This window comes from Camellia sinensis, chromosome 7 (genome assembly GCF_055761805.1).
Source record: "Camellia sinensis isolate YWXY chromosome 7, ASM5576180v1, whole genome shotgun sequence".
Lineage (NCBI taxonomy): Eukaryota > Viridiplantae > Streptophyta > Magnoliopsida > Ericales > Theaceae > Camellia > Camellia sinensis.
This window is the reverse complement of record NC_138967.1, coordinates 138,320,379-138,392,467: the sequence shown is the minus strand read 5'-3', so window position 1 is coordinate 138,392,467 and position 72,089 is coordinate 138,320,379. Positions and strand designations below refer to the sequence as shown.

The following is a 72,089-nucleotide window of genomic DNA, read 5'->3' as shown; positions in this document are numbered from 1 at the left end:
AAGCACCATGCATTGTAATGCATTGTACCTATCAAGTTTCTTTCTCAATCATGCACGATATTGTATGTACAGTTCATTCAAAGAAGTTCCGTTTTAAGATCATTCATCTAGTGTATCAATCACACTCTGTTCACATAGTGCATCTATCTCACTTTGTGTTCGCTTTTAGTGTATCAATCACACTTCATTCATCTAGTGTATCAATCACACTTTTCACATTTTGTGTATCAATCATACTCTGTTCACCCATCTATCTCACTTTGTGTTCGCTTTTAGTGTATCAATCACACTTCATTCATCTAGTGTATCAATCACACTTTTCACATTTTGTGTATCAATCATACTCTGTTCACATAGTGCATCTATCTCACTTTGTGTTCGCTTTTAGTGTATCAATCACACTTCATTCATCTAGTGTATCAATCACACTTTTCACATTTTGTGTATCAATCACACTCTGTTCACTAAGTGCATCTATCACACTTTGTGTTCGCTTTTAGTGTATCAATCACACTCTGTTCACATAGTGCATCTATCTCACTTTGTGTTCGCTTTTAGTGTATCAATCACACTTCATTCATCTAGTGTATCAATCACACTTTTCACATTTAGTGTATCAATCACACTTCATTCATCTAGTGTATCAATCACACTTTTCACATTTTGTGTATCAATCATACTAGGTTCACATAGTGCATCTATCTCACTTTGTGTTCGCTTTTAGTGTATCAATCACACTTCATTCATCTAGTGTATCAATCACATTTTTCACATTTTGTGTATCAATCACACTATGTTCACTAAGTGCATTTATCACACTTTGTGTTCGCTTTTAGTGTATCAATCACACTCTGTTCACATAGTGCATCTATCTCACTTTGTGTTCACTTTTAGTGTATCAATCACACTCTGTTCATATAGTGCATCTATCACACTTTGTGTTCGCTTTTAGTGTATCAATCACACTCTGTTCACATAGTGCATCTATCACACTTTGTATTCACTTTTAGTGTATCAATCACACTCTGTTCACATAGTGCATCTATCACACTTTGTGTTCACTTTTAGTGTATCAATCACACTCTGTTCACATAGTGCATCTATCACGCTTTGTGTTCGCTTTTAGTATGTCAATCATACTTTATTCACTAAGTGCATCTATCACACTTCGTGTTCACATTTAGTGTATCAATCACACTCTGTTCATATAGTGCATCTATCACACTTTGTGTTCGCTTTTAGTGTATCAATCACACTCTGTTCACATAGTGCATCTATCACACTTTGTGTTCGCTTTTAGTGTATCAATCACACTCTGTTCACATAGTGCATCTATCACACTTTGTGTTCACTTTTAGTGTATCAATCACACTCTGTTCACATAGTGCATCTATCACACTTTGTGTTCGCTTTTAGTGTATCAATCACACTCTGTTCACATAGTGCATCTATCACACTTTGCGTTCGCTTTTAGTATATCCATCATACTTGTTCACTAAGTGCATCTATCACACTTTGTGTTCCCTTTTGGTATATCAATCATACTTTGTTCACTAAGTGCATCTATCACACTTCGTGTTCACATTTAGTATATTAATCATACTTTGTTCACTAAGTGCATCTGTCACACTTTGTGTTCACCTTTAGTGTATCCATCACACCTTGCTCACTTCACCCTTTGTATATCAATTACACTTTGCTCAAATAGTGTATCTATCACACACGCTCACACTATGCCTACTTTGTGTATCAATCACACGCGTTCGCTCTGTGTATCAATCACACACTCCCGCTTTGTGTATCTATCATACATGTTCGCTTAGTGCATCTATCACACTTTGTGCTCACCTTTCTGTGTATCAATCACATGTTCGCTCTGTCTATCTATCACACATGCACACTGTTTTCGCAGTGAGAATTCCATAATTTTCTTACATCCTTTCTACACGAGGTGTAGTTTGGCTCGATTTTACTTGCTTGCCTAGCATTCGCTTAAAATGTTGCATTTATTTCGCATAATTGCTTCATTACAGCTCTCTTTGCATGATCACGAGTGATGTCCGGCTTCGCTTAGCGTATAAGTCCAATTTCCAAACTGGCTTCGCGTAGCGTATAAGTCCAACTTTCAAAACCGGCTTCGCGTAGCGTATAAGTCCAATTTTCAAACCGGCTTCGCGTAGCGTATAAGTCCAATCATCGAACTGGCTTCGCGTAGCGTATAAGTCCAACTTTCAAAACCGGCTTTGCATAGCGTATAAGTCCAATCTTCAAACCGGCTTCGCTTAGCGTATAAGTCCAATTTCTAAACCGGCTTCGCGTAGCGTATAAGTCCAACTTTCAAAACCGGCTTCGCGTAGCGTATAAGTCCAATCTTCAAACCGGCTTCGCTTAGCGTATAAGTCCAATTTCCAAACCGGCTTCGCGTAGCGTAAAAGTCCAATCTTCAAACCGGCTTCGCGTAGCGTATAAGTGCAACTTTCAAAACCGGCTTCGCGTAGCATATAAGTCCAATCTTCAAACCGGCTTCGCGTAGCGTAAAAGTCCAATCATCGAACCGGCTTCGCGTAGCGTATAAGTCCAACTTTCAAAACCGGCTTTGCGTAGCGTATAAGTCCAATCTTCAAACCTGCTTCGCTTAGCGTATAAGTCCAATTTCCAAACCGGCTTCGCGTAGCGTATAAGTCCAACTTTCAAAACCGGCTTCGCGTAGCGTATAAGTCCAACTTTCAAAACCGGCTTCGCGTAGCATATAAGTCCAATCTTCAAACCGGCTTTGCTTAGCGTATAAGTCCAATTTCCAAACCGGCTTCGCGTAGCGTATAAGTCCAATCTTCAAACTGGCTTCGCGTAGCGTATAAGTCCAATCTTCAAACTGGCTTCGCTTAGCGTATAAGTCCAATTATCAAAATATTTTTGCATATCATTTTGCATCTTGCCCCCTGCTTGCGGGCATGCCTGCGGGCACATCTTTGTTATCTTGCTTGTTTGTCTAAGTCTTCGGCCTTGTAAAAAATGGGTCATCTCTGTGCTTTGACATTCACTCCCGTCACTTATGACTTTCGAGTTCTGTCAAAGAGGGGAAACTGTAGACACCCCATTTTTGACCGACCTTGAGACTCAGACGTCACCAGTTGAGCGCTCGGTGATATTGCATATTGTGCTCATTTAGAAGTTTCAGAGTCTCGGCTGCGAGCCTTGCCTCCGGACTTCCGGACTCTTTTGTGTTTTGTCTCGGTTTGCAAACTAGGCTCCGCTTTCTCTGTTTTCTCTTCCCAAAGGGAGGGAGAGGTCTCGTAGATCATCTCTCAGTGGCCGTAGGCTACGTTTCGCGATCGTAGGCCGTTTTGCCCGTTTGGAGTCCGGTTTCCGATTTTTCGGAGCCGTTGGCCGTATGCCTCGGTTCGGGACCGCTTAACCACCTCTGTTTGCTCCAATTTTTGTCATGCATCTTATTTACTCCCTTTTAAGGGACACTGCTATCCGAGAGACCAACTTCGTGGTCGGACACCACTTCCGGTGCCTAACAGCCCACTTTCGGGGCCCCGAACTGCGTGTTTTGGCTCCCGAACCTTCATTCTGCATTTTTGGGCTCTGACCCAAACTTGAGATACTTATATTTTGAGGTCCTTTTCATGTTTGATTAAGGACCTTTTGTTGTTTGAGGTCTCCTCCTATCACTTGCTTCTTTAACTTAGGCCTATTTTTGCACGGTATTTTAGGCTTAATTGTGAGCTGTTTCGGACTTGGTCATAAACTACAAAGTGTCTTGTTTTGAGTCTCTCTTCAACTTTGTTGAAGGGCTCTTGGCTATTTGGGTGCAGCAGCTACCACTTGCCTTTATATCCCACTTTTTGGCCTTTTAGGAGGGAAACTTGGATTGTTTTCCCTCCATTTTTTACCTCCATTTCCCCCCCCCTTTCCCCCCATTTTTGCCTATATATCAGAAGCTCCAGCTGCTGGTTTAGGGTTAGAAAATTTCCCCTCAAGCCCTTTGCATTATATCTCTCTCCCTCTCCATCTCCAAAGCTTCCAACCTTCAAACCCTACACCATTTTACACTACACCACCAAGCCTCACCCTTCCATCTTCCATTCCAGCAGCTGAAGGATGTTCTTCAAGGCCTAGGAGTGCTGCAAACTCAAGTCAAGAGTTGCTAAAGACTTGTCTTCAAGGGTAAGTTCCATTTCTCCCTTTTTGGTCCATATCTTGTATCATTTCTTACCCATACATGCTTGCTGTTTTGAGCTCCGGCCTTAACTGGAACTAGACTGATTTTGAGCTCTTTTTCACTTTTGTTTAAGGGCCTCTCACTGTTTGAGGCCCTTTGATACACTTGCTTCATAATCTCCCTTGTATGCCATTATCTTGTGTAGTATTTTTGGCATATGTATAATCTGTTTTGAGGCATGTAATAAACTTAGAAGTGGCTTATTTTGAGCCCTTCTTAAACTTTGTTGAAGGGCTCATTGCTGTTTGGGGCTTTCATTTATCACTTGCCTTTATACCTCTCTTTTGGCCATATTTTTGCATGATTTGTTAGCCTATTGTGCTTCTGTTTTTGGGAGATTTTCAGAACTTAAAACAGTCTTATTTTGACTCCCTCTTCATGTTTCATTGAGGGTATTTCACTGTTTGAGGCATATTTTTTATACTTTGTGTTATATCTCTCTTTTTGGCCATATTTTGCATAGTATTTTTGGCTTGTATATATGCTGTTTTGGGTCTGGCCACCAACTGTAAAATGCCATATTTTGGGCCCCTCTTCAACATTGTTGAAGGGCCCCCTTGTTTTTGAGGCCAGAAACCTTCACTTGCTTCTTTGTCCATCTTTTGGCCCATTTCTTGCATGAGAGCTTAGCCATACCAGTGTTTGTTTTTGGGCTTTTTTCAGAACTGTAAAATATCATGTTTTGGGCCCCTCTTGAACTTTGTTGAAGGGCCCTCTTGTGTTTGAGGCCTGCAGCTGTGACTTGCTTCTTTATCTCACATTTAGGGCCATTTTTGCATGCTAGTTTAGCCTCATTTATGTTCATTGTTTGGCTTTGATATAAACTGGAAACATGCTTGTTTTTGGATTTCCTTGAACCTGTATTTACATTTTATATTCAAATAATGCATGCTTGATGTAGCTACAAGTCATTTCATGTGCTTAATCTTGCATTTCGGGACCATTTCATGCATCGGGTGCTATATTGTCATGATTCGGGGCTGTTTCGGGTCATGTTTAACTTCTGAAATTTGCATGCTAGCATATCATCTTGCCTTGTCTTGTTAGAGTGGCATTTGTGCCTTAGGTTCGGTCCTCGGTTTGCGTGCACGTGTGCACGCATCTCGAGTGTCTCATGTTCATCTAATGGCCTCTTATGTGAGTGTGACTGAGGTCCACTCATGTTGGTGTAAGTCCATTATGCATTGTGTATGCCATTTCATTTCATAGCATTGCGTATGTTAGTTTGTGTGTTAGCGCATTGTGTGTGCCATGTTATCTCGTGCATCATGTATGCCATTTCATAGCATTGTGTATGTTAGGTTGTATCTTAGTTGCATTTCATGCATATCATGCATATTGCATCGTGCTTGGGATAGGAGTTAGCCCGAGCACGGGAAACGAGGTACGTTTCGTACTCCGAGGTACGTTTCGTACTCCGAGTGACGGAACGTGTCTCAATTCCCAATCACCGACACTCCGGATTATCCTTGATGGAGTTAGGTCTTAGTTTTGTTTTCATGTGCATCCATTCTATATTGAGTTGCACAACTCGACTCCTCGGCCATCATGCATCGAGATGCGTGATTGGTGGCACGAGGATCGAGACATGCATACATCTGTGAAAATACATTGCTATGCCCCTCTCCTGCTCTCTGTTGCAGCAAATCAAGAATCAGCAATCTTCCGAAGCTTGGCGCGCTTTCCAAGAATAATTGCAAAACAAAGGCTAATTGGGGTATCCTAGTAGATTTCTGCGCAAGGCAGCCCAAACATACATCATTAATCAGAGTCGAGGCAGTCCCTGGCTTGCATGCCAGTTTATAGCTTTCCTAGATTAATTTGTAAATTAATTAGGATTTTTGTATTTATTCAGGACTGTAATTATTTATTTGGGACTGCATTATTCTTTCGGACCCTCTGTGCGAGGGCATAATTGTAATAAGTGTGCGTGCGTGTGATGTATGTCTTCCAACCCCACGTCTTTCTCCCTTTTATTTACCCGCTTATGATGGTTAGATTAGGGCATGTTTCAAATTAGCATACAGTATGATAGCATGTTTGCATTCATTCATCTGTCTTGCATGCACCGGGCTCGGCGCATCATACTAACTGCATTGTATTTTCAATTCCAAATTGAATACATGTTAGTTGTAGCATTTCATATGCCATGTTTAGAATAGCCGAGCCTGCTATAGTTGCACTTTTGCATGTGTTGCATTAGGCATTTCTGTATAGTTAGGATCATGCATGGATTTCTAACCTAGCTTCTGTTTTGGCTTGGAGTACTCGGTAAGTTTTATGCTTTAGCATCCTTGCATGCGTGTGAGTGATTGCCATGATAGCATGCTTGCCATGAGGCTATTTGCTTATGTGATATAACTGTCTGAATGCCTGTGGGTGAAGGTTGGGTTATTTGGATTGGAACAAATCATCAACTGTGAGTTTTAAGCCCACTAGATAGTGGCAAAACCATCTTTTCTAAGCCCACCCGTGGGTGGCAAAATCTGCATTTTAAGCCTACTTGCGAGTAGCAAACCACTTTTCAAAAAACAAAACATGAAATGTTCTGTTCCAATTCGGGCGACCCAATCTATACTTGTATACTGCGTGCATCACATAGTAACCTAGGCTAATAACCGGAATAAGAATACATAATGTTTTCAAAAATAGATATCATGGTTAGTAGAGGCCGGTCTCTGACCGGGCGAGCGGGGGTGCTCACGAAGTGACCTTCCCCAATCGTACCCAAGTTCCCGAGCCAAGGCAACTTTGGTGATGACGGACACGTGGCCTTTGGCACCGAGTCAGGGTTTCCTAAATTTCCCGAAATAAAATATTTAGGTGGCGACTCTGTATCTGGCAAAGCAGTCCATGTTTGGCACTTCTTTCAAAAATCTGTTTTCTCAAAATGATTTGCCGGATTTGGACTCTTTGGTTCAGACTTAGAACCGTGACAAATTTGAAGAGTCCTGAGCTGTGGTGACCCCAAATGAACGGAACGGGAGCTCACCCTCCCGGGGGCGTTCGGTGACGTCTACACGCGTCTTTCTTCCCTTTTATTTACTAGCTTTCGATGGTTAGTCTAGGGCATGCTTCAATTAGCATATAGTATGATAGCATGTTTGCATCCATCCATTCGTCTTACATGCACCGGGCTCGGTACATCATACTAACTGCACTTGTATTTCAATTCCAAGTTGAATACATGTTAGTTGTAGCATTATCACATGCCATCTTAGAATAGCCGAGCCTATTGTAGTTGCATCTTGTATGTGTTGCATTAGCCATCTTAACATGAGTTAGGATCATGCATTGATTACTAACTAGCTTTTGTTTTGGCTCGGAGTACTAGGTAAGCTTTCATGCTTTAGCATCCTTGCATGAGTGTGAGTGTTGCCATGACAGCATGCTTACCATGTGGCTAGATGCTTATGTGATATAAACTGCTTGAGTGCCTGTGGGTGGAGGTCGAATTACCTAAATTGGAATAATGCATTAAAACTGTGAGTTTTAAGCCCACCAGATAGTGGCAAAATCATCTTTTCTAAAGTCCACTCGAGGGTGGCGAAATCTACATTTTTAGCCTACTTGCGAGTAGCAACCCATTTTCAAAACAAGCGTGAAATGTTTTGTTCCAATTTAGGCGATTTGGTCTATACTTGTTTGATGTGCGCATAACGTAGTAATTCTAACCGGAATAAGAACACATAACGTTTTCAAAAATGAATATCACGGTTAGTAGAGGCCGATCTTCGGATTGGGCGAGAGGGGGTGCTCATAGCTGACCTTCCCTAATCGTACCCAAGCTCCCGAGCCGAGGCAACTTTGGTGATGACGGGCACGTGGCCTTTGGCACCAAGTCAGGGTTTCCTAAATTCCCCCATAAAAAATATTTAGGTGGCGACTCTGTATCTGGCAAAGCAATCCATGTTTGGCACTTCTTTCAAAAAAATCTACTTTCAAAAACGATTTGCCAGATCTGGACTCTTTGATGATTCATCGGTCTTGCATTGCACTCTGCGAGATTAGATACAGGACCGTGACACCAATTGAGTCCGAACTGTAGCATGAGGCCTGAGGGCGCGTCTACAGTCATCACCAAAGCTGTCTCGGCTCGGGAACTTGGGTACGAGGGGGGAAGGTCATGAATTGAGCACCCCCGCTTGCCCGATTAAAGATCAGCCTCTATTAATCATGATATAATATTTTATAAACATTATGTACTCTTGTTCCGGTTATTAAACTAGTTTTACTATGTGATGCGCACAAGCAAGTATAGGCTAGTTTGCTCAAATTAGAACAATTCAACTCATGTTTGTTTGCAAAAATGGTTTGAATTTGCCACTTCAAGTGGACTTAAAGATGCGAATTTTCCACCAAACATAGTGGGCTTAAAACATGATTTGCCACTCAACAAAGTGGGCTTAAAAAAATGCACATTCGTTGAATTGTTCCAATTCAAACAACAAGCCTTCATCCACAGGCATTTATACAGTTTAGCATTTAAGCACATAGCCTTATGGTAAGCATGCGAAACATGACAATATGGCAATCACACTCATGCAAGTATGCTAAAGCGTAAAACTCACCGAGTACTCCAAGCCAAAACATAAACTAGTTAGAAAGATGCATCATCCTAACTATACAAGATGCCTAATGCAAAACATGCAACATGCAATTAATAGGCTCGGCTACTGATATGGCATATGAATCGATTTGAACAACATGCAATTAAACACGTATTCAAATAAGATATTGAAATGGCAATGCAGGTTAAATGATGTGCTAAGCCTTGGTGCATGCAATACAAATGAATGGATGCAAGCATGCGATATGCTAATTGAAATATGATCCCTAATCTAACCATCAAAAGCAATTAAATAAAAGGGAGAAAGATGTGGGGTTTGAAGACATACACAAATGCACGCACGCACACTTATTACAACATTATGCCCTTGCCAAAGAGGGTCCAAACGAATAAGAGCTAAGCAACTAGCTATGCTAATTAAACCAGTTAGACTAAACTAATTAGACTAATTATTACAAACCAAATGAATAGCTAGCAAACTAATTACTAATTATTACAACACTTTAATTAACTAGCAAACTAATTAATTAAAACAAATGCACACTAACTAAGCATGCAAGGCATTAAACTATGCTACCACTGCTCCGCCTCGAGAAGTGGAAGATGCACGTGCTCGGTTTACGCTCAGGAAGACCACTGTCTTGCTCTCGAGATGCTCTGTTTGCAAGGTTGAGCATACTTTAGAACCTTTTTGCTCAAACTTACCAAATACTCCCTGAGGCTTACATCAGTGGCATGTCGGCCATAGATGGTTACTGCTGGCCATCTGTTGGCCAAAAATGTGTACTGCCGACCAAAAATGAGGCACTGCTGACCATTGATGCTTTAGATCAACATACTGCAACAGAGCATAAACAGAGCAAAAGGAAGGTTTTTCCAAGGGTTTGTTTATACTGTACCCCTCCTTATCATCTCAAAACCTCAAAGGAGTGACACACTTGGATTCAAAACCACTAATCAAGCAATTTCATTGCATGATGGCCAAAGATCCAAGTTGTACAATTTCAATAAATGCAGAAATATGACTCGAATGACCATCACCCTATCATGCATGATTAAGGGCAATGGAGACCAAGAAAAGTGGCACATTTCATCACTTTTGAGTATAAAATGTCCCATTTGCCTTGCGTTCAAATTAACTTCCGATTTGAACACATGCAATGCAACACAAAGAATGTTTATCTTGCACACTTTTACTTGCCAATTTTATTTAATCATTTTAATTACCAAACCATTCATTAATCAATTAGTCCATTGGTGAGTGTCCTCTAACGGAAAGAGGGCTCAAACCACAAGTTGCTTTGGACGTGAAATAGGTATTACACTGTTGGTAATGAACCCCCTAAGGGATTAAACCATTAGGTGTAACACCTCCATTTCACACTTAGGCAAACAACTGGCTTGAAACCACTTTCAAAGCAAATAAAAAGTGAAGAATTGAGGGAGGTTGCAGAGATGATTTAAAATGCTGGAAATGAATGATAAAAGCACTAAAACATGCAATCACCCTACACCAATGAGAGTTAAAGCCTTAAAACACTAAACTAGTGAAGGAATTAACACTATAACTATGCCATGCAAGCCTCAAATGAAACAAACAACCAAAAACAGAGGCAAAACAGTCCTAAATATGGTCTAAAACATGCTAGACTCAGACACAAAAAGCCATAACATTAAGCTAATGCATGGGGTTGCACTATAACTATGCAAAACAAGACTCAAACAAATTAACCAGCCCAAAACAGAGCTAAAACAGGTTATTTCAAAGGCTAATACATGCTGGACTTGAGCTAAGTTAGGCTAAAAAAAACATGCTAACATATGAAGCTAACTAGGCATGCAAGCAAGGCACAAGGAGTGGAGGCTAACCCCTCCAATTTTGGACTTCAAAATAATTTTTTTACCACTGAAAAACCTCTAAAATTCAGTGGTTAAAAGGCCCAAAAAAGTTGGTTTTAAAGTAATGGATAAAGGCACAAAAGCTTAGCAAACTAACAAGCAAGGAGGATGAACCACCCTTTAACAAAAAAAGGCTTCAAACCACCATTTTCAGATCATAAAAACATAGGTTTTTTAGTTCAAAACCAGCCTCAAAACAATTTAAAAAGATGAGAAAACAAGGATGCTAAACAAGTGAACAAAGCAAGTAAACTACCTCTTGAAGCAAAGAGCAATTTTAGGCTCAAATCTAAGTTAAAACCACTTGCTAGAGCTCAAATCAAGTTTCAAGGAACCTCAGCTCAAAGAGAAGTAACTTTGATCGAGGTAGTGTATGTAAAAGTGTAGAAAAAACAAGCTTCAAGGCACAAAATTGTAAGAGAGAGAGAAATCTAGAGAGAGAGAGAATTTTTTGTCTTCAAATTTTCTAACCTTTATACATGCAAGAAAGGGGTCATATATATAGAAAAACACAAAATCCCTTCACAAACATCCATCCACACATGTGTAGGAAGATGCATGAATCTGTGCAAATAGCTAGCACAAAATATCACAAAATATCTGCAGGAAACACTGATAGCCGGCAAGGCTTCATTGATGGCCGACAGGCCAAAATCCATGGCCGACAGCCTTCAAGGATGGCCGGCAGGCCATCAACAACTTCATTCTGAAAAGACCTAAGCATGGTCCAAATATGAGACAAAATGGATGTAGGGTTTGGAAAACTCAAACCTGTGGCGTTCTGCCATGATCTTCGAGTGTTCGGTGAGCAATCAGACTCGCTATCGGATGTACCTACAAGAACACTCAAGTCTTAAAAGGCCGTAAAAAATGAGGTGTCTACAGTTCCCTCAATCTCTCTCTGACAGTAGCAGGCAGATACTTCTCCTAAAAGGCGTTAACAAAGGCCTCCCAGGTCACCCCAATACGTCCTCACGCGTATTTCCACCACTGACCCGCTTCTCCCTTCAGCTAAAAGGATGCCAAGGTCACTCTCAGAGCATCGTCCTCAATGTCTAGCATCTCGAATGTCTTAACCGTTCTGCTCTAGTCACTCATCAGCCTTCAGTGGCTCCTTAGGATCTCCCACAAAAATATCCGGATTGGTTTGGAAGAACTCCTTTTTTAGCAAGAGTGGTCCTGTCTCTACAACTGGGGCAGTTGGGGTCTGTGCTAGGTTCTTAGCCCTTAGTATGTTCAGTGCCCTCGCTATCTCTCGTGCCAAAGCACCCATGGCCTGTTACCTAGCTGGCTTAGCCACATTTTCCTGCCCTGTCCCCTCCTCCTATGCTGAAATCTCATCCAGTATTGGCATCTTGTGCCTCTTAGGCCTACCACGCCTACCACTACCCTTTCCGCGTCCTGACATCCTAATAAAGGTAACACTTGAGATTAGCACAAATCACAATTGTGCCGAAGCTAACTCGCTCACGTCCTAAGGCAATGGATAACAGTTAATTCATTCCACATAAGTACATACAGATTTTCTTTCTAGATAATGATTGTCCCATGACGTTGCTAGAGTTCCATTCAAAAATAGCAGTGATCAAGTGCTCTTCTTACTGAACTTTTAGGAACTCATAGACCAAATCAACATCTCAGAAATCAAACCCCATACCCATATAATCACATAAGCATGTTATCACATAGCACCTCATCATACAAATATCTCTATCAAGCGAGATAAACCCACTGTGGTACTAACCATTTCCCACATACCCAAAGTTTTCAAACCCGGTATGCTCTGATACCAAGTTGTAACGCCCTAAAAATTTGGGCAGAGTATATCTATTTATACAACAAACCCACCTGATAGACAAACACATATTTATAGCTAACTATTTCATACGTCCATTTCCATTTAATCCCAAATGCCAAATGCATGCTGTTCACATCTCAATGACCTAGTTCCAATCACAAGCCTGCATTTTACAACAAGTATGAAATGGAAGCCAACAGATAATAAGTGCCCTACATGCTTACAAATTTATCCAAGAACATTATTGGTTATACAAAATGGAGTTTCAACTCAACACAAATATAACCCTAGGCTTACATTTAATAAATAACCATAAAACAAAAATGGAGCCTCAGCTCTGAGCCCTCCCAGGTCAGTGCCTTGGCGGAGGCATATCACCTGTACTTGAAAATGGTTTCCCTTATAGGGTGAGCCCCAGCCTAGTAGAGATATACTACACAACATATGGATCATGACAAGACTAAAGAGAAGCATGCTCATGCCATGCTCATGATAAAACAGTTTATCTCTCTTTTTACAAAGCATGCAATGTTGAGATGCAACAACAGATATAAAACCATTTCCATTTTAAACCATATATGTTACATGAATACAGGCTCTGTGAATCTTTAGGTGAGCATCTGCAAATAGGCCCAAATGCACTACCACTGTCATTTTTACTAGTAAACTGAAAGGCTAGACACCTAACCACGCGGTTCTACACCCCCTATCCAGATTCACCAAGTATTCATCTTTTCGCAAACAGATGCATTTCCAATGAAATGAATGAAATGCAATGTCCGATGCAACAAATGAGGAATATGGTTCAATTTACCTAAGTCTCATGCATTTCTACAACAATCATGGTTTTCCTCCACTGATAGCCTAAAATAGATATTTCTAAATAGATATTTAAACAATTAGATTCCAAAAATTTCGATAAATACAATCTATTCCACATCTCATAAAATATGAACAACTACACTAGTTTTCATATCACACACGTCTGGTAACCTCTCAAGGTCCATTTCTAATCGTGTCGGTTTTATTCCAACAGATACATTAAGCAAAATAATACCGTTAATACCCAAGAAAACATCATTTTCTTTCCAAATTCATTCTCCAAGCATTATTCAACTATGACATCATATTTTGATCAAAAACCCCAAAAGTTAAACATAATTCCCTTGTTTTCTTTAAAAATGCTCTTTTGGTTGCAAATCGGTAAAAATTTCAAAACCGATCAAATCGAAATCCATTTTTGTTCAAATTTAAAATATAGCTCTTTCATAATCTTACAAACATATTCCAAGTTTACACTTTCGCAATTTAGGCATCAACTCTTTATTTTTCTCAAAATTTCTCTTTTAAGCAAATAAATCACAAATTTTTTCAAAAATTCTAATTAAATTATATACAACTCTAAGCTCCATATAATCAAATAAAAGTGTATAAAGAAGTGTAGGAAAAATCCATACCTCAAGCCAAGAAGCTTTCAAATTTTTCGGCAACTGAAATTAAATATGTTTGGAGCCAAACGACGCCTTTTCCGCCCTTTACGTTTTGATCCAAAGCACTAGGGGTCAAAAATGACTTACACTAGATCAAATCCATGAAAAACCAACATTGGAACCCTTTTTCTTTTCTTTCTCACGACAAGAACCCAAAGGTTGAAAGAAAAATCCTATTTGGTCACTTATATATATATATAGTATAAACAAATATCCAACCAAATATCTAACCATATATATATACACCGATATATATATATATATATATATCAATTTAAAAATAAATTTCAACATCTTTAATGACAAAAGTAAATATAATATTTTCTCACCACAAAATATATTTCGTTTAATGGTACACACCATAAATATTCACAACTCTTTTATGGTAATCAAATAATAATAAAACCACAACAATATTTCGTAGTTTCTAACGGGTCACGATTTATTCAATTGGGTCCAAAGTGAATGGAGTTTAATAATTTAATATAAATCCCTAACTAAGATTAAAGTATAAATTCAATTTGATTCAACTCGTTATAGACCTTCGCAGTCAATCTCGAAAATGGGTGGTTCGCGGCGGGAGCTTGTGGGGGTGTGTGGTTTATGGTAGAAGGTGATCACATGTGGGAGGGGAAAGAAGGTATGGCAGAAAAGAGTGCTGGCGCTGGCGCTGGCGTTGGCGTTGGCGTTGGCGATCGAGAATGGCTATGGTGTTTTAAAATTAAGATTTGAGTAGAAGATAAGGGTATTATGATATTTTTATTCTAGGATAAAATTGTGTTAATTTTTTTATTATTATTAAGTGTATAAACTAAAGGGAATTGGTGTGCGAAAATAGAATTATCTATCATATTTAGGTATGAGACTTGAGTAGTTTTGGACAAGGATAAATCTACAAGGGGGTAAGAGGGGGCGGCCCCATATGATTTCAAAAACCTCCTTTATTATAGTAGTATTAATTATAATTATCTCAAAATTATAGAGGTTCACCCCCACTTAGTATTTTTTTTTAAAAAAAATTTAAGTAGTCCTCCTCTCTTGTTTTTTTTTTTTTTTTAATTTTAAATTTAAGTAGCTGCTTGTCTATGTCTATAAAACATTGGATCAAAGTATAAAAGTAAAAATTAGACAAAATATAATAAAATTAATAATTTTTTATAACAACCATTGATAACAAGTCCTATTTTCAGATAATAAAACAAGGTATTAGCTAATTATTTAATCATGTTCATTGAGGACAACATTTTGGAAGATTTTAAAGTTGATTGATGCTTTTAATGACATGAAAGAGCGTCAAGTACAACTCAAGATACCTCATTTTAGTACAAAAAATGTTTTTGTAATTGTTATATTTTTCAATGTGGATAAAATTAAAATGCTTATTCGTATGTGTTTTCATCTTATTTTCGCTTTTTATATGTCAATAGAAAATTGATATTGAAACCTATATTTTTTATTTAAATTTTTCGTAAGTATATATATTTTTGCTCCCCCTTGTGGAAATCTTGAGTCCATCCCTAATTTTGGACGGGTTGAGAGCTTGTCAAGCTCAAATTAAATTATGCTAAGAAAGTTGTCAAAGTCCACCCAAGCGTAACTTGCAAGCCAAAATTATCTTTGATTTACCAAAATTGTCCGAGTTATTCAATGGTAAATTTTATGGTATACGCCTCTCTAAGAGTGTGCATTATATATACTTTTTTTTTTTTAACAAATACACCTTGCTATGTGTTTTTGTGATGTGTTACATATTTTTATGGTAAAAATTATGACATTGCACACCGTAACAATAAGCATTGCAAAGCTTTAAATGTTCGGTTAAGTAAGAAATAACATCAGTATCATATCATATTTGCATTAGAACTTTTTGTATTCTTAGCACAACCTAATTTAATTAATGAAAATTGAATATAAAGGTAATACCATTTCTTCTTTCAATAATAAAATATGATTATGGATATGATAAACCTCACACAAATAATAGATGTGCTATCTCCACATCATCCCCCAGTTATGTTAGGCCAAACAATACATTTTGGGCTTGTCAATTTTTGAAGATTAGGGGGTCAATTAGATTGAAAAATACGTGGGACCCATTCTATAGAGAATTTCCCTTCCAAATTACCAATCTCACATTTGATTGGTTAGATAAGTAGGATTAATAGTCCAAATGGTGTGATTGGTTATTGTCCCTAAATTTTTTCTTCCAATATTTATTTTATTGAGATGACTTTCAAAATTCCACCCATTTTCTAAGTCTCTCCTCTTGTGCCCTTAGTTGTCACATGACTTTCAAATGAGATTAGGTGAAAACTATTGAATGTTGAAAATTTTAAAATGATACCCTATTGTGCGGGGGTGATTTCCGCACCATGAAGAAGGGTTGAACTTCGTGGATGAACAGCAGGCTTTGGGAATTGAAGATCTGCACAGAATAACAAACGGTGAGGCTGCCCGACCGGGGTTTGGTCGGAAACCCCTCCGATGGTAAAGTTAGGGACTCAGGGAGAGGAAAAAGAGAGGAGAGAATACAAAGAGTGTATGTGTTAAGTGTGTGGATTTCCCATCCCTTGAGAGTGAATAGTGTTCACCTTTTATAGGAGAAGGTTGTTTGTCGTTCAAGTCCTTCTCTCTCCGCCATCTGTCCAAAGTGTCTTATTCGTGGTCGTCTCCTATTGGAGGAGGACGACCACTCCGCCTGACACTCGGGTGCAGGTCTGTTTTGTTTGTCTCATTAGCGGACATCTCTCATTGGAGGAGGACGACCACTCCGCCTGCCATTCAGATGCAGGTCTGTCATATATGCACCTTGTCCCTCTGCGCCTCCATGTCTCCACGTTCTGTTCATGCAGAGGGGGAGGAGCAGGGTTGTTTGTCTCTAGTGGACCCAAGAAAGATCTTCAGTGAATTGGCCTTCTCTAAGTTGGTCTGCTCTAGAACGGTTGTCCAACCAGGAGGTCCAACATGTTGCTCAACCCACTTCGGAGTGGTTCTGTCCATCCGGAAGGCCCACCATGTTGCCCGGCCCACTTTTGAGTGGTGCTCGTACGTTGGGCCGAACTCCTATGATTGCCTTGCTTCGGAGCAAGTGTTGGCCTTAGGGCTGAGGTCCGACCTAGCTCCACCTTGGAGTGAGTATCGCATTGGGCCTAGCACCAAGACTTGATTAATTTTCACCCACTTCATTTGCCCCCTGGCTTGCGCTTACGCTTGGCGAAGCGGAAGCCAATTCTGTCACCAGCTTCGAAGTTTGGGTGATCACAACTTAATTTGAGCTCCATGAGCTGGATTAAAAATTATTGTTCGGTCTAACGTATGCGTCTGCCCAATGTTTTGTAGCTCGGTTGTGCCCCCAAACCAAATTTGCCCTCACTAGCCTTGTAATTGTCTAGCTTGGTGCTCCTTCAGTCGGCTGAGCGTCGCTGCTTGACTTAAAAAATATATATATATATATATATCCACAAAACTTTTTATTTTTATTTTTAATTTTTATTAAATATATATATACACGAATTTTTTTTTTTTTTTTTTAAAATACATGTATAAATATATATATATATATATATATTTTTTTTTGGGGATATATATATACATATATTCCTAAAGTTGGACAACGAACTGCACACTAAAATCTGCTTCACAAGCCAACTTCTAATAACTTGCTTTGCTAATGTAGCTAGGCAATGTTTTGTGGGCCCTACCTTGATGCCATGCATGGGTATAGGATGCCAATGTGATTTGCTGGGGAGTTGACATTGTGTTATTCTTGGTGAAATTAGCGTGGGGCCTACAAACTTGGTGCTCCACTAAATCAAACTTGTAAGCTTGCCATGGAAAAGTTTGGTGGACCATGTGCTGCCCTTCATGCTTTAATTACAGTATGCATGTTTTTGCTCGGTTGGTTTGCACGTTGGTTAACCGAGCAGGACATTGGAGGCCGAACAATTCAACATTATTTAATAAGCTTATTCTGTCCTTACTCGAGAAACATTAGCTCTGTTTGTTCGGTCCCACTTGTAAGAAATTGTTGGCTCTGTTTGCTCGGTTGGACTGTTGCTAAGTCAAGCCAATTCTGACACCTGATAGGGCCGAGCAACTCCCGTCTAATTTACGTACACACTTGCCAACTCGATTTCTTCAATTGTTTACCCACAGACAGGGCAGTTCTTCACATGTTCTTTTCCCTTGCACCGCTCATTCGGATCTCCCGTGTATTCCATGTATTTCTCGCGCGACAGGAACAGATGATACTCCAAGTGACACCGTGTACCTGTCTCCACATAACATGCCCCACAGACGAATGGCTTTCCAGACGCACAGGGCTCTGCCATTTGATAAACTGAAGGGCAATCGGGTGATGGGCAAAACCTGAAATTATTTCCACATCACACAAGCAAATCGGACTCCCAGCTTCATTGTCAACCCTCTGAACTGAAGGACCGTTCATCTGTGCAATCTTGTAGATTATGTCTTCAACTTTTTAGTTTAATTCTATGCTACCAGAAATAGAAATGACGTGGCGGCGTGAATCGAGAGTGAATTCTGCACCGGGAAACTTCTCTTGGAAACCTGAACTGGTACTGTCCTATTGTGAACGCGTTTACGAGCCTTCACTTCATCAACCCTCTGCAAAAATCTTATAGCAACATCTACCTCACTCTTCTGCAAATATATTTGAATCCTCAAAAGACAACAAAAAACTTCGAAAAGCGAATCACTAATCTGGTTTCAACTCCAAATTCTGGTCTTCCAAGGATTGGTGCAGTGGTTTTAGCCAAAACCAAAGCAAGTCGTTTATCTCGGAAAATTGCAGAAATAGAGGGTGCAGAAGATGTCCGAATCAGTCCCAGCAGTACTGACAGTGGGAGGAGTGATGGTGATGCAGATGATCTCAATGAGGAAGCAGGTTCTACGATTATGTTGGATGAGGTACTTGATCTGTTGAGCCGACGATGGGACAGAATCAATGGAGCTCAGGCGCTCAAACTATTACCAAGGGATACTAAGTTACAGAACTTGCTTCCATTCCTTGGACCCCTTCCGAGAAAATCCAGTGAAGCATTTAGCGACAGTATGTGCTCCCTTTGCAACAAGAAGATAGGGACTAGTGTTTTTGCAGTCTACCCCAATGGTACGACTCTTGTGCACTTCGTTTGCTTTAAAGATTCACAGAGCACGAAGGCTGTTGCTAAAGGCGCACCGCGGCGTAGGCGATGATGATAATTGTCGTCCACCATACGGATGAACCAAATCTACTCTCTCCTATTTGGCATTGCAACCCTTTCATGCATGACTTGGAGTTGCCAAAAGGGGTTTCAAGAGGAGGTGGTCGTAGTCTTCTGATGGGCCTAGTTAGCGGTCTCAATCATTCTTATACCCTATATTTGGATGAAAATGTTTAGGAACACAAACCAATCACTGAATAGAAAACCACTCTCTCACATGTGGTGAGTCCCATAACCATGAAAAAGGTTGTTTCCAATTTGGGATTAATTTCTCTGGTAAGTAGAAGATCTGTATTTGGATTCAATTTCACACTTTTTGTTGGGAGTCAGCAAGTGAATTGATGGACTTGGGATGAGCAGGTGACTGGTTGTCCTCCATTTCTGTTTGGTTTATTTTTGTTCGGTCGTCTTCGTTGTCGTTCGGTTGGTCGGCACATCTATGACTTGGTTTGCTTAACTTCTTCATACTAGAAAACTAAATTTCCTGAACTTATTTGCTTACTGATTTGGCAGAGTTGCTTAGTGAGGCTTCGGACACTCACTTTTCCCTTCCTTGCACAGCTTGCCTGAGAAGTTTGGAGCTGGGCTGACTTCGTATTTGGTTGTCACTGTTTTAAGTTTCCTTTAGCTCGGTCTAAAGTGCTTCAGTTAACCCGTAGCATTGCAGCTCGGTCGTCCGTGATCTTGGCCTTGCCACCAGACCTCGAGCTCGGCCCTGACTAGTGTCCTTACTCCGACTGTCGAGCCATAACGCATCCACATTTGACTGGTTTGGGAGCTGTCAACATGACGTAAAGGCAAGCCCATTTCAGAGTTCTTTAATGAAAACAAGCAAACCCACTTTGTTTAATACTTTCTCACTCTAGAAATTTGGATTTCCAGACCCATTCTTCCCATTTCCTTGCTGCCTCACTTTTTGCCTCCAGGAATAACAGATCCCATTTTCGGAAAAAGAGTCTGACCATGGTTTTGCTCTTACATCTTTCTTTTTCTTGGAACTGTAAAGCAATTTTGAAATTTAATAATCTGATAACTTGACCCCCAGCTCTTTTTCTATAAATTCCAAACTCCTCCTTAGAAAATTGAGAGCTTGCATCAATGACCCTTGTTTTTGCTGTTCTTCTCGTTGTTTGCAGCCATAACTTGGAGAAGTTCCTCTTTTCTCTGAATCTCCCTTGTATCAACAAACAATTGGACTCTTTTCGCTTGCTTATGAAGGAGCTCAATCTGCTCTTTAGTGTCTGCAGTTAGATCAAGCAAGCTCAGAGGTAATATATCAAGTGCTCTCCCCATCTCCTTCACTATCGTATGAAACTGATTCGAAATAATTTCTGTCTGCACGAGGTTCCACATTTGACTCTTTGTTTTTTATTATTATTATTATTTATTTATTTAAAAAAAATACATGTATAAATATATATATATATATATATATTTTGTTTAATCTTTCTTCTTTTTTCTTTTCTTTTTTTTGTTTTGTTTTCTTTTTTTTTTTTTTTTTTTGTTTTGTTTTTTTTTTTGCTCTCTTTATTTATTTATTTATTTATTTATTATTTTATTTAATCTTTTTCTCTTTTTTTTTTTATTTAATTTTTTTTTTTTTTTTTTTTTTTGCAACTCATAATTTTTCTCTTGGTTGCCACAGTGGGACTGCTTCATCGGAGAGGCTCGCCATCAAGTTTCCCTTGATTTTGGCAATGTAAGTCATAGAACCCATGTATTTCCTTTCCACCTTCACCATTACTTTTCTGGTTAAGTGTAACGTTGAGAGTCGTTTAGCACACGGTTGCTCGGTCGGCCATTGTACCTCCAACCTTGCAAGTCATCCTTAGTGTAGTCGTTTGGTGGGACGTCGCACCTCCAATGGGTAAGTTTCGGAACCTAGTGGACACTCCGGCAGGAATGGATGAGTTCCGCCGAAGATATAACATTCCCAATGATGTCACATTGACATTGGCGGCGGTTGACGCGGATCGGTCGTGTACAAGCACCACAATGCCCTTCTCAATTGCCTCCATCGTAGAAGGGGGTGTTAGGTTTCCGTTGAACCCTTTGTTGCGTCGATTCTTTTCTTATTTTGAACTTACACCAATGCAAATATCAATGAACACACTTAGAGTGATAAACGGTGTCTCGGTCTTAAACGACCTCTTAGACTTGGACTTGGGTATTTGGGATATCCTTCATTGCTACTCCTTGTGTCGTAATAAAGGCGGTAAAAACTATTATGTCAAAGTTCGGTCGTTGGACCTCCAACTCGTTACTGAACTTCCTGATAATGACAAGCACTGCTCTGATTTCCTTCAAGTCGGAGGTAATTGGGAGTTTGTGGCCGAGGAGGTGGGCCGATCGAAGCGGGTTCCACGAGAGAACGGCCACCCAGGTCATTCTTTATTGTAGCTTCCTTTTATCCATTCGCTTATCGCCTGTGATTTTTTTCTTTGTTAAAGTGTTATTGTTCGTACTTGCAGTTTCAAAGAAGCTAAAGAGGAGGCCGGAGAAAGAGCATCCAAGGGATATCAAAGTTGCACTAAGATACGAAGATCGGTCGGCCTCGCATTTGCTTAACTATGTGCGAACTTACAGACATGTCATCCAACGGAAACCCAAAGTAAACAACTTCTCGAGGGACTCACTTGAGATTGAAACCAAAGAACAAGTTGGCCAAACTGCTGGAGCTTCCTCTTCCGTTGTCGTTTGTTCATCGAGTGGATCACTCAGTAGAGGCTACTCTCCGTCGCCAGACTTAGCAAGCGAAATGGCTCGTCGCCAAAAGCTCAATCTTGATGCCTTAGTCTTTGGATCTGATGATGAGGACCTTCTAGCTGTTTCGACAGTCGACACACGAGTCTCCTCTCCACCGATGGAGAGGTCTAAGGGTGGAAAAAAGGATGTTGTTGTTCCTCCTCCTCCCGTTGCTACTCTTGCTCTTCCCGCTGATAGGGCCTCAAAGAGGAAGAGGTCCAAAGGTAAAGAAGTTGCTGGGGGTTCTCATGAGCAGGGCTCAGTTGAAGAATGGGTGCCTCCCTTGGAGCACAACGGCCGAGCAATCACTACATCGGACAGCACAATCTACTCAAGCGACTTGGCCTTTGACTTATCAAAGACATTGCTGCTACCTTTGGATATGGCGGAGCAAAACATTTCAAGTGACGTGTTGATCAAGGGTTCGGTGCAGATGCTAACCGCAGTAAGTCTTCTTTTATGTCTTTGTCATTTACTTAAATTTGGTTGTTGAGAATATGACATTTTGGTTTGGTGCAGTGCATTCAGAGGATGCACATCATGGATGAAAGGCGGCATCGTGAGGAGCAAGAGAAGGTTAAGACGATCAACATGTTGGCTGATGCTGATATGTCCTTGAAGGCGGCCGGAGAGGATATAAAGAAGATGGAAGATGCAAAGAAGAAGGCCGAAGCACTGATGTTCATGGCCGAGCGGAGGGCCGTAGATGCCGATGCTGCTTTGAAGTCTTTAAAGGCTAATTATCAAAGGATGGTGGACGAGGCCGAACAGAGGGGCTATGACGAGGCCGAAAAGACCTATTCGGAGGAGATTTTGAAGCTGAGGGACAAGATCTTTACTAAGGGTTGGACTGGGGCTCTGCGCGCTGCTAAAGTGGAAGAGGCTTCTCCTCTTTATGATATTGACGATATCCCAGTCCCTTCGAAGACCGCTGCAAGGGTTAGGATGAGAAGGCCTCGCCAAGGTGGAGCTACGGATGTTGATCCTTCTGGCCTTTCTCCTTTCCTGCCAAGCTCTTCCTTGGTTAGACAGACTGTCAATCCTACAGAAGAGGAGCACCGCGAGGATGGACACTACGAGGAGGAGCAACGCGAGGAGTAAGTTGTTAGGTTGCCTCGAGTTTTTCTTTCACTTCTGCTTTAGTAGTTCTTTTGTAATGAAACTTGGAAGTTAATGAAGTATCTTCAAGTTTTGCTTTACCGCTCGGTTGGATAAGCTATGATACAAACCGAGCTCCCTTTTGTAATGAAGTACCTTCTAAATTTGCCAAGTGTTGAATTTGCAACTTGTACTTTCTTATTTATCTTGGAGTTCGGTCGGGTGGACCTCTTTTTTTGTAAGGCCGAACTCTTTTTAGTAATTGAAGTTTCACTTCAATGCACTCGTTCTTTTATTTTCGCAAGTGTTGAACCGCTTATCTTCAATTTTTGCTTACATGTCATGTTTGCCCCCGGCCGAGCAGAGGCTCTATGGCCTAGCAGGCTGTCTGTTCGGTCTGATCAGGCTTCGTGCCTTAGAAAAAATTGAGTAAGTTTGTCGATGCCCCCAGCCGAGCATGAGCTCTGTGGCTCGGAAGGTTGTCTGTTCGGTCAGACCATGCTTTATGCCTTCGTAGAGAAAAAATTGTGAAAGTTTTTTATCATGTTGGTCGGCCGCCACCTGACTTGGGCAAGTTTTGGCGGGATTTAACCCTTCGTAGAGTGTAATTCTGCCCGTCTTCGAGCGTGAATTGTGAATTTGGACTGTGCTTTAAGTAACGATACTTGGCACAAATTCCACCAAGTTATACCACTTGGCACCCCGCTCCAACCAAAGGGTTGAGCATCCGGGATTGGCTTGAGTTAAGACCCGTGGCCAATTTGCTCCACCGAGCATAAATGTACAACACAAGTAAATAAGGACAAACTATAAAACAAATTTTCATTCATTGATACTCGTAACTTTTGATTACATCAAGGCATGTTCTGAGAAATACATTACTGTAAGTATTTCATCCTAAGAATCATATCACTGGAAGTACTTCTTTAGGTTGGCGACGTTCCATGGTCTGGGGATTGCCTTCCCTGATAAGTCAGCCAGATAGTATGCGCCATTGCCAAGTGCTGAGGTAACCTTGTAGGGCCCCTCCCAGTTTGCACCGAGTTTCCCTTCCCCAGGAACTTTCTTGTGATCCATTACCTTCCTGAGTACCAAGTCACCTGGTAGGAATTGCCTTGGACGCACATTCTTGTTGAAGCTCTTAGTGAGTTGCTGCTGGTAAGCCGCCAATCGAATGAGGGCAGCTTCCCTACGTTCTTCGGCCATGTCCAGAGCTTGGGCAATAGCTTCATCATTGTCTGCTGGCTCAAAGATCTCAGAACGGATGGTAGGAAGGCCAACCTCCAAAGGGATGATTGCTTCCATCCCATAGGTGAGAGAGTAAGGTGTCTCACCGGTTGACCGACGAGGAGTAGTTCGGTAAGCCCAGAGGACATTCGGTATCTCTTCCACCCATTTGCCCTTGGCTTTTTCAAGACGCTTTTTTATCCCGTCAATAATCGTCTTGTTGGACGCTTCAGCTTGGCCATTGCCCTGTGGGTAGGCCGGAGTGGAGTTTCGGAACTCTATCTTCAAGTCAGCGCAAAATCTCCTGAAGATCTTGCCATCAAATTGTGTACCATTGTCAGAGAGAAGGACTCTGGGAACGCCAAATCGAGTCACAACATTGCGCCAAACAAACCTCTTAGCGTCTGCTTCTTTGATCTTGCACAAGGCCTCCACCTCTACCCATTTGGTGAAGTAGTCAGTTGCAGCGATGAAGAACCTTTTATTCCCAGTTCCCCTAGCTAATGGTCCAACAATGTCTAAGCCCCACTGAGCAAATGGCCAAGGACTGGTGAGAGGGGTTAGAGCTTTGGCCGGCTGGTGAATGAGAGGAGCAAACTTTTGGCACTTGTCGCACTTGCGGACGTACTGTTGGGCCTCCTTTTGCATGCGCGGCCACCAATACCCGTGTGTTAGCGCTCGGTGTGCCAAGGACCGACCACCAGTGTGACTCCCACAGATTCCATCATGGATCTCATAAAGCACGTCTTCCACAAGACTTGGATGAACACAGAGTAGATAAGGGCCCATGTAGGACTTCTTGTAAAGCTTGCCAGATGGGGAGAGCCAAAACCGAGAAGCTCTGTGCCTTGTCTTGTGCGCTTCTTTTTTGTCCTCAGGAAGGGTGCCATTTTTCAAGAAGGCCAAGAGTGGGTCCATCCAACTCGGGCCCAAGTCAGTGCAAAGGACCATTTCGACTAGTTGAATACTTGGTTGGGGTACATATTCCACCCATATTTTGCGGCCGTCTCTGGAGTCGACCGAGGAACCCAGGCAAGCTAAAGCGTCAGCATGACCATTTCCCTCTCGGCCAATCTTCTCGACTTTGATGGCTTGGAACTTTCTGATCAAATTTTTGGCCTGTGCTGCATAAGTGGCCATCCGCTCATCGCGAGCCTCGTAAACTCCAGAGAGTTGGTTGACCACTAATTGAGAGTCACTAAAGACGAGTAGCTCCTCCGCATTGAAGTGTTCGGCACTTCGTAGGCCGGCTAGTAGAGCGTCATACTCTGCTTCATTGTTAGAGGCTTTCCAGCCCAATCGAATGGCTTGCTCCCATATGAATCCTTCAGGAGAAATAAGGACAACTCCTGCCCCTGACCCTTTTTGGTTAGAAGAACCGTCCACGAACAGCTTCCATACGTCTCCAACAAAAAGTTTCCATGCTTCGGCTGGGGATTGCCCTTTATGCTGGGCAGTCATAGTGACCAAAGCCGAGCTCCCTTCGGAGGGGACAGCCGGTCCCGGGGTGAATTCTGCAACAAAGTCTGCCAGAACGTGAGCTTTGATTGCTGTTCGAGGTTGGAACTTGATATCGAACTCTCCAAGCTCCACCGCCCACTTTGCTGTTCGGCCTGAGAAATCTGCTCGACTGAACACAGACTTGAGGGGGAATTCAGTGAGGACGTTGATGGTATGTCCTTGAAAGTAATGAACAAGCTTCCTAGAGGCAATTAATAGTGCATATGCCAATTTCTCCAATGGCAAGTATCTAGTTTCGGCATCAAGGAGTGTCTTACTAACGTAATACACTGGTTTTTGCTCCTTCCCATCCTCTTTGACTAGCACTGCACTGACAGCATGATCAGAAACAGCCAAGTAAAGGAAAAGCTCTTCGTTGGCGACAGGTGTTGATAGAAGGGGAGGAGAGGACAAATACTTCTTCAAATCTTCTAGCGCTTCGGAGCACTGACTTCCCCACTCAAAACTGGTTTTCTTCCTTAGAAGTTGGAAGAAGGGCTTCATCCGATCAGATGACCGACTGATGAAACGGTTAAGTGCTGCAGCCATACCAGCGAGTTTCTGGAGTTCTTTAGCCTTTGTAGGTGCTTCAAGGTCTTGGAGGGCTTTGATTTGGTCGGGGTTGGCTTCAATGCCCCGCCTAGTCACCATATACCCCAAGAACTTCCCTGATCCCACTCCAAAGGCACATTTTGAGGCGTTCAATCGAAGCTTGTGAGTCTTCAGAATTCCAAACACTTGCTCAAGGTCCCTTAGATGGTGCTCGGCCAACTTGCTTTTGACGACCATGTCATCAATGTATGCTTCCATGGTTTTACCAAGCTGGTCCTTGAACATTTTGGTGACCATTCGTTGGTAGGTCGCACCAGCATTTTTCAAGCCGAAGGGCATCACTTTGTAGCAGTAAATGCCTCTAGGGCTGATGAAAGCCGTTTTCTCTTGGTCAGGACCGAACATAGGGATCTGGTGGTAGCCACTATAGGCGTCTAGAAAGCTCATGCGCTCATGTCCAGCCGTTGCGTCAACAAGTTGATCTATTCGTGGAAGGGGGAAGCTATCCTTGGGGCAAGCTTTGTTAAGGCTAGTGAAATCAACGCAGACTCTCCATTTGCCATTCTTCTTTTTCACCACGACGGTGTTGGACAGCCACTTTGGGTACTGCACTTCTCGAATGACTCCAGCAGCCAAAAGTTTGTCCACCTCTTCGATCACTGCATCGGTGTGTTGCGTGGATGATCGTCTACTCTTCTGAATAACCGGCCGCGCTCCTAGTTGGACGTTGAGTCGATGACAGGCATAGTTGGGGTCCAACCCAGGAGTGTCATAGGCCGACCAGGCGAACGCTTCGATGTTTTTACGGAGTAGAGCCAGTAATTGCTCTTTCTCTCCAACAGTGAGGGAAGTGCCGAGCAGGAAGAACTTATCTGGGTTTCCTTCTTCTACCAAGACCGTCTCTAGGTCCTCCACCATCTTCTCAGTCGGCACTCCGCCGACGTCTTCCAAAATCGGCTGGTCAGGTACTTCTACCATCTGTACTTGGTCGCAGACTTGTTTGGTTTTCATGGCGGCAATGAAGCAATGTTTGGCTGCCACTTGGTCTCCACGAATCTCCTCTACTCCATACTTGGTTGGAAAGCGAACGAGTTGGTGATAGGTGGAAGGAACTGCCTCCATCTGGTGAATCCAAGGTCGGCCGAGGATGGCATTGTAGGGAGATAGGGTGTTTACCACCAAGAAGTCAACAGAGACCACCTTGGACTTAGCTATGACAGGCAGAGTTATTCGGCCGAGCGGCCATTCTGTTTGCGAGTTGAAGCCAACTAAAGGGGAGGTGGCAGGTGTCAGGTGTTGCTCACTGAGGCCGAGCTTCTTGAAAAGTTCATAATACATGATGTCTGCGGCACTTCCTTGGTCAATCAAGACTCGCTTCACATCGAACTTGTTGGCCACACCAACTGTAACGATGAGGGCATCGGTGTGGGGGTACTGGATTCTCTCTAGGTCCTTTTCAGTGAACACGACGTTAAACCGGGAAGGTCTGGCTTCTGTCTTGGACTTTTTAGGAGGAGGTCCTACCGACATTACCTGTCGAATGTGGGTGGCACGCTGGATTTCTCCTCGAATTATGTTTTCTCTTTCAGGGTCAGTCATTCCATGGATAACGTTGATGACCAACCTCGGGGCATGGTTTTCTTCAGGAGGGGCTTGGTCGAGTCCCTGCTTTTCCCTCGTCTTATCAACGTCTATCCATTGTTGGAGGTGTCCTGCCGTAATTAAGTCCTCCAAGTGTTGTTTGAGAGCTCTGCAATTTTGCGTCTTGTGTCCCTTCTCCCGATGATAGGTGCAACGCAGTGTTTGATTGCGCCGAGCAGGGTCTCCAGGCATCTTAGCTGGCCAAACAAAGAAGGCTTCCCCTTTAAGTTTCTCGACGAGCCTGTATATTGGCTCTTTGAAGACGGTGGTGATGCCTTCATAAGACTTGGCCCTTTCCTCATCATTTGCCGCTGTGGAGCGGTTCCTTTGGCCATAGTTCTTGCGTTGTTCATCCCTTCTTGGCTGCTCAGTCTTAGGTGGTCGAGGCGGTTGCTCAGTCTTAGGTGGTCGAGGCGGTCTGACTTCTTCTTCAGCAACCGCAACATGTACCGAAGCAGCGTCATCTTCCACACGAGCTTGTTGCTCTATTCGAGCCCTCAAATCCTTCATAGTGGGGGCAGGTCGTTTCGTCAACGACTGCCTTAGCTTGTGCGAAGGGGGTAGGCCTTGCTTGAAGTATAGCACGGCCAGCTGTTCACTACAAACATTTTCCTCCAAGTCACCATACTCCTCCCAATACCGTCGCGCGTACTGGCGTAGGGTCTCTTTCCTGTCCTTTCGGATATTGAACAAAGTATCTAACTGCTTTGGGACTCTGCTGTTGGAGACAAATCGGGCCAAGAACGCCTCAGAGAGCTGCGTCCAGTCATAAATCGAGCCATTGGGGAGTTTGTCAAACCATCGGAGGCCAAGTTCTCCAAGGCTAGAAGGGAAGACTTTGCACATGAGTGCGTCGTTGCGGTTCCAGAGGGACATCATCTGGCGGTAATGGCTGATGTGGGTCAAAGGGTCCGTCTTCCCATCATAGAGAATGAATTTTGGCGGGCTATACTTCCGTGGAGGTTCTACAGCTTCTATCTCTGGGGAGAAGGGGGTGGACACCAACCGGTCTAGAGCACGACGCTCTTGTTGGTGTATGGACCGGTCTAACTGGTCCCTTTCCCTACTGAGCCGGCGGTCCTCCTCCCTACCTCCTCGACTTTCTCCTCCCCTGCATAGCCGTCGTGCCTCTCCTCTGTTATCGTTCAGCCAGCTTCTCAAATCTTGCGGCCGCTCGTCGTGGCGACAATGAAAGGTTCCAGATAGGCGGCTGACAGTCCTCTGCCTTTTATGAGAATTCCCTCGTGGGTTATTTTTAAGGTTATTCGTCCTACTGCTGGCCCCTTCACTATGCACCGAAATCGGCCGGCTACGCCCTCTATGAGCAGGGCCACGGCTGGAGTGCTCCTTGTGAGGCGGCGGAGGAGTATGTCTCCTTTGCGATGGTCCACCAACGGATTTTCTTGGCTCCGCTGGGGTCGCCATGAACTTCAACAATTGGGTACGAAGCTCAGTGATCTCCAAACCCATTGAGTCAATGATGCGGTCACGGTGGTCTTTCTCAACAAAAAGACGTTGAGACGACTCAACGGCAATGACACGGCGTCGCTCCGTCGCGTTGCGTGTCTGATCGTCGTGGTCCATAGGGTCATCGTGCGCTAAAGGGAATGCCAGACCCTTATCTTTGGTTCTCTCCGTCATTGGAGTCCTCTCTGCTAGCCCAGAGTGGGGTGTGTCTTCGATTCCCATCGCCGGAGTTCGTCACGAAGCAAACAGTGGTTTTCCCACAGACGGCGCCAATTGTGCGGGGGTGATTTCCGCACCATGAAGAAGGGTTGAACTTCGTGGATGAACAGCAGGCTTTGGGAATTGAAGATCTGCACAGAATAACAAACGGTGAGGCTGCCCGACCGGGGTTTGGTCGGAAACCCCTCCGATGGTAAAGTTAGGGACTCAGGGAGAGGAAAAAGAGAGGAGAGAATACAAAGAGTGTATGTGTTAAGTGTGTGGATTTCCCATCCCTTGAGAGTGAATAGTGTTCACCTTTTATAGGAGAAGGTTGTTTGTCGTTCAAGTCCTTCTCTCTCCGCCATCTGTCCAAAGTGTCTTATTCGTGGTCGTCTCCTATTGGAGGAGGACGACCACTCCGCCTGACACTCGGGTGCAGGTCTGTTTTGTTTGTCTCATTAGCGGACATCTCTCATTGGAGGAGGACGACCACTCCGCCTGCCATTCAGATGCAGGTCTGTCATATATGCACCTTGTCCCTCTGCGCCTCCATGTCTCCACGTTCTGTTCATGCAGAGGGGGAGGAGCAGGGTTGTTTGTCTCTAGTGGACCCAAGAAAGATCTTCAGTGAATTGGCCTTCTCTAAGTTGGTCTGCTCTAGAACGGTTGTCCAACCAGGAGGTCCAACATGTTGCTCAACCCACTTCGGAGTGGTTCTGTCCATCCGGAAGGCCCACCATGTTGCCCGGCCCACTTTTGAGTGGTGCTCGTACGTTGGGCCGAACTCCTATGATTGCCTTGCTTCAGAGCAAGTGTTGGCCTTAGGGCTGAGGTCCGACCTAGCTCCACCTTGGAGTGAGTATCGCATTGGGCCTAGCACCAAGACTTGATTAATTTTCACCCACTTCACATATAATATTATATTATCACATGACTTTCAAATGGGATTAGATGGAGACTATTAAATGTTTGAAAATTTAAAATGAGGTTAGGTGAAGATTATTTGATTGGTTAGCGGATAATTAAAGCTTTTGAATGGGAGGCAAAATCCATGACTATGTGCATTCGAACATCAAACAGAGTTCTCAAGTTATGTTTTTCAAGGCAAGAGAAGAAGAATGGTGCCCTGTTTGCTTCATGGAAAAACTCTTACAAAAATGAACATGGAATTACAACTTTGTTCTCTCTCTTCCACCAAATAGAGAGGGTTAAACAATTATTTTGAACATAACTCAACATGTCGGAGAAGAAAACTATAGCTTCCATTTGGTTTGTGTGAAAATTAATAATAGGCATACAAAAAAAAGGGGGGAGGGGACAAAATATAATTTTTTGAGTGAATGTTATCTATAATTTTTAATTTCCAAAATAAAACCCAACTCAAAAGGCCAGGTAGCAGTAGATCTAATGAGAACTCGATAAATTTCAATAGTTGTTTGCTATTTAAATGCAAATAGTCACACACTACTCCTCTATGCAACATATAGGCTTGGAGTTGACCTTGGTTAAAAGAAAGAAAATGCTTTATTTATTTATGGAAAGTAGTGAGGTATTGTTGTTCCTTGAATTAAGTTGCTTACAAAATTGTGGAACCCTGCCTTATATAGGTGAAAGGGGCAGTAAAACCGTATAAGAAGGTTCAAGAATGTTGTTGGAGAATATGAATTATCTAGAAATGATGAGAGGCTTAGATTCTTTAACAGTCACTACTAAGAACACAATAGCAAAGAGATGATAGAAATAAGAGATTGAATGAAGAAGAAGGCAAAGTAGTTAGAGAAAGAATAATGGCAAGACTCTCCTATGGATCTCCCATGGATCTCTCACTTTCACTCTCAAGGTAGATAATGGAGAAGGGAAATCAGTTCTCTACCAAGAATTGTTTTTCCAAAATCCATCCTATGTAAAATTATGGGTGGGTGCAATTTATAGGCACCTCATGATGTAGGATAGAACCCATGTGCAAGGTACATGGGGAATATTCCCTCTAACAATCATGTCCGAAGAGGTGACCTCTCCAAGAATAAGGAAAATCTCAAAGAGGAGATCAACCTCTCGGCAAACCCTTCTTCTTAGCCACACCTAACCAATGATCCCCAATCATCCCAACAACACAGGGGTACTCCCAAAGGACGCCCTACTACAGAAGGGTCAAGGGTAGTTTAAGAGAACGCCTTGCCGCAAATATTGTCGAGTCTTAGGAACCCCCTAGATCGTGTCACCTCAACCCGAGTATAGGCTAGTTTAACCGAAGAGTGAATTTATCTCCACTCATCGTCCTTGGGATCGGGTCCTTTGTTCAGACTCCATCATGCCTATGGTTCTGGTGCGTTGATCTCGGAAAGTTTCAAGCCCACAAGTGTTATGGGACTCACTAACGGAGCGACTTCTAAATTGCATTCGAATCCGTTTGAAGCCAAGCGCTTCGGATCTCTTGGTTCGTGAATCTGAACTCTTTCGAATCCAAGCTCGAATAGGTCTCTAGGTTCATGGTTCCGAACCCTTTCAAGACTAAGTCAATACCTCGGAGAATGGATCTTCTCTGAGGGCTTCATCTTTTGTGAAAGCAATGGTTAACCTCCTTGGATGCCCGTATGATCTAGGCCTCCTCGAATGGGCTTGTTAGACTCTCTTTAGAGATATCTGCTTGATGGGTCTTCCTTGGCCCAATTTGTTGGCTTTCTTAAGGACCGGTTCAATAGAATTCACTTGGGCCTATTTAACAATAATTTCTCCAATCTCACCAATTTTTGAAAGCAATGCTACATACCCTTAAATTTTTTATCCAAAAAGATCAATGTGTTATCTAGATTCATTCTAGATGTATATCAAGATGACAAGATCAAGTCAATATTTCAAAATTATTAGGCTACCATCAATGATGGAATATTTGGTGTAACCCAACTTAATGAATTGTCTATAATTTTTTTTAAAAAATTTAAATTTTGTATTAGAAAGTTTGATTAAACTTTGACTTACAACCATAATCATAAAAATCAAATACTATAATCAATACAGAAAAACTCCAAAAGGAGAAAGTCCCTAGTAAATAGACACACGGAGAATAAGACCCAAATGTAAATAGAAATATTCAAACCACTAAATCCTAATAAGGTACAGAAATTTCAACCAAACAAGTTAATCCTGTTAATTAGTATATTTTTGCATTCTTGCATGACTCTTAAATTAAAATAAAAAAATAAAAATAAAAATAAAAAGGGAAAAGAAAGCATCTTATAATCCAGATATTGGGTTGGCCTAAAATAATGATAAAAGACAAATAGATTAAAATAATTAATAAAACAAAATATCGTATCTAAATTATAATTATTTTAATGTTTTTCTCACAACTATCAAATCAACCACAAAAAAGACCCAACTATCATCCCAAAATACTTTCTTTTTTTTTTTTTTTGTTACAAGAAAATCCTCCTTACTCTCCCGCAAGTCCAAGGCAGCGCCCCTTTGTAGAGATCACCAAGGTGTCCTGTTAGCCGTTCCGAACAAGGAGACTATAACCTGGGAACTTGCCCCGACCTCCCAAGACAAGCTCCGCTTAAGAGCATTGAACCCACACCAAGTGCTGGTTAGACAACTTAAGGTCCAACCTCCTAACCAACTGTGCTACGCCCAGAAGATTAGCCCAGGGAGGATTTGAACTCATGACCTGGGGATTAATCCCCATGTACTTACCACAAGGCCACCCACCCCTGGGTTAATACAATTTTTTTAGCTAGGCACAAAAAAGCCAATTAAAATAGTCAAGTTTCCAAACGAGCTCATTTTGACTTATATCATTTTGTTCCTGATAATTTTAATTAGTTCAATTTTAATCATGAATTATAATTTTGTATAAATTTAGTCTAATTGATTATAATTATTAGTGTTTTGTTTATTTTATTTATTATAATAGAAAATGCACACAATAGCGATGTGTCATGTTTTTATAGAGAAAAAATAATAAATTTTTTCAACTCAATGAATTAATCTTAACTAATTCAGCGATCAATTTCCTTTAAACACCATAATATGAGTTATTATTGAACCAATTTAATACAAAAATTAAAATTTTGAGTCAAGATCAAACTAATTAAAATGATATCAACTAAAATAACCAAAAAAAGAAAGCAGAAATTAGCGATGTAATTTGCCCACCATTCAATGTCTCTATGGTGGTGACCCAGCACGAGGATATCGAGTACAACGGTCATAAGCTGTGCAACGACCTCTGTTAGAATAATAACGACCATTGTTGGAAGGTGCCGTAGATGAGGGACTTCCTTTCACCCCAATCGTACTTGGTCCATCTGCCACAAACCATATCATTGATAATGTCTAAATTGAAATTAGATTTATAGTATATAAATTAAATTAGGAAAATTTAGTTAAGACCTCTAAGATCTATCATGTTAGTGGGTAAAGAATAGTTCAAAATATTTTACTTCTTAAACCTCCTGAGTAAAAGCTTTTTTCATGAAGGATATACTATTTTTTCTTTTTTCTTTTTTCGACAATCTTGCACCTATGTATATACCTATGTATATATTCAGTATGCTTTCAGTAACCTTTACATACTAACATGCACTGTTCATCTCACAGAAATTCAGAACATAAGAAATAAAAATCCTATTCCCAAAATTCATAAATCAAAACAATCAAAATCCAATTCCAAAAATTCCTAAATCAAAAAGAAAAAGAAGAAGAAGAAGAAGAAGAAGAGTTCTGAGAGGAAGAAGTTTTTATGCCATTGTTGCAATGAAAGTATGTTTTGGGGTCTTGGTTGGGTTTTGATGAAGGTAGTGTTGGGAGTAGAAACCTAGTGTGACTAAGGAAAGTTTGGTTGAAATATTGGGCATATTGATCGAAAATTTGGTGAGATTGGAAGGAATTTGTTGAGTTTATTGATTATTATTTGTAAAGTTTTCTTCAGGTATGTTGAATTATTGTTGATTTGTTTATGAACTCGCAATAAAAAAACTTGTAGAGCTTCCTTTCATACTCCATTTCTTTTATTTTTTATTTTTTTATAATTGATACTCTGTTTAAAAAGACAATAAAGTGTTACTTTGGTAATTAATAACATATTATTGTGAAACAGAATAACATATTACTTATTTACGTCAATTTCGACAGCAAATTTTTTTTAAATTTTTTTTTACGAATTTCATTATCAATAATTCAACAAATGTTGGCGGTAATTTGGTAATCGATAATTTCATGAATTTTGTTTGATAAATGTTGATGAGAAAATTCTAAAAATATTAATTTTATCAAAAATCGACATCTTGATCAAAAATTATATTATTTTAAAATTTAAAATATTAAATTACTCACTAAGGATATTTTGGTAATAGTGATATGTGGGTACCTTTCAAAAAAAACTTTTTGTACTTATCTTTAATGCATTAAAATTTTATTATGAGAAAATTTTGACCAAATATAAAATTATAAGAATTAAAATCAAATTTTAAATTAAATTATAAAAATAAAAATGTAATGAACCCTATATTGTAATATCATATAATTGGAGATATAAGATGATGAAAAAAACAAAAACAAGTGGCCGTGTGTGTGTGTGTGGCCGTGTGTGTGTGTGTGTGTGTGAGAGAGAGAGAGAGAGAGAGAGAGAGAGAGTAGCCAGTTTTTCAAAATTATATTATATATTAGCTTGCTAATTTATGAATATTTCTACAATGTCCATAGAATGACCCCTTTTAAAATTTTAAAAATTCTTTAAAAATTTACCAAAAAAATATAAAGGGTTGATCTTTTTAAGAAAATAAATTTTTAATTTTTTCAATTTAAACTAAAGTTTTTTGATTTATTTTCATTCTAAACCATCTACCTGTTTTCCTTAGGTAAAATTAATTGAAAAAAAAAATATTATAGCTGTTAAACTCAACGAAAAATAATATTTTAGATATTTTTTATACACTTACTTTGAATTTAATGATTATTATTATTATTATTATTATTATTATTATTATTATTTAGTTTCACTTAACGAAAATAAGTCGATAGTTCAGATTGAAAATAAATTAACAAAATTAAAGTTTAAATTAACAAAATTAAAAACTCGTAGTTCATTTTTTTTAAGAATCAAATCTTGAGTTTTTTTTTTTTTTTTCCAAAATTTTCTGATTCACCTTTTAATTCATGACTATTCTTACAATTTTTATGATGACTTTCACTTATTTTACATATTATATAACAATATCAATATATTAGAAGATTTTTTTTAATTATATAAATTATGTAAATTAATAAAATATGTTAAAATCACAATATAATATCTTAATTATATAGTTCAAAAATTGTATGAAATTGATAGAAACCACCAGTACTAATGGTTCATATATGAAAACCGTCTATAAAAGGTCAGTGCGTATATGATAGGGTAAGCAATATTTAAAATACTAGATCTATCTTTTTAATATCATTTTTAGATTTATTATTCTACTCCAAGTTAGCTAATTTAATCATCGTCGTAGAGGTTTTCAACTAATCACCACACTCGTGTACACCCAAGGCTCATCTATTCTCTTGTAGGTCATGTGGGTCAAGAGCGATCATACAAAAATCACCTCGATAAGAAATAATAGATATAAATATTTAGAAAAAAAAAAATCAATGATATAAATATATAACAGAGAGAGAACTTACTGCCAGCTAGTTTTCTTGTAGATGTAACTGGTTGGACTATGATGAACATCAACATTATGAACCAGAAGAAAAAGAAGATGCTATAAAAATAGGAAGAAGAGGCTTTGCTCAACATTTTCAGAGATAGAAAGAAAGGAATTGGAGGGGAAAAAAAAAAAAGAAGATGCACCCAATGATTATGGGTGCAAATCGAATTTTTATGGTTCACTTATATAGAATCATTTACTACGTTATACAAATAGATATATATATATATATATATATACTCGTATATATCTCTTTTCACAGTTAAGAAAACTACAAGATGGTTTATTTTGAGAAATAGGTTAAATCAATTTTTTTTTTTTTTTTATTTTTTTAAAAGAACGTACAAAAAAAAAAAATGGTAGATGGTGATATCAAACAAATCAAAATTGCCAAAGGCCGAAGAATTGGAAAAATCTCAAGAACTTGACAAATTCTGTAACGTGGAAAAGCCTTCCACGGCGTTTACTGGAAAAGTATACTTAAAAGCAAAAAAGAAAACAATATATATATATATATATATTTAATAAGTCCTTAAAAATAAAATCGAACCAAAAAAAAAAAGGAAAAAAAAAATAAGAGTTTGATCTTTGTAACAAAATAAAGAGTTTTAAAAGATTCCCCATTCGGTATTATGATTGGTGCAGAATATGAGGTATTATGATTTTGTGTTGGGTGATTAAGGAGTATGATGAATGATAATTAGTGAAGGAATATATGTTGGGTTTTAAGGCAACCCACCTGAACTATCAAAAATCAAACACAAAATAATGGACACAAAATTTACATGGTTCGTCCTCAATGCCTACGTCTACGGAGAGAACCAGAAATTTCCACTAAAACAAATATAAATTACATAGAGGAGGAAACTCTCTCACTCAACACACACTCTCTACTGCCTTACACTCTTTGGTTTTCCTCGCACTCTAACAAAGATATACACTCACATGTATATCACTTGTGTTCTTCCCTCCCTTATGTATCTTTCCTTTTGCAAGTTAACACAAATATATAGAGGGAGTTGAAGACAAACAACCCATACCTCTCCCACGTGAAGGTATAGCTTGCCACTTCCTTATGCCGGCTTGTCTCCCAAGCTACTCTCTCACCATTGTCAACAATTTGTGGCTTTTCTACATTTGTGCCAACCAATGTCAACAATGGTGGCTACTTCTATCCACATGGGTGAACTCAACAATATAAACACGTGGTATTAGGGGAGTACCTAATAATTTTCCCGCAATTGCATCTCTAAAGAGGTGACAAACAATAACAATCAATCAACTCTCTTCAAACTCTTTTCTCTCCTTTCAAAATTTTGTCACCTTATTAAAGGTGTAATTGAGAGTGATTGTAACAATCCCGACCTCTGAATAATGTTAATTCGTACCTAATAATGTTAATTCATTTGGCAAGTAGTTTTTTTAGTCAAAAAGTCACTAAAAAAATCAAAAAGCTAACAACCAATACCAAAATGTCAAAAATTCTCTTTTCTCTCTACTTTTTGCACATCTTTTCATAAAAAATCAAAAAGTCATTCTAAACCTATTAATTTTTTTTATATAATATTTTAGCCAAAAAGTCAAAAAGTTACTAAAAAAGTATGTTCCCAAACGAGGTATAAGTATTTTAATCTCACTTTCAATCCAAAACCTCACTCTTTCCCACCCCACTTTCATAGAATTTAACCATTATTGACTCTAGAAATCTTTTTCAAATTTCAATTCTTCAACCCTCAAATTATTTTTCCTAATTATATTCCAAGCCTTGAATAATCAAGTACACAATAAATATGAGCTGGACTCTTTATTTTGTGGGGTTTGAATCTGGGTTCGGTTTTTGAATCTTCTTCTTATCTTTTATTTATTTATTTAATTATTTTTATGGTGGCGTGAGAGTTTTCCCAAATTGTGTTGTCCCCCTTCCAGTGGTGATTGAAGTTGCCGGAAGTGGTGTTGGTGACAACTGGGGCGATAGAAGAGAGAAAGGAGAAGAGGATGAATGGGCGGTTGCAAAAAACAAAGTTGTCAGAGGAAGAATGGGTGACTTTGTTCATTCTTCTCTCAATTGCTCAGCTTTTTTTTCGTGTTATGGTTGAAATATGCAATGCTACATAACGTTAAATTTTTTATCCAAAAAGGTCAATGTGTTGTCCAAATTCATTCTAGATGTATGTCAAGGTGACAAGACCAAGTCAATATTCCAAAATTATTAGGCTACCATTAGTGATGGAATATTTAGTTTAACTTAATGAATTGATTATAATCTTTTTTTAAAAATTTTAAAATTTGGTATTAGACCGTTTGATTAAACTTTGACTTACAACCATAATCATAAAAATCAAATCAAATACTATAATCAATACAAAAAAAACTCCAAAATGAGAGAAAAAGTCCTAATAAATAGACACACAGAGAATAAAACCTATATATAAGTAGAAATATTAAAACCACTTACTCTTAATGAGGTGCAAGAATTTTAATTAAACGAATTAATCCCATTAATTAGTATATTTTTGCATCTTCGGATGTCACTTAAAAAAAAAAAAAAAAAAAAAAAAAGGAAAAACCTTGTTATTTCTATCATCTTATAGTCAAGATTTTGGGTTGGGCTAAAATAGTAATAAAAGACAAATAGGTCAATCAGATAAAATATTATATCCAAATCATAATTATTTAATTTTTTCTCTCATACTCATCAAATCAACTACAAAAAAAAAAAAAAGAAGAAAGAAAGAAAAAAAGCCAACTACCATCTCAAAATACAATTTTTTTAGTTAGGCTAAAATAGACAAAAAAAACAAACTAAAATGGCTAAGTTTTCAGACGAGCCAATTTTGACTTCTGCATCATTTTGTTCCTTGTAATTTTGATCGGTTCAATTTTGATCTTAAATTTATACTCTCTCTGTCCCAAAATAATGGTCCCTTTTGGGGAATCTATTTTTTTTTATAGTACAATTATTGGATTTTTAAAAAGTTGATTTTCCAAAATTACCCTTTTGATAGTATATTTTTTTGGAATATCAATGTCATAATTGTACTTTTTATATTGTTTATTAATTTAAAAGAAGGGTAAAATAGGAAATTTATATTATTTTTGTAATTGATTTTTGAAGAGGGACTAATATTTTGGAACAATAAAAAATTAAATAAGGGACTAATATTTTGAAACGGATGGAGTAATTTTATGTAATTTTAGTCTAATTGATTATAATTATTATGTGTCATGCTTTTATAAGAAAAAATTGTAAATTTATTCAACAATTAATTAATCTTAATCAACTCAGCGATCAATTTTCTTTAAAAATTATAATAAAAGTTATTAATTGAATCAAATTAATATAAAATTTAAAATTAAAAGTCGAAATCAAACTAATTAAAATGATATGAACTAAAATAACACACAAAATAAAATTTAAAAAAAAAGAAACAAAATACAGAACTGTGGCCGCCGCCGCCTATTGCTGATTGTGCGTGAGTTGTGGGGCTTGGATGCACGTCAATCTTACTGCCTGGTCCATCTGCCACAAACCGTGTGATTGATTACTGATTGAAATTGGACTAACTTATATGAAAAATACAAAATTAAAATTCAAAAATGATACATCATTTTAATTTAAGAATTTTAAAAGAGCATTGATGATATGAAAAATAAAAAAAATTAAGGTCAAAATATCACATCATATGAGACTCACACACACCAATTAAAACTTTTAGAGCTCCTAATCTTTTTTCATTAAAATTTGGGTCTAACTGTAAAAATGAAAATTTTAATTTATCTTCTATTGGTCCTGTTTGGAAATAAGATTTTGGACTGAAATAGTTAACATAAATAAAATATATTAAAATAATTAATAAAATAAAATGTCACATTTAAATCATAATGATTTTATTTTCTCTCTCACAACTATTAAATCAACTATATAAAAAAAAAAAGAGTCAATTATCTTCCAAAGCACAACTTTTTTACTTAAATTAAAATAGTCAAAAAACTAAAAATCAACTAAAAATAATTAACTTTCCAAACGAGCTCATTATAATATCATATGTTTAGAGTAATAAAATGATTTTAAAAAATGGCCATATATTTCAAAAGAGTGATGTTATCAAAAATTTTATATATGATCTTTCACTTTAAAATAAAATATTATTAATGAAGAATTTATTTATAATAATAATAATATCACATTATTTTTGTCAAGTTTTTTTTATGAATTTTATATATAAATAGAATTTTTTTTCGAAGTTATATTATTAACTTGCTATTTTATGAATATTACTACGATATTTATTTATAATATCAAATCTGAAGATTTGATATTTTTAACAAAATAAATTTTTAATTTTGTCAATTTAAGCTATAGTCTTTTAATTTATTTTTAATTTAAATTATTTACCTATTTTCATTAAGTAAAAATTAACCCCAAAAAAATGATATTTTAGTTGTAAAACGCAACGAAAATTAGTATTTTAGGTATTTTTTTAATACATTTACATTGAATTTAATGATTAAAATATTATTTTTTTATCAATATTACTCAACGAAAATAAATCAATGGTTCATATTGAAAATTAAAAAAAAATAATTAGAGTTTAAATTAAGAAAATTCGAAATTTATTTTGTTACACCGATCAAAATCTGAGTTTTTTTTATTTTGTAGTTTTTCAAAAAAAAATTATTCAGCTTTTAATTCATGACTATACGCAATTTTTATTACTTTCAATTATTTTACATTTTATGTAACAACGTCAATATATTAATAGATATTTTTAAGGGGCATTTACATACAAGTTTTAATTTATAAACTAATACTCTATTAAATTCTAATTAAGATTTTTTGGTCTTTTAAGTCTCATTAAATTTTTAATAGTCGGAATTGCCATTCAAATAATGATTGTTCATCATTTATGATTATCTAAAAAAGAATATGATGATTTGACATTTATTTTGATTTTCAAAATCAACTTTTAAATTGAAAAAACTAAATAAAAAAATATATATGTGCAAAAAAAAAAAAAAAACTAATATTTTTTTTTGAAAATTTTGAAAAAATTGAATTATTTTTTTGGGTACTTACGTGTAGGTCCTAATAAGTGGACTTATTGTGTAATAGGTCCTAATAAGTGGACTATTAAGACCTATTGGTAGTTTACCTTTATTTTTTTATGAAAAACTAACAATTTTGTGTCTATAAAGGAGCATAATGATGAAACATTAATGTGCCAAATTAGAAAAAAAAAATTAAAATGAAAAAATTGTTAATATTCGCAGTTTTAAAACTGAAAAAAAAAATCTGGTAATATTCTTGATTTTATTGGATAGTTGAATCAAATCAATAAGTAGAAAGACAAAAAGGTTTAATCTCATGCTCTATTTTTTTTTCAGTTATTGAAATAATTATCTAGAACATTACTATCTAAAATTGATAATGTTCTTAGTTTTAAAAATTAGGAAAATTTGATAATATTCTTAGTTATACTAAATATGACTTATTGGTTCAAAAAATCTTAAATAGAACCTGAACTATCATAACATTTGTAAATAAGACTTTTAGGTAATTAACTTTTTTTTTTTAATTATATAAATTATGTAAATTAATGAAATATTTTAAAATCACAATTTAATATCTTAATTATATAGTTCAAAAATTGCATGAAATTGATATAGAACCCACCAATACGAAAGGTTCATATATGAGACCGTCTATGAAAGGTCCGTGCATATAAGGCTCTAAACAAGTTGAACTAAGTCGAGTCGAGTTGAATTTTGCTAAATTTGAGTTCGGCTCATTACTTATCGAGCTCTTTTATTATGCTCAAGCTTGAGCTCGGCTCGAAAAGAAACTGGGTTCGAGCACCACTCGGCTCGTTAATATTAATGAAATTCGAGTTCGGCTCAACTCGGTTCGATAATTTTTTTAATATATTTATATTATTTAATATATAAGTAATGTATTTATATTATTATTTATATATATTTATATGTTATTTAATATATAAATAATATATTTATTATATAATTTAAATAAAGATAAATGAGCCGAGTTTGACGAGCCAAGCTTATGCGAACTCGAACTCGGCTTGTTTACTAAACAAGCCTAATATTTGAGCTCGAACTCAACCGAGAGCCGAGCCGAACTTATTCATGAACAACTTGATTCATTTGCAACCCTAAGTGCACATATGATAGGGTAAGCAATATTCAAAATACTATCTATCTTTTTAATATCGTTTTTAGATTTAGAGGGTGTCTTGAGATTATATAAATAAGTATATTTTTTAACTTTTTTTTTTAATAAAGAATGTGTGTTAAAAAATAGAGAGATGAGTTGATCCAAAAAAGATAAAAACATAAAAAAACAAATACTTTTGTAGGTGATGCCAAATAGTGTCTTATTATTCTAATCCAAGTTAGCTAACTTAATTATCGAAGAGGTTTTCGACTGACACCACACTCGTGTACACCCAAGCATGGATCATTGGAGAGGCCAAAGACAAATAAATTTTTTTTACCATATATAAAAACCAGCATGTATGTATAATATGATAATACATATACACATAAAAATAAATAATAAAAAAAAAATTCAAATACGATAGAAATAATCTCTAATAGGAAAAATAAATTTTTTGGATAGAAAATAAAAAATGAATATAAGATGGTAGAAGAATATGATACATATCTTTTATACTAAGGGACTATTTTATTTATAAAATAAGATATATATTTTAAAAGTGTTAATAATAAATAAATTTTTTCACAAAAATAAGGACACCATGGCTACTGTTAGCACCTTCTACTTGAAGGCTGCATGGTTGGCATTGACAGCACCTTGTGCCCATGACCAACCAAGACCAAGGCATGAGGGAGGCATGCCAAGACAACAAGGTGAAGTGTTGTCCAAGTGCTGAGGCAGCAGCACAACCCTTGGCCAAAGTATGTGCAGCCGTTGCACAGATGCAAGGCATTAACATGACCCGAATGTGGGCTGCAGCATGCTTGGGGGTTAAATACAATCAGTAGGCAAAACTTGGTCTGGAGGCTAAGACAACCAAATTCGTGGCTGACTTGATGAGGCAAACAAACATGGCAGTTCCTAGCAGTTATGCATGTCAGTTGGCAGTAGTTACCCATGATGGGCAAAGACAAGGCAAGTCTGGACACCTGGAACCAAGCCTGAAACATAGCAGCAGTTAAGAGCAGTTATGCTCCAGAAAATGTTCCTAAGTCCCTAAGCAGTTGGGGGTGTCAACTGCCATGCCACTTGGCATGCTTTCCTTGTAATGCTGGTTGTTAGTTGAAACTGATTGTAAGCCTATTTAGGCATATGCCATGGAACTCGAAAATTAACTAAGTGTTTTGTAAGAGTTCCATAGGCATCCTTTGTATTGTTGGTGCAATTAATAAAGGTTGGGATCTTTCCTGTAATTACTTGCTGCCTATTCTTACTTGTTATAACACTGTGTGTGTGTGTGTATTCATACTTGGCTGAGACTAAGTGTCCAACTTAGTGCCATTACAGGCTGGAATTTTGAAACGAAAATTGACCCTGTAACAATTGGTATCATAGCACGGTTTTGCTCTAATGGTTTCTGGCATGGATGCCTTAAAAGACAGGGTAACTCGGTTGGAAAATCTTGTTGGTGACCCTGCTGATGAGAATATCTCGCTGTCGGATCGATTGGATGCTGTGGGCTCGAGGCTTCTTGCCCTTGAGTCCTCGACAGCAGATCGGTTCAAAGACGTACTGTCTGATGTCCTGGCCATTTCGGATTCTTGGAAAGACAAAATTCAAGAAATTATGGATGAACAGTCCCTTCTGAAGAAGGCCATCTGTGGGCATACGAATTCTGAAAAGGCTCCTTCGAAAATAAAAGTTCCAGACCCTAAAGCATTTGCTGGAAATCGGAGTGCAAAGGAACTTGAGAATTTTCTGTGGGACATAGAGCAGTACTTCAAGGCTGCTCATGTGCCAGAAGGAGAGAAGGTTACAATCACAAGCATGTACCTTACCGGTGATGCAAAACTCTGGTGGCGTACTCGTGTCGGGGATGATGCTCGGACAGAGATCTCAACTTGGGATACTCTTAAGAAGGAAATGAAGGAACAATTCCTTCCGTGCAACACATCTTGGGTTGCAAGGGACGCCTTGAAACGGTTGAAGCATGCTGGATCGGTGAGGGACTATGTGAAAGAATTCAGTTCGTTGATGCTGGACATCAAGAACATGTCGGAGGAAGATAAACTCTTCAATTTCATGTCTGGGTTGCAGAATTGGGCCCAGTTAGAACTTCGAAGACTCGGTGTCAAAGATTTGCCCTCTGCCATGGCTGCTGCAGACGGGTTGCTTGACTACAAGTTAAGCAAGGAACCCACTACTGAAACCAGCAAATCCAAGAAGAAAGGAAAAGAGAAGACGGGAGAGAAGAAGTCTGGTTTCAGGAAGGGGAAAGAGGATTCCAAGTACAAACATAAAGGGGATTCTTCTCAGACCAACGGTGGGAAATCTAACAAAGGGTGTTTCATCTGTGATGGACCCCATAGAGCGAAAGACTGTCCCAAGCGTGAGAAATTGAATGCTATGGTCGCAGAAGATGGCAAAGGGGAGTCGGATTCTGAGGGGCCGACTAGGGTAAATCCCTTACAATTGCTCAATGCAATTCATGTGGACAAAGTCCCTACCACTGGTCTAATGTATGTCAAGGTGACATTGGCGGGTACCCACATTGCTGCGATGGTAGACACCGGTGCCACGCATAACTTTATGTCAGAAAAAGTTGTGCAGACCCTCGGATTACAAGTGACCCAAAGCGCCAGTCGAATCAAGGCCGTGAACTCAGCGGCTCAATCGGTGCAAGGAATGGCTTCCAAAGTATCAATCACAGTTGGAGATTGGACTGGACGGGTTAACTTGATGGTGGTTCCTTTGGATGATTTCGATGTCATCTTAGGAAATGACTTCTTTGTGACTGCAAAAGTGGCTTTAATGCCATATTTGGGTGGGATACTTATTTCGGATGAAGACAAGCCTTGCTTTGTTGCTGGTTGCAGTAAATCAGACAAAGGCAAGGGCACAAAGAGGAAGACGGAGACCCTCTCAGCCATTCAAGTGCACAACGGTTTGAAAAAGGGTGCAGAGACTTATCTTGCTGCCTTGGTGGAAATCAAACCAGATCTGTTAGTAGAAGTGCCAGATGAAGTGGTAGAAGTATTGAGGGAATTTGAGGATGTGATGCCTCCGGAGTTGCCAAAGTCCCTTCCTCCTCGGCGTGCCACTGATCATAAGATAGAGTTGATTCCGGGTGCTAAGCCTCCAGCAAAGGCACCCTACAGAATGTCCCCAATGGAACTTACGGAGTTGCGAACGCAATTGACGGACTTGTTGGATGCTGGACTGGTTCAGCCATCCAAAGCCCCTTACGGTGCCCCGGTGCTTTTTCAAAAGAAGCAAGATGGAAGTTTGCGCATGTGTGTGGACTATCGGGCTCTCAACAAAGTGACTATAAAGAACAAGTATCCAGTCCCTTTGGTGGCAGACCTGTTCGATCGACTGTACAAAGCCACTTACTTCACAAAATTGGATTTACGTGCTGGTTATTGGCAAGTTCGAGTGGCTGAAGGAGACGAGTCAAAGACCACCTGTGTTACAAGGTATGGGTCTTTTGAGTTCCTAGTAATGCCGTTTGGGTTAACTAATGCCCCGGCTACATTCTGTAATCTTATGAATGATGTATTTAATGATTATGTCGATCAGTTCGTTGTTGTTTATTTGGATGATATTGTAATATATAGTGAGTCCCTAGAGGATCACTTGTCCCATCTTCGGAAGGTGTTCTCTCGGTTACGAGAACACCAGTTGTATGTCAAGAAGGAAAAATGTGAGTTTGCCCAACGGGAGATTAAATTCTTAGGGCATGTAATTTGCAAAGGCCACGTAAAGATGGACAACAGAAAGGTGCATGCAATCATGGATTGGCAAGCACCAAGCAAAGTGACTGAGTTGCGTTCCTTTTTGGGTTTAGCCAACTATTATAGAAAATTCATTGAGGGATACTCAAAGAAGGCAGCACCTCTAACAGATTTGCTCAAGCAAGACAGACCCTGGAAGTGGGATGAAAATTGTCAAGCGGCCTTTGACAAATTGAAAGTGGCTGTTGCAAGTGAACCGGTTTTGCAGTTACCTGATTTTGAACTTCCATTCGAATTACACACTGATGCCTCTGATAAGGCTATTGGCGGTGTGCTGGTGCAAGAGGGGCACCCGGTTGCGTTCGAAAGTCGGAAGCTGAATGAAGCGGAGAAGAAGTATTCTGCCCATGAAAAGGAAATGACAGCAGTTGTGCATTGTCTGCAGATTTGGAGAGTGTACCTGCTGGGAACCAAATTCATGGTATTGACGGACAATGTGGCAAATACCTTCTTCAAAACACAAAAGAAGTTGTCTCCAAGGCAGGCCAGATGGCAAGAATTCCTTGAAGAGTATGACTTCGAATGGCGACACAAACCTGGACGCCACAACCAGGTTGCTGATGCTTTAAGTCGGAAGGAAATTGTGGACTACGTTGCTGCGATATCAAACATTGAAACTCAACTGTTGGAAAGAATTCGGGCAAGTGCTGCAATTGATTCTGAATATCAAAGGCTGGTTCAGCAAGTGAAAGATGGCACTGTGCGTCGCTATTGGTTGGAAAATGATCTACTCCACGGCAAAGGAGATAGACTATATGTCCCTAGTGTTGGTGGACTAAGATTGGAATTGCTCAGAGAAACTCATGATCCGCAATGGGCGGGTCACCCCGGACAACAACGCATGATGGCTTTACTGTCTCGTTCCTATTGCTGGCCAAAAATGGAGGAAGATGTAGAAGCCTACGTCAAAACTTGCCTGGTGTGCCAATTGGACAAGACAGAAAGAAAGAAGGCCGCTGGACTGCTGCAACCGTTGCCTATTCCAACGAAGCCATGGGTGTCTGTTTCCATGGACTTCATATCCGGGTTGCCAAAGGTGAACGGTATGCGTTCTGTTATGGTTGTTGTTGATCGTTTCTCTAAATATGCTGTATTTATCCCTGCTCCTCATGCTTGTCCCGCAGATGTTGCGGCAGACCTCTTTTATAAGTATGTGGTAAAATACTTTGGTTTGCCCGAGGATATTGTTAGCGACAGGGATACCCGTTTTACGGGACGGTTTTGGACTGTGCTATTTAACTTGATGGGATCCGAATTAAAGTTTTCTACAGCAAATCATCCTCAGACGGATGGACAGACCGAGAGAATGAATGCATTGCTGGAAGAATACCTCCGACATTATGTGACTGCAAGTCAGAGGAATTGGGTTGACCTGTTGGATAGCGCACAGTTTTGTTATAATCTGCATCGGTCATCTGCTACAGGAATGAGTCCATTTGAATTAGCCACGGGGCAGCAGCCCCTCACCCCGCATGAAGTGGCAAGGACTGGCTCAGGAGGTAGATGTCCCGCAGCATATCGGTTTGCAAGAGCTAAACAAGACATGCTAGATGAAGCACAAGACAGTTTGGCTAAGGCAAGCAAGCGGATGAAAAAGTATGCTGACAAAGGGCGAAGACCCTTGGAATTCAAAGTGGGAGACAAGGTGCTGCTGAAGCTTACTCCACAGATTTGGAAAAAGATAAGTAGCAAAACAGCGCACCGCGGCTTAGTTCCAAAATATGATGGACCCTTTGAAATTCTAAAACGTGTGGGAAATGTTGCTTACAGGCTGAAATTGCCTGACCGGTTGAAGATACACCCAACAATCCATGTTAGCTACCTGAAACCTTATAACGAGGATCAGGCAAACCTAACACGGACGCAAGCTCGACGCGCCCCTCCGGTGATCAGAAAACAGTTTGACAAGGAGGTGGAACAGATTTTGGATCACAAGACAGAGGGGCAAAGCAAGAAAAATCGAAGAACTCATTACTTGGTTAAGTGGAAGGGTTCTCCCGAAGCGGATGCAAGTTGGGAAAAAGATGTGACTCTATGGCAGTTTGAGAAGCAAATTACGGACTACTTAGAGGCTTTACCGACGAGGACGTCGGCTTCTTCTGGTGGGGGTGGTTTGTTAGCACCTTCTACTTGAAGGCTGCATGGTTGGCATTGGCAGCACCTTGTGCCCATGACCAACCAAGACCAAGGCATGAGGGAGGCATGCCAAGACAACAAGGTGAAGTGTTGTCCAAGTGCTGAGGCAGCAGCACAACCCTTGGCCAAAGTATGTGCAGCCGTTGCACAGATGCAAGGCATTAACATGACCCGAATGTGGGCTGCAGCATGCTTGGGGGTTAAATGCAATCAGTAAGCAAAACTTGGTCTGGAGGCTAAGACAACCAAATTCGTGGCTGACTTGATGAGGCAAACAAACATGGCAGTTCCTAGCAGTTATGCATGTCAGTTGGCAGCAGTTACCCATGATGGGCAAAGACAAGGCAAGTCTGGACACCTGGAACCAAGCCTGAAACATAGCAGCAGTTAAGAGCAGTTATGCTCCAGAAAATGTTCCTAAGTCCCTAGGCAGTTGGGGGTGTCAACTGCCATGCCACTTGGCATGCTTTCCTTGTAATGCTGGTTGTAAGTTGAAACTGATTGTAAGCCTATTTAGGCATATGCCATGGAACTCGAAAATTAACTAAGTGTTTTGTAAGAGTTCCATAGGCATCCTTTGTATTGTTGGTGCAATTAATAAAGGTTGGGATCTTTCCTGTAATTACTTGCTGCCTATTCTTACTTGTTATAACACTGTGTGTGTGTGTATTCATACTTGGCTGAGACTAAGTGTCCAACTTAGTGCCATTACAGGCTAGAATTTTGAAACGAAAATTGACCCTGTAACAGCTACCATAGTGTTCTCTTAATTCTATCCCTCCACCCAAGGCTCTTCTCTTCTCATGTAGGTCATGTGGGTATCCACAGCGAGCCACAAAAAAATCATCTTGATAAGAAATAATTTAGATAAATATTAAGAAAAATCACTAATATAAATATATAACAGAGAGAGAACTTACTGTCAGCTAGTTTTCTTGCTGATGTTATTGGTTGGACTATGATGAACATCAACATTATGAACCAGAAGAAGAAGAAGATGCTATAAAATTTTGAATAAGAGGCTTTGCTCAGCATTTTGAGAGAGAGAGAGAGAGAGAGAGAGAGAGAGAGAGAGAGAGAGGGGAGGGAGAGAGAAAGAAGCGTCCTGTGATTATGGGTGTAAAGTGAACTTTATATAGAATCATTTACTATACATACTAAAGAAATAGATATAAATACGTATATATCTATTTTCACAAGTAGGAGAACTACAAGACGAAGACTTGGAGAAGTTTCAAAAACTTCACAAATTCTGTAACGTGAAAAATACTTGTAGGGTTTTTACAAGAAAGAAAAGTCTATTTAAAACCAAAAAGGGAAGAAAAAAAAAAATATATATATATATATATAATCATAAAAAAAACCTCATAATTTAATTCTTATAACAAAATAAATTTTTAATTTTATTAATTTAAATCTTAATCTTTTAATTAATTTTTAATTTAATTTATTTACATATTTCTATTGAGTAAAATAGATAAATGTGTATATATATATATATTTATTTTAAGAGTCATGCTACGTAGCTCGAAAGCTACGTAGCTCGAATCCCCCGAATAGAAAACGTTGTCGTTTTTGTATTTTTTTTTTTTTTTTTTTTCAGACGCAGAAATCAGGAGGAAGATGGAGGGGAGAGGAGAGGAGGAGGAGGAAGGAGGAGGAGGAGGAGGAGGAGGAGGAGAAGGAGGACTGGAGGGGGCCCTAATAACAGGGGAGGAGGAGGCAGGGCCGGAGGCGGGACGGCGGCCGGAGCTGGAGCTGGAGCTGCTGCGGCGGCGAGCTGGCGGCGAGGCGACGACGGCGGGCCGGAGCTGCGACGACGGCGCGATGGCGGGGAGCTGCGACACCACCAGCTGCTCCTCTTCCCCTCTTCTTCTTCTCTCTCTCTCTCCCTCTCCCTCTTCCCCTCTTCTTCTCAGTCGGTTTCAGATCAAAAATGGAAGAAAAAAAAGAAAAAAAAAAAAAACCTAAAGCCCAAAACGACGTCGTTTTGGGCTTTAGGGGGATTCGGGGGCAAAATCCTTCGAGCTACCAATCTTTATTCATATTTTAATTGTTAAGCTCAATATTGAGCAAGATTCGATTTTATATACAACACATACTACACATACTGCATGGGACCCACCTCTCTTAAAAAAGGCATAGAATAATCTTATAAGGCTTGTTTTGACAAGTAAATTAAAAGTTAAATTTTTAATTTTTTTTTTAAATATGTAAAAAGTAAAAAATGAAAATAATATGCTCTAAAATAAATTAAAAATCAAAAAATAATTTTTAACAAAGTCTCCAGAATATGCCTAAATATCTATCGAAGTTTATCCTACTCCGAGTCAATTCAGGCCAGCATCATAGAGTCTATTGACCCAAGAATTAAAAGTTATGGAAATCGAAGTACCGTAGAAGTTGGGTCAAGGTGATATGATCCATTGATATGACCAAGTCAATATTCTCAAATTATTAGGCCATCTTTACATGAGAAATTTTACTTCTTCTATCTCAAAATATTAATTTTTTATTTTATTTTTTATTCTCCTAAAATATTCATTCTTTTTTAAAAAAAAATAAAGAAATAAAATAATATATATTTCTTATTTTGGTTTTCTTTTAAATTCATTAATAATACCAAAAGTATAATTATGACAATTGATATTTCTTAAAAAATATACTATTAAATGATAATTTTGAAATTTAATTTTTTTAAAGTGTAATAATTGTATTATTAAAAAAAATTTAAATTTTCAAAAGAACTAGGGGTTGTTTGGGATAACCTAAATAAGTACATTTTTTATCTTTTTACAAAAAGATGTGCAGAAAAGAAGAGAGGTAATGTGATAAAAAAAAAAGATAAAAAGATAAAAATATGAATTATTTAAGATATACCAAACTTGGCCCTATTATTTTGGGACTGAAAAAGTATAATACACCCTGTTTTAGAGTATTTATTATATGTTTTAATTATGACATTGATATTTAATTATAACTTATTATAATATTAATTAAGACTTATTTATTTTAATTTAATTACCACCTTCCTTTGTAAAGGTGAAGTTTTGAATTTCTAAAGTTCCGTTTTTTATTTTGGTCCATAAAAGAAATGAATTTTCTCGCTTTGCTTCTCAGATCAAAAGGCAAACCCAAACCCAATTTAATCCCCACTATCCCATAACTCATTCCCAAATCTCCAACCTCAAAAAAAACTTTCATAACAAATGAAAATGAAAAATTACCATGGTTATGTGTCATTAGCTAAACAAAAAGGTTACAAATTGAAGGTCGACGGTTAGAGGAGGAGATAATGGGTGTGTTTGATTTGATTTTGGGAGACAAATTTTCAAAAAAAAATCTTGGAAAAATAATTTAGAAATTTTTTTAGTTTGTTTGGTTATATATTTTGAAAATAGTTTTGAAGTATGGAAGTTTAGGATAATTTGATATTTTGTTGTAGTTGAGTAGATGTATGTGAGAGAAAAAGTGATTGATTGATGTGTAGGAGAGGTAAAGAGATTTTAGAGAAAAAATTTTCAAAAAATTTCTAACCAGACAAAATCTTGAAAAAAAAATTCAAAAATTGTGTTTTGAGAGTTAAATCTGAAAAATCTAAAAATCCCCTAGATATTAATTTGTGATTATGTATTAATTTTAATGAGTAAATAGCAATCACAATCAAACAATCAAAGAAAAATCAACATACGATTTAATGTGAAAAAATCATAATTGGAGTGCCTCCAATTGTAATAAAAAAATCACGAGCAAAAGCCACAAAACAATTCACTAAGAAGACATAAAGGAATTATACAAGTGTACTCTTAATTACTTAGCGAATCCACGCTCGAATCGAATCGACCCCTATGTGCCTCTTCCAGCCCCGTCTTCACCTCGGAATTGTCTTATACAACGTTGAATCCACAACGACGATGTCGAATCCACGACGATGAGTCACTCCAGAATCCACCAAAGTTTCAAGCTCAAATTCCCCGGAACTCACCAAAGAACAACTCTCTCTTTTGTATTAAATGAAACAAACAATCCTTTGATGTATACTTCTCAAACCATGAGTTAAACTCAAACAAACATCAAAGAAAACTAATAAAGAAGCTCCAGCTATAAACCCTAATATTAAAGAAGAAAATCTGGAAGCCGTAACCCTAAAATTTGACTAAAACATGTATTTATAGAAAATCGGACCACTAAGGTCGCTTATGCGAATGATCTCTCACTCGAGCGAAGAGACTAAAATGCGTGTTTTTTCAATAGTTTTCGCTCGAGCCACCAAATTGTGGCTTGAGCAAAAAATGCAACTTTTCAGTATTTTTACAGTCAATGAAAACTTATGGGACCAAGGATTCTTCGCTCGAGTGCACACTCCTTTGTTCGAGCGACCAAACAACTTCGACTGCAATTTTGCTTTTGGCTTCGGGGCGCTGCCCCTCGACCCCACCAGAGCACTGCCTCGGACCCGCCAAGAGGCGCTGGACCCCCGCGAGCTGACCGGGCAGCTCGATCCCCAACATACTCAGCGAAGTGGCAAACATGATAGTATTAACATCACAAACTCTTCTGCATAGGTACAATTCAGGTTGGATTCGCATCTAAATACTCATAGCCTCACTGAAATAAAAGAGCGAATAAAATTATAACTGAAATGAGTTTTGTCAAACAGGATTGCCAAGAATAAAAACCTAACAATCTCCCCCTTTGGTAATGCCATGGTAAAACACACCTAACAAATAAAATCTTAAGACACATGCACCCTCAAACTTTCTTCCCCTTTTTGTCATGAATTAACAATGAAAACTCAATCAACTATAGTAAAAACATAAATCACACAAGCAAGAATATGATGATGTAATTAGTAGTAGCATGCAAGAAGGAAACAATAAAGAAACAGTGCATAGCAACATGCAAAACAACTGAAGCCAATCTCTTTTACCAAACAAATCAAAGTGTTCATGCTAACAAACTCTTGTAATGATAAACCGAACTCCTCCTCATTAAAAACAACCACAAACACTGAAAACAATTAGCAAGAAAAAATGACAAAAATAATATGGTGGAGCAAGCAAGGAATTTCAGATTTGTACCTTAAAACAGGTAAGATTTTCCAAGGAATTTCAGATTTGTACCTTAAAACAGGTAAGATTTTCCAATAAGCACAATTACTTGAAAACACAATGTGCACAGCCTCTAGAAGATTCCTTATAAAAGAAAGTGATGCATTATGTGAAAAGTATAGATCCCATGATAAAAGTGTGTGTGTGACTCTTGGAGTTTGACAAACACTAGATTCAAATCGTAGTTGTGATTTGATAGCTGGATCTCAAGCAAGAGAATCTAGGCACAATTAAGGAAAGTCAAACCACAAGGAATCAAGGGGTATTTGTTGATAAACGCGGAGGCTCCCCCTCAATCAATGAATCTTTGTTTTCCTCTTTTTTTTTCTTTTTTTTTTTCTCTTGTGCACACTCATCGGCGACTTGCACGGTTAAGAGTATGGAAACCGAACCAGAAAAGCATGGATACAATAAGGATAGCCTGGTTGGTGACTCTGAGATAGCCTTTTCCTCATGGCTGGACTGCAAAGAACTGAGGGAAAATCCGTGGAGATACAAAAAGATGGAAGGTGGTTAAGAGACTTAACATCACCCAAGATGTGCTAGTATAGGTTAATTACTCTAGAAAAGCAAAAGATACAATGCTAGAAGTCGATAGAGAAAAAAGAACACTAAGGCAGAAGACTCCAATATTTGCTAATCCAAGAGTGTATACAGAATGAGACATACTAATTAAAGAACACACACTCCAAAATGAGTAATGACCACAGAAAGCACACACATATTAACATGTAATGGATATTCTATTCATTCCAATATGCACCAAGGACTTCTAAAAGATTTCAAGTTTGCAAAACCATACTAAGAAAAAAAATTTGGATTTTTTTTTTTTAAAACAAAGCAAGACAGAAAACGAATAGGCACACAATTTTTTTAAACAACGCAAGACAGAAAACAAACAGGCACATATTAAATGACCCAAAAAGAAAAAACACACAGAAACCCAACAAAACAAAAAAAAAAACGACTAAACAACTTAACATAAGTCAAGTTTTCTCACCCAAACTGCTTTAGTATGAACAAAGTTGTGAGAATTGTGGCTCTTGGGTGGTCTCTTACCGTTGTTGCTCCCTTCCCTTTTAATGGGAACCCGTCTCGACGTGGTTTCCAACTACCTATTCCTAGATCTAGGCAAATGCAAACTCACTCCATGTTTGGTCTCAAGCAAATTAAAATAACAAGGTCTAATATGACCCTTAACCTCATCACCACCAATGAAATGATTTCTACCCCATGAGATATTAGAATTTTTTCCATCTCTATGAGACATTCTCCCATGCAACTCATAATAATAAGGGCAAATATGACCATACATACCACAATGATGACAAATAAAAATAGGGTGTACCTTCTTTTCTTTGACCTTACCAACTCAAGGAAGATTGAGAAGTCTTTCCTTTCATTAAATCTTTTGCTCTCCCGGCCATTGAGTTCTTGTATCACGAAATGTGGATGCGTTACGTTTTTGCTCTTTATTATCACCAAAACCAATGTCATTCTTGTCATAACACATTTGTTAAGACCCAATTATGTTATCCAAACTCTTTGAGCCTTTGTTCCAAAGACCAATGGTAGCCATAACACACTTGAGCTCTTCCTCTTTCTTGATCATTAGTTCTTCCAAAGCAACTTGAGACATCTCGAGAGATTCAATCTTTTCTTCATACTGTAGACACCCCATTTTTGACCGACCTTAAGACTCAGACGTCATCGATTGAGTGCTCAGTGATCGCGCATGTTGTGCTCGTTCTGAGGTCATGAAGTCTCGGCTGAGAGCCTTGCCTCCGGACTTCGGGACTTTTTGTGCTTCGCCTCGATTTGCGAACCAAGTCTTGTTTTCTCTGTTTTCTCTTCCCGAAGGGAGGGAGAGGTCTCGTAGACCATCTCTCAGTGGCTGTAGACTATGTTTCGTGGTCGTAGGCCACTTTTCCCGTTTGGAGACCAGTTTTCGGTTTTCGGAGCCGTCGGCCGTGCGCCTCGGTTCGGGACCGCTTAACTACCTCCGTTTGCTCTGGTTTTTGGCACACACCTTTTTTCCTCTCTTTAGAGGGACACTGTGGCTCGGGAGACCACCTTTGTGGTCGCACGCCACTTCCGGTGCTTAGCAGTCAGTTTTCGGGGCCCCCGGCCTCGCGTTTTCGCCTCGGAACCTTCGTTTTGCATCGGTGTGGGTTCATTTTTGGCATGGACTCTAGTTTCATTGTTTGGAAGGAGGTACAAGGGTGGGAGACCACCTTTTCTCCTTGGAGACCACTTTTTTCCCGCCGACCAGTTTTCTTGTCAGGTAGTTGGTCTCCCTCACTTCTGGGCCACAATTTCTGGTCTCTCATACCACCACTGAGTTGCATTCACCTGGGAGACCACCAATACGGGCTGGCCGACCACCTTTCAAGCTTGAACCTTTTGAACTTGGTCGGCCGACCGGGGCAAGGGGTCGGCCGACCACCTGAACTGGTCGGCCAGGTACCTGCAGCTTTGTCTCACTGAATGTATTCCAGCTGTACCAGCTGGGAGGCATTTGCTGCATCCTCCATACATGTGTATGGAGGATGTTTAATCTTGGTTTTAAGCTTCCAAGAGAAGCTTTGGACCCTTGGCTCTATAAAGGAAGGCCTCTCCTTCCTTGGCAAGGGTTCAGAACTTGGTGAGAGCATACACCATATATCTCTCTTTGTCTCTCCCTTTAAGCTTCAAAGAGTGAAGTTTTTGCCCTCCTTTGCACACCACCTCACAACCTAACCTCTCCATCATCCATCTAAGCACCTTGGAGCTTATTTTCAGAGGCTAAGGAGTTGCTTTTTTGGTCCAGAAGTTGCTGGAGTTATTGGCTACAAGGGTAACACTCTTATTCCCTTTTTGGTCCGTATTTTGGTTCATATCTTAGCTATATTTTAAATCATATTTGAGCTTTGTCATAAACTGAAAAAAGTCTTATTTTGAGCTCCTCTTGAAGTTTGTTTAAGGTCATTTTTCTGTTGGGGGTCATCTACCCCCTTGTATGCTTGTTTTCATCTTGTTTTGAGCCATGCATTAAGGCCTTTGTATTGTGCTTTGTTTGGCCTTTTAGCTACTAAAATCCAGTGGATTTTTAGTGGCTAGCATGCTGTTTTGAGCCCCAAAATCAGATAGGGGTGACCCCCTCACCCCTTGTCTTGTTTACTAGCATTGTTGGCCTAACAAAGGGGCCTATATTTACACACTTCTTGAGCAAGTTTCAGGCCATTTTTGATGAGTTTTAGGACCTGCATGAACTCTATCCAGAGTTTTTATTTCCATATTAGGTGTCCCTCTTGCATGTGTAGAGTAACCCTCTTCATAGCCTTTCAAAGGAGCCTTTACTTGCGTGCTTCCTAGCCTTATTTTAGGCCCTTTTCAATGAGTTTTAGGGCCTTCATAACCTCTGTCTAGAGGTGGTTTTTCCATTTTTGATGTCTATCTTACATGTGTAGAGTAACCCCTTGCATAGCCTTTCAAAGGAGCACATCATTCTAGCATGTGTTAACTGAGTTCCAGTGGGTTTTAGGTCATATTTTGGCATGCTTTGTTCCTGTTTTTGGTTGGTTTGGTAGTCCTTCACATGCTTCATATAGTTGTAGTGCAAGTCATGGTTCACTAGCTTGTTTTACCTGATGTTTTGGCCGCCTTTCCTAGCATATTTTGGCATTGCCTTAAACTGATTTTGTGCATGTTTTGGACTGCCTTAGCTCTGTTTTTGGGTCTCATGGTTGAATGATGCTTGCTTTTCATGCCTGTAGTTCAATATCCATGCTTAACTTTGAGTTTTGAGGTTCATCACATGCATATACTGAGGTGTTTTCATGTTTTGGGGCCATTACACATCATATTTCAGAGCCTATATGCATGCCATATTCTCATGATTTTCACTCTTTAAGTGCATTAGAGAGTCGGGCTTGTATGTCTCATTTACCGACCATTGCATGGGCTTCATTTGAATGCATTCCGAGCCATCGTTTTAGACCAACTTCCCACTATCTTGGACCTGCCTAGGGTCTGTTTGGGGTTCATTTTGCCATTTGTGCATTGCTTTGTGTACCTCTAGTGTAACGCACTTCACTAGTTTCGGTATTCGGACCATCTAGCATGCATCGGGTGAAGTTTTTGCATGATTCAGGACCATTGTGCATCATATTTTAGAACTGGATCATGTGCCATTCTATGCCATATTTCATCCTTTGCCATGCTTTGTTAGAGTTGCATGTTGTGCCTTAGGATCGGTTCTTTGTATTCATGCATGTTTGCATGTATTTCGGTTGTCTCATTTTCATCATATGGCCACTGATTTGAGTGTGGCTGAAGTCCACTCATATTGGTTTAAGTCCATCTTGCATTGTGTATGCCATTTGGTTCATGTTGTTGCATGTTTGACCATCGCATTGTGTATGCTTTGATTATGCCTTTGTGTATGTCCATCTTCGTATGTGTGCATTGTGTATACCATATAGCTCACGTGCATTGTTTATGCCATTTTAGTCCATAGCATTGCGTATGCTAGGTTGCATGTATGTATATCATCCCTCGCATGCCAGCATGATTAGGTTGCATTGCATTTAGGGTTGCATGTTAGTCACATTGTGTATGCCATCTCATTGCATTGTGTTTGGAGTAGGGTTAGTCTAAACACGGGAAATGAGGGGCGTTTCGTACTCAAAGTGATGAAACGTGTCTCAATTTCTGGTCACTGACACTCTTGACTATCCATGATAGAGTTGTTGGCTTTAGATGCTTATTTGTGTATTCATGTCACATCAAGTCCTGCAATCCGACTCATCGGCCATCATGCATCGGGATGCATGATTGGTGGTTTGAGGATCGAGGGTTACACTCCCTAGAGCCTATGCTATGACGAGGAGAGTGGTCGAGCACACATTTGTTGAAAATACCTTGCCATGCTTCCCTATTGCCTTGTGTTGCAGAAAACCAAAATCCAAGGGCAGAATGTGGTCAGTCGACCAGGTTTTCTGGCAGGCCGACCACCCTTTTTGGTCTCCACCACAAAGCGGTGGTCGACAGTGGTCTCCCATGTCATTGGCTGGTCGGCAGTCCTCCCACAACTTCCCAGAGTGGAGTTTCAGCCTTTTGGAGCTTCGCGCAAGTTTCTGAAATAAATTGCACACAAAGGCGAGATGAAGCATCGCGATGGATTTCCCGACGAGGCGACTCGAGCATGCATGCATCCATTGTCATCCAAAACAAAGCCGAGGCAGTCACATTCATTTAGTTTACATGCTTATTTAACTAGTTTGTTAATTAGTTAATGTCGTGTAATAATTAGTTGTAGTTCATTATTTATTCGGTCTGTATTATTTATTCGGACCCTCCGAGGGAGGGTAATGTTGTAAATAAGTGTGCGTGTGCGTGATGTATGTCTTCCAACACCACGTCTTTCTCCCTTTTATTTACTAGCTTATGATGGTTAGTTTAGGGCACGTTTAAATTAGTATCCTTATGCTCGTATGTTTGCATCCATTCATCTGTTTTGCATGCACCGAGCTCGGTGCATCATACTAATTGCATTGTATTTCAATTCCAAGTTGAATACATGTCGTCCGTTGCATTTCATATACCATGCTTAGAATAGCCGAGCCTATCTTAGTTGCATTCTTGCATGTGTTGCATTAGGCATTTCAGCATAGTTAGGATTCATGCATGTTTTCTAATTAGCTTCTTTCTTTGGCTCAGAGTACTCGGTAGGTGTTTATGCTTTAGCATTCTTGCATGCGTGTGAGTGACTGCCATGATAGCATGCTTACCATGAGGCTATGTGCTTATATGATATAACTGCCTGAATACCTGTAGATGGAGGTTGGGTTATTTGAATTGGAACAATGCATTGAATGAGAGTTTTAAGCCCACTCGAGAGTGGCAAAATCATGTTTTCTAAGCCCACCCGAGGGTGGCAAAATCCACGTCTTAGCCTACTTGCGAGTAGCACCTTCAAACTGTTTTTCAAAACGAACATGAGATATTTTGTTCCAATTCAGGCGGCCCAGTCTATACTTGTATGCTGTGCACAGCACATAATAATTCTAGGCTAATAACCGGAATAAGAGCACATAATGTTTTCGAAACTCGATATCATGGTTAGTAGAGGTCGATCTTTGATCGGGCGAGCGGGGGTGCTCACGAAGTGACCTTCCCCAATCGTACTCAAGTCCCGAGCCGAGGCAACTTTGGTGATGACGGACACGTGGCCTTAGGCAAACGAGTCAGGGTTTTCTAAATTCCCCAAAATAAAATATTTAGATGGCGACTCTATATCTGGCAAAGCAGTCCATGTTTGGCACTTCTTTCAAAAAAATATGTTTTCAAAAACGATTTGCCAGATTTGGACTCTTTGATGATTCATCGGTCTTACATTGCACTCTGCGAGATTAGATATAGGACCGTGACATTTGAGTCCTGAACTGTAGTGAGCCCATATGAACAAAACGGGATTCCCTCCCGAGACGTTCAGGGACGTCTACACATACGTTGCATAGATTTACTGTAGCTCATTCTTCTCTGTCTCACAAGTCAAGAGTTTTGCACAAAGAGCTTGTCGAGCATTAGATATCTTGATAGCATCATTCCTAGCCTCGGGAAATCTCCTTCTTTAGTTTGACATTCTTACTTTCACATGCTTTGAGTTTCATATTGAGTTTGTCATTCAATTTGGATAAGTTAAGAGATTCCTTCTACAACTTTTCATAAGTTTTCTAAAGCTCTTCATCATCAGTGTCATTCTTAACCGGCCTCTTCAGATACTCTGTTCATCCTTCAGTTTTGGAAGCCGCCATGAAAGCAAGGAATTGTTCATGCCCCTCTTCGCCTTGTGTTTCGTTGTCACTTACATCTTTATCAAACTCTAATTCATCATCCCAAATGATAGTGAAGGCTTTCTTCTTCCCCAAACGAGTAGGGCATTCTTGAGCAAAGTGGCCAAATTCTTGGCATTCATAGCATTGGACTCTTTCAAAGTTCATTTGTATCTTTCCTTTCTCCTTTTTGGTTATAGAATTAATTTTGAATTTATCTTTGCCTTTGGATTTATGAGTTGATTCCACAAGATTAGGATTCTTTTTCAAAAAAGACTTTTTAAATTGTTTTATGAAAGCATCCGTAATCTTGGAATCAATCTCATCATCCTCATCAGAATCCTCTCCAACTCTATGAGCGCTACTAAAAGCAATATCATCTTTTTGTTTCTTTTTAAAATTCCTATGTGCCTCATAAGTTTGGAGATTTCCAACCAAATGATCTAACTTGAGATTGTCAACATCTTGAGCCTCCTCAATAGCCGTAACTTTTAGTTGGAATCGATCAGGCAAGGTTCTCAAAAATTTTCTCACAACCTTGGATTCTGGTATTTTTTTTTCACCTAAATTGAAGGTGGAATTTACAATGTCACTCAACTTTGCATAAAATTCATCAAAGGTCTCACTATTTTTCAGTGAAAGGTTTTTGAAACTAGACGTGAGTGTTTGAAGTTTTGAGCGTTTAACAGAAGGAATGCCCTCATGAATGGTTTGTAAGATATCCAAAGCCTCTTTTGCAACTTTACAATTACAAATACGACTAAACTTTTCAAGTGTGAGGGGGCGAAAGAGACAATTGATAGCTTTACTATTCCAGCTACTATTTTGGTAATCAATTGTGTCCCACTTATCAATTGGTTTGGGGGAAGTTACTCCATCAACGCAAATCGTCAGTTCGGTGGTTCGGTCCACCCATATATGACAGATTGCCAAACTTTTTCATCAATAGATTTTAAAAATGATCTCATCCAAGCTTTCCAAAAAGAATAATTGGATCTGTCAAGTAGGAGTTGTCAAACCATAGAATTTCCCTCACGGATTGAATCTATTATCATAAATCAAACAAGATCTCGTTCTAATAGATTTTTTTTTAAAAAAAAAAAATAGAGCGACTCGCTCTGATTCCAATTGAAAAATCTAGAATTCCCCTGGATATTGTTTTGTGATTATGTACCAATTTTAACGAGTAAATAGCAATCCCAATCAAGCAATCAAAGACAAATCAACATAACTATTTAACGTAGAAAAACCATAATTAGAGCGCATCCAATTGTGATAAAAAAAAAAAAACCATGAACAAAAGCTACAAAATAATCCACTAAGAAGACATAAAGGAATTACACAAGTGTACTCTCAATTACCTAGCAAATCCACGCCCGAATCGAGCCGACCCCTATGTGCCTCTTCCAGCCCCGTCTTCACCTCGGAATTGTCTTGTACAACGTTGAATCCACAACGCTGATGTCGAAACCACAATGATGAGCCACTCCAGAATTCGCCAAAGCTTCAGGCTCAAATTCCCCAAAACTCACCGAAGAACAACTCTCTCTTTTATATTGAATGAAACAAACAATCCTTTGATGTATACTTCTCAAACCATGAGTTAAACTCAAACAAACATTAAAGAAAACTAGCAAAGAAGCACCAGATATAGACCCTAATATTAAAGAAGAAGATCTGGAAGCCGTACCCCTAAAATCTTTCTGAAACATGTATTTGTAGAAAATCGGGCCGCGAAGGTCACTCGAGCGAAGGATCTCTCCCTCGAGTGAGGAGACTAAAACCCGTATTTTTCCAAGAGTCTTTGTTCGAGCCACCTAAGTGTCACTCGAGCGAGAAATGCAACTTCTCAATATTTTTACAGTCAATGAAAATTTATGGGACCAAGGATTTTTCGCTCGAGCGCACACTTTTTCACTCGAGCGACCAAACAACTTCGACTGCAATTTTGCTTTTGCCTTCGGGTGCACTACCCCTAGACCCTGCTAGGGCACCGCCCCGGACCAACTAAGAGGCGCTATCCCCTAGACCCCCGCAAGCTGACTGGACAGCTCGATCCCTAACATATTCAGCGAAGTGGCAAACATGATAGTGTTAACATCACAAACTCCTCTGTATAGGCACAATTCGGGTTAGATTTGCATCTAAATACTCATAGCCTCACTGAAATAAAAGAGTGAATAAAATTACAACTGAAAGGAGTTTTGTCAAACGGGATTGCCAAGAATAAAAACCTAACAAAACCAAACAAGGTCAATGTGATAAGTTTGTGCCACTGATACGTAATGAAAAAGCAGCTAATGATTACTAGATTATATTGCAGTAAAATTAAACATTTTGCTCTTCGTTGGATCCAATAAGTCATTGTTCTTCAAGAATCTCGAACCCGAACCCGAACCCAAACCCAAACCAAAAATCTTTGCAAATACTTATCATCTATATATATATACAAGAACTACTGGTTAAACCATGCAAGCGCCTGTCAACTTTTCCAGACAACCATGTTACTAGCGGCTTGTCCTGAGGTTGACACAGTAAGGCCTCTATCGTACATCCGCTAAATCTCTTCCTTATACTTTGTAAGTGACTTGTCAGGTATCACCGGAGTGAGCTCCACCACATCTCCCATTTTTATTTTGCAGGTAGGATTGCTCACCCTCGACCTCAATTCTTCCTTCACAGGAAACCCATAAGAGGTCCATCTAAAGCTTCATTGACCAGCTCTTTCCGTCAAATCCAGGATGGTTGAGTTTGCCGGAAACTCCTACAATGGCATCTACAAAACCAAAATATCAACATCATATGTTTACTCACCAAAGAAAGTCATGATGTGTTTCTGCCAAGAGCATTAGTTACTTGCGTTATGTTTGTTTTGTTAGAAAATAATTTCCTAATGGAACTTTTCTATGAATAGCATTTTTGACCTTGATATAAATGTGTTAGTGGTGAAATTATGAATATTTGTAGCATGTGTTATGCTATTTTGTGATGAAATTATGAATACTGAATTTATTATGTACATCATAAAGTTACAAACGACAAATGTATGACGATTTGTATTTGGTATTTGTTTCTGTTTTGATCATTTTGTCAACTCTCTCTGTTACATGCCTGGAGTTGAACTTGCTTAAAAAAAATGCTTTACATATTGAAAGTAGTGAGGATTTTGTTGTTCCTTGAAGTAGTTGTTTAGAAAATTGTGGAACCTTGCCTTATACGGGTGAAAGAGGAGCAAAACAAATGGCAGATAGTGATGCAAACATGCCAAGGGATGCAAAGATTTGTAAAAACATTGTTAAAATCAATGGGAGTCGATGAGTATAAACCTTGTGTTGTGCACCAATTCCTGAAACTGTGGTATCATTACGTTCTTTCTGTGATGTGCCAATCCATTTACTTTGTTTCAAGATACTTCATCTTGTTTCAAGATTCTACTCCAATTATTGAAGAGTTGTTTCCCATAAATTTGTATATCATTGTGGACTTTTCACTTGCAATTTTAGTATGGACTTAATTTCAGTGAGGATTGGGAAGTTTGGAGAAAGTTACCAATTTCCATTTCATGGCTCGTCATTGATAGAGAATTCAGATAACCAATTTTGCACCCACAACTCTAATTTATCTTATTATGGTTGAAATATGCAATTCTACATACCTTGAAATTTTTACTTAACAAAATCAATGTATGGTCCAGATTCATACAAGATATCATTGGTGATGGGATATTTGGTGTAACTTAATGAATTGTCTATAATTCTTTTTTTAATTTTAAAAAATTGTACTAGAGTATTGCATTAATCATTGACTTAATGATTATGAGGCAAAAATAGAATAATTAAGATAAAAAAATTAATAATTACTGAAATTGGTCCAATTGATTACACTAAATTCTCCTAAATTGGCTTACTTTGACCTTGAATTTTTTACTTTATCTCAAATTGGTCCAATTGATTACAATCGTTAGATTTTTCTAATTAAAATTACGCACATGAGTATTGTGTCAAAAAAAAAAAAAAAAGATCAAAAAACAAAAAACGATGTGTCATGTTCGTAGAAGCAATATTATAAACTTGATCAATTTAGTGACTTAATTTCAACTAATTCAATAATTATTTTCTATAAAAAAAAATCTTAACAACATTATGAATTAAACCAAATTGAAGCAAAATCTAAAATGAAGAATATAAATTGAGCCAATTGAAATTGTAAAAACTAAAATGACATAAGCAACAAAATGTGTAGACTATATGTGTAATTTTCCGTAAAATATATTATTAATGTGACACTTAAGAGTGAACTTGTATAATTTGTGGAAAAAACTATGTGTGTGTACTATATGCACCTTGCCACAAAAGAAGAAATGACATAATTCCATACATTCTACGGCATAACTAAAAAAAGAAAGACATAACCCGACACCACATGAGGTATAACCAAAGATCTCATGAGTTAAACTAAAATAATGTCATAACTAAATAACAAAATTTTTCATAACTAAAAAAGAAAATGACATAATTAAGAGTGTATATGATACAATCCTTTCAAGGGGTATATAGTAAAATTTTCCTTAATTTATATACGAGATATTAAAGAAGTGGTTTTCAATTTTTTATTTATATATTTGATTTATATAAAATATTATAATGAAACTTCTAAATGAGAGAAAAGGCTCTATTAAATAGACACACAGAATAAAACTTACATGTAAATTAAAAGTGAAAAATCTAAAAATCTCCTAGATATTGATTTGTGATTATGTATAAATTTTAAGTAGTAAAAACATCCCAATCAAATAATCAAGACAAATCGACACAACGATTTTAGCGTGGAAAAATCACAATTGGAGCGCCTCTAATTGTGACAAGAAATCACGGGCCAAAGCCACAAAACAATCCACTAAAAAGACACAAAGGAATTACACACGTACGAATCTACGCCCGAATTGAACCGACCCCTATATGCCTCTTCTAGCCCCGTCTTCACCTCGGAATTGTCTTGCCCAACATTGAATCCACGACACCAATGTTGAATCCACGACGATGAGCCACTCCAGAATTTACCAAAGTTTCAGACCCAAATTCCACGAAATCCACCGAAGAACAACTCTCTTTTTTGTGTATAAAACAAAATAAACAAACCCTTTGATATAATCCACGCAATTCATGACTAAACTCTCACAGATATCAAAGGAAATAAGGAAAGAAGTTCCAGAAGAAAACCCTGATACCCAAGAAGAAGATCTGGAAGCCATACCCTAAAATCTAACTGAACCGCACCTTTTATAGCAACAGATCTGTGATCTCCGCTCGAGCGCAGGAATGGCCACTCGAGTAGACTGACTAAAATGCGTGTTTCAGAGTAAGGGTCTACGCCCAAGCGTAGGAAAGGTCGCTCGAGCGGAAAATACAACTCCCAGTACTTTTGCAGGCGAGTGAAACTTCTGAAAGGTCACGATCTCCGCTCGAGTGCAGGAATGGCCACTTGAGCAAACAAACAATTTCGACTGCAATTTTTCTTTTTGCTTTGGGGGCGTTGCCCCTCGACCCCGCCTGGGCGCTGCCTCGAACCCGCCAAGGGGCGCTGTCCCCTCGACCCCCGCAAGCTGACCAGGCAACTCTATTCCTGACATAGTCAACAAAGTGGCAAACTTGATAGGATTAAGATAACAAACTTCTCTGCATAGGTGCAATTTGGGTTGAATTCGCATCTAAAAACTCATAGCCTCACTGAAATAAAAGATCGAATAAAATTACAACTGAAAGAATTTTTGTCAAAAGGGATTGCCAAGAATAAAAACTTAACAAAAAGATTCAAACCAATGACTCTTGATGAGGTGTAATAATTTTAACTAATCGAATTAATCTCATTAATTAATTATATTTTTACAACCTTACATGCCACTTAAAAAAAGAAATTTATTAGTTTCATCATCTTATAATCCAAACGGAGAGGCTTTATTTTGTTTTACCTTCAATGGAAACTTACACTAAAATAATGGAAATTCTTATGATACACACACTCCTCAACAGGTAATATATGCACTATGTTATGTATTTATATTGTATATATTATATATTTTAGTGACAAATATTATGTATTTTTGTAACTCTATCAAGAAAAATATAATGTTTACCACAAAAATATGTAACATGTACCACAAAAATACGTAACAAATGTGCATATGATATGACAACCTTTGAGGGGTGTGCACCATAACATTACCTCACTAACAATCTTTGTATTTTGATTCATGTGTCATTTTAATCTCTATAATTTTAATTAGTTTAATTTTAAATCTAAATTTATGATCTTGTCTCGATTTATTCCAATTGATTATAATTATTAGGGTTGTTTGATGGAAAATGCACACAAACCATATGATTGATTGACTGATCGAAATTGGACTAACTTAGATGGAATAGACAAAATTAAAATTTTGGTCCAACTATAAAAAAGAAAATTTTAATTTTTCTTATATTGGTCCTATTTGGAAATAAGATTTTGTACTAAAATAGTTAATAAGATAAAATATCACATTTAAATTATAATTATTTTTTTTTTCTCACAACTATCAAATCAACTATAAAAAATAGCAAAAAAAAAAACTATAAATCAACTAAAAATAATCAACTTTCCAAACGAGCTTATTATAATATCATATATTTGGAGTTATAAAATGATTTAAAAAAATGGCCATATATTTCAAAAGAGTGATGTTATCAAAAATTTTATACATGGATCTTTCACTTCAAAACAAAATATTATTGAAAAAGAATTTATTTTGGACTTGTAATCTAATAAGTCCTATATTTTGGACTTGTAATCAATATATAGTCTCATATTTTTTTCTTGTGATCTATGTAGTCCTTTTGTATGTGTAATGACTCATTTGCCCACTACATTGGATTGTCATATTTGGAAAAAAGTACATTAAAGAGTTTTTTAGTGTTACATTACACCCACCACATTAGAGTGTCACATTTGAAAAAAATACATTAAAGAGTTTTTAATTTTTTTAGAGTGTCATATCATACGCGCTACGTTGGAGTGTCACATGTCACGTTTGGAAAAAGTATACTAAGGAGTTTTTAAATATTTTTAGAGCATCACATCATACCCGCCACGTTGTCACATTTGAGAAAAATACAATAAAAGAGTTTTTAATTTTTTTTTTAGAGTTCTACATCATACCCGTCACGTTGCCACATTTAAGAAAAGTACACTAAGGAGTTTTTATTTTTTTTGAAGTGTTATGATGATTCCAGTTTTGACCCGACTCTTATTGTATTCCGGGCTCAGGCTTATGGTTTCTGAATGTTGTTCATTGTCGTTTTCCCCTTATTCTTACTTGAGTTTGGCTATTTGGTTGTATCGAGCGTGTTTGGAGCAGGTTGGTTGCTTGGCTTTCAAACCTTATGTTGCCCAAACTTTGGTCCTATGCTCGAGCGGCACTTCTTGGGCTCGAGCAGGCTTTGCGAACTCTTAGTACTTTACAGGGCTACAAAACTACTAGGAGAGTGTTTTCTACGGTCGAGCGGCATTTTCTACGGTCGAGCGGCTTTTATTGCACTCGAGCGTTGGTTTGTTGTCTGCAAAATTACTAGATGTGTGTATTTTGCGCTCGAGTGGCACTTTTTACGCTCGTGCGGTAATGCCCTTTTGATTGTGTCTTGGTGCTCAAGCGTCACTTCTTGCGCCCGAGCAGAACAACTTATTGTGTTTGACGCTTGAGCATCAACTCTTGTGCTCAAGCGGACTATGCGTATATCAGTTTGTAAAAAGGTTATTTTACATCACTTTTTCATATCTCATTCTCTCTCTACTTTTCAAGAACTCTAGATCTAGAGTCTCTCTTTCTAAAACTCATTTTCTCTCCACATTTTTACATAGATCTAGTGATCTTTATACCCTAATCCCTTTGATAAAAAGGTAGAACATCTCAAGATCTTCATTTTGATCCGAATAGAGTTGGGTTTGAGCATCTTTGAAGTTTCACCATTACTTGGCTCGTCTTCTCTCTTTGAGGTAGTAATCTTCTACACTTTCAAATAGTTTTTAACTTAGTTATTGGTAGTTGTATAACAATGGTGGGATTTAGGAGTATGTTGAGCAAATCTAGGATTTGGGTTTAAAATCAAAAGAGGGGTTTCTAAGGGAATGTGATATAAAGGGTTATGGGGCTTGGAAATGAGGTTGTATTGTGACAAATAGTTGATTTGGCATTTGGGTTGATGTTTGGGAAAGAGGGAAGTTTGCCCTAAAATGTTTCAAATATTTATTTTGTATAAATAAATGAATTTGGTATTGAAAATGTGCAATTGGGTGGATGTTGATATAAATGGTGGGATTGGATATGTATTACCTCACACCTACGGAATTTGAATAAATTATTTGTCTTGAGATTGAATATCTGTTTAGAAATATATGTATTGGGCTATCGGTGGAGGATAGCTATGATTGTTGTAGAAATTGCATGAGGATTAAGTGAATTGAAACTAACATCTTGTTGATTGTCATTGAATATGACTACGTTTTAAATACATTATATATGTATGATGTTTGAGAGAAGAAAGGAGATGTACTCTATATTTGGGAGGAGATAGAAGATGAACTCTATTGAATTAAGTTGGCCTGTGTATCCAGGGTGAAAGTCTCGAGACTACGCATATACATGGATGCCGATCCTGCAGACGAAATTTTCATAAAATAGCAGATTGAAGTGTTTATGTGATAATTGTACTGATTTGAGAACCACTGAGTTGTAACCTCAGTTGGGTTTTCTGAAAGATAATGAAATTGGCTCATGAATTGAGATGAAATGAATTAATTTGAAAGGAATTGAAGGAAAATGGATTAAGATATGAAACGTGGTACTTTATAATTATCTTGAATATGAATGTTTCATCACAGGCATTGTATATGCACATTGTACTTATATCTTTGTTAAGATTCATATATTATGTTAGATTGTTCCTACTAGGTTTTGGCTTACCCTATTTGGAAAAAAACTATTTTCAGGTATTGGTGATATGTCTTCGCCAAGGCAATAGCTTGGACAGACTTTTGGAGCTAGAACTTCTTTCTTTTTGTTGTATTTTTTTTTATAGCCAAGGGCTTTAATTGTATTGAGCTAGACTCACTTTTTTTGTAACCAAGTAATGACTTAGAAAGATGTAAGCCTTTAGGGCATATGAATATCTATTTAGTTTTCAGTTCTTTTATCATTGCAACATATGCTGTAAATTCAAGATGAACAGTTGTGAATATATATCGCATGTGTTATCTTTTGTATACGAACTCTGATGAATGAGAGTATATTGCTTATATTATTCTTCTGCTTATGAGTTGGATTTAATGTATTATTTTAGGGGCGTTACATGTTACATCATACCAGTTACATTGTCACATTTGGAAAAAGTGCACTGAAGAGTTTTTAATTTTTTTAGAGTGTCACATCATACCCGCTACGTTGTCACATTTGAAAAAAGTACACTACAAAGTCTTTATTTTTTTTTTGACTAAAAGTTTAAAGTGTCACATTACACCCGTCACGTTGTCACATTTAGGAAAAATACACTAAGAGATTTTTAATTTTTTTGGAGTGTCACATTGTTAGAGTATCACATTATTACCTAACACATTGGAGTATCACATCAAATATGTCACATTAATAAAAGGGTATAATTGTCCACCAAAACACTACCAAAATCAAAAATAGGACCACACGGAAAGAAACTCTCTACTAATATGATTTAACAGATCAATAAAAAAAACTTAGGACTAATTGGAGTACTTGTTTGTGAGATGAGATTTATTGGTAAATATCCCAAATAAATCTGAAGATTTGAAATTTTTAACAAAATAAAATTTTAATTTTGTCAATTTCAATTATTGTCTTTTGACTTGTTTTCAATCTAAACTATTTACCTATTTTTATTAAATAAAAATTGACACAAAAAAATTATATATTAATTGTAAAACTCAACAAAAAATAGTATTATATATATATATTTTTCATACACTTACAATGAATTTAATAATTAAAATATCATTTTTTATCAATTTTACTTAACGAAAATAAATTGACGGTTCATATTGAAAATAAATAAATTAAATTAAATTTAAATTAACAAAATTCAAAATTTATTTAATCAAATTTCCCAGTGGTGATCGAAGTTGCCGGAAGTGGTGTTTGTGACAACCAGGGCGACAAGAGAGAGGAAGGGGAAGAGGATGAGTAGGCGGCTGCTAAAAAACGAAGTTGTCAGAGGAAGAATGGGTGACTCTGTTCATTCTTCTCTCAACTGCTTAGCTTTTTTTCATGTTATGGTTGAAATATGCAATGCTACATAACCTTAAATTTTTTATCCAAAAAGGTCAGTGTATTGTCCAGGTTCATTCTAGATGTATGTCAAGGTGGCAAGACCAAGTCACTATTCCAAAATTATTAGGCTACCATTAGTGACGGAATATTTAGTGTAACTTAATGAATTATTTATAAATCTTTTTAAAAAATTTAAATTTTGTATCAGAGCGTTTGATTAAACCTTGACTTATTATTTGATTAAAATTCATTTTAAAATTTTGTATTAGAGCGTTTGATTAAACTTTGACTAACAACCATAATCATAAAAATGAAATCAAATATTATAATCAATACAGAAAAACTCCAAAATGAGAGAAAAAGTCATAGTAAATAGACACACGGAGAATAAGGCCTATATGTAAGTAGAAATATTCAAACCACTGACTTCTAATGAGGTGCAAGAATTTTAACTAAATGAGTTAATCCCAGTGTATTTTTGCATCCTCGCATGTCACATAAATTTAAAATAAAAAAAATTGAAAAATAAAAAGGAAAAACTTGTTATTCCTGGCATCTTATAGTCTAGATATTGGGTTGGGCTAAAATAGCAATAAAAGACAAATAGATCAATAAGACTTAATATTACATCCAAACCGTAATTATTTTATTTTTTCTTTCACAGTCACCAAATCAACTACAAAAAACAAAAAAAAAAAAAAAAAAAAAAAAAAAAAAAAAAAAACATCTCAAAATCTAATTTTTTTAGTTAGGCTAAAATATACAAAAAAAAAAAACTAACTAAAATAGCCAAGTTTTCAAACGAGCCAATTTTGAATTTTGCGTCATTTTGTTCCTTATAATTTTAATTGGTTCAATTTTGTTCCTGAATTTATAATTTTATGTAAATATAGTCTAATTGATTGTAATTATTAGTGTTTTTTTGATAGAAAATGCGCACATTAGCAATGTGTCATTCTTTTATAAAAAAAAATTGTAAATTTATTCAACTCAATGAATCAATGTGTTATGCTTTTATAAGAAAAAATTGTAAATTTATTCAACTCAAAAAATTAATCTTAAGCAACAATAGAATGATCAAAGACAAAGAGAGATCATGTATATGTCACGACCCCAAACCGCCCCTAGTAGTTTGGTGCCGTGATGGCCAGTAATCCGAGATTACCGAAGGCCAACTTTCGAAATTGACTCACAATCAGAGTATAAACATATGGGGCTCACAACTGCGGAAGCAATAATCTAAAATACAAGTGGTCCATAAGAGCAGTGCATAAGTCACATGAGATAGTAACCATTCACATATGGGTTATAACTTAATAACAAACAAGCAAAGTGCAAGTTACATTTTTCGTATTAGCAAAGGGCTCCACAAGCCGACATAAACAATTTGTACAAATTACAGAT

General features: G+C 38.2%; 1 protein-coding gene and 1 long non-coding RNA gene across 2 annotated transcripts; both read right to left on the bottom strand.

Moving 5' to 3' along the window:
• Positions 1-23,962: 23,962 nt before the first annotated feature.
• LOC145796129 (uncharacterized) lies at positions 23,963-29,662 on the bottom strand. Its single transcript, XM_082881144.1, has 2 exons — positions 26,893-29,662; positions 23,963-26,850 (listed from the first exon to the last, which is right to left on the bottom strand). The coding sequence occupies exons 1-2, from the start codon at positions 29,660-29,662 to the stop codon at positions 23,963-23,965; spliced, it is 5,658 nt and encodes a 1,885-aa protein (XP_082737270.1).
• Positions 29,663-32,886: 3,224 nt separating this feature from the next.
• On the bottom strand, positions 32,887-49,508 carry LOC145794790 (uncharacterized). The gene is made up of 3 exons (XR_014334736.1): positions 49,356-49,508; positions 39,773-39,850; positions 32,887-33,948 (listed from the first exon to the last, which is right to left on the bottom strand). It is a non-coding gene; the product is annotated as an uncharacterized LOC145794790 (long non-coding RNA).
• Between the last annotated feature and the right edge of the window lie 22,581 nt (positions 49,509-72,089).

Bases quoted from the DNA above. Each gene is read 5' to 3' on its own strand.
- LOC145796129 (XM_082881144.1), bottom strand. From the start codon at position 29,662: ATGGGAATCGAAGACACACCCCACTCTGGGCTAGCAGAGAGGACTCCA. The intron at 26,851-26,892 runs GCAAATGGAGAG...GCCTTAACAAAG, and splicing joins CGTGGTGAAAAAGAAGAATG to CTTGCCCCAAGGATAGCTTC.